The sequence below is a fragment of the Felis catus genome, chromosome B1, assembly GCF_018350175.1.
Source record: "Felis catus isolate Fca126 chromosome B1, F.catus_Fca126_mat1.0, whole genome shotgun sequence".
Taxonomy (NCBI): Eukaryota; Metazoa; Chordata; class Mammalia; order Carnivora; family Felidae; genus Felis; species Felis catus.
Genome location: NC_058371.1, coordinates 204606515 through 204667462, shown reverse-complemented (window position 1 = coordinate 204667462; position 60948 = coordinate 204606515). Strand labels below are relative to the sequence as shown.

At 60.3% G+C, this 60948-nt stretch overlaps 2 protein-coding genes across 5 annotated transcripts; one reads left to right on the top strand and one right to left on the bottom strand.

Annotated features, from left to right (window-relative positions):
• Window positions 1-278: 278 nt before the first annotated feature.
• UVSSA (UV stimulated scaffold protein A) lies at window positions 279-30097 on the top strand. 4 transcript variants are annotated; one of them, XM_045056693.1, is made up of 15 exons: window positions 386-418; window positions 2032-2131; window positions 2642-2735; window positions 3114-3444; window positions 3970-4090; window positions 4747-5121; window positions 6000-6112; window positions 6243-6371; window positions 14367-14484; window positions 20385-20523; window positions 20900-21025; window positions 21685-21868; window positions 22292-22406; window positions 25195-25369; window positions 26981-30097. In XM_045056693.1, the coding sequence occupies exons 4-15, from the start codon at window positions 3154-3156 to the stop codon at window positions 27072-27074; spliced, it is 1980 nt and encodes a 659-aa protein (XP_044912628.1). In that variant the 5' UTR covers window positions 386-418; window positions 2032-2131; window positions 2642-2735; window positions 3114-3153; the 3' UTR covers window positions 27075-30097. The 4 variants fall into 4 exon arrangements, with proteins under 4 accessions (XP_023109120.2, XP_044912627.1, XP_044912628.1 ...); XM_023253352.2 differs by lacking the exon at window positions 2642-2735 and having other exon boundaries at window positions 279-418; XM_023253354.2 differs by lacking the exons at window positions 386-418; window positions 2642-2735 and adding an exon at window positions 636-1529.
• A 9504-nt stretch (window positions 30098-39601) lies between these two features.
• Window positions 39602-43254, bottom strand: NKX1-1 (NK1 homeobox 1). Its single transcript, XM_023252242.2, has 2 exons — window positions 42789-43254; window positions 39602-40694 (listed from the first exon to the last, which is right to left on the bottom strand). The coding sequence occupies exons 1-2, from the start codon at window positions 43252-43254 to the stop codon at window positions 39805-39807; spliced, it is 1356 nt and encodes a 451-aa protein (XP_023108010.2). The 3' UTR covers window positions 39602-39804.
• Window positions 43255-60948: the final 17694 nt, after the last annotated feature.

Genomic DNA, 60948 nt, shown 5'->3' with positions numbered 1-60948 from the left:
CCCCTCGGGCCCGCTCCGCGTCGCCCTGGCAGCCGGGCACACGGCCCCTTTAAGGACCTGCTGCGCCCGCCCGCTTCCTTTTTCTCTCTCTCCTAAGCAGTCCCGACCTGCCGGGAGCGCGCCTGCGTCACCGCGCAGGCCTCGGCCCCTCCCTGGCGCTCGCGCCTCCAGGGTCAGGGAGAGCCATTGGCTGCCGAGCTCGGGGGCACGTGACAGGAGGCGGGTTGGGCCTTCGCCGGAAGGGGCGGGCTAAGGTGACTGGTCCGCTTGCGCTGTAGGTGCGGTCGTCGCGGCGCTGACCTTCGTCCCCGCGCTGCCTGTGCCAGGGCGAGCCAATGACCGTGGTGATCTGCGGCACGTGACAGGGGCGGGTTCTCCGCCGGAAGGGGAGGAGCGAAGCGAGCGGCCTGGTTTCGCGGTACGTGTCGCGGTCGTCGCAATGCCGGCAAGGGGCTGCGGCCCAGCCGGGGTTCGGAGGGCAGGCCCGTTTCCCCCCCGCCACAAACCTCCACGCCCCGCCGGGCGTTTTCCCTCCTTCTCCCCGGGACATGCCCTTCCACCCCGGGACTCCCCGTCCCCCTGCTTTCTTCCTGGGACACCGTCCTCTCTTTCTCTTCTTCCTCCCTGGGACGCCCTTCCCTCTCCCTCCTCCCCTGGACTTCCTCCGGCCTCCCGGTCTGCGTCCTCCCCCGCCTCCCCGCCCCGCCCGCTTTCTCCCTGGGACACCGTCCTTTCCTCTTTCTCTCCTTCCTCTCTGGGACGCCCTTCCCAACCCGTCCTCGTGATGCCATCTCCTCCTCCTCTCCCCTCCCTCCTCCTCCCGGGGACACCATTCCCTCCTCCCCGCACACCGTCCTCTTCTCTTCCTCCCTCCCAGGGTCGCCCTTTTCTCCTCCCCGCACACCAATCCCTCCTCTTCCCCTTCCTTCTCCACGGACACCCTTCCCTCCTCTTCCTCGTCCGGATGGGGATGCCATGCCTTCCTCCTCCCCGCACACCATTTCCTCCTCCTCTTCCCCTCCCCTGGAACACCTTCCCATGGTCCTCCTCCTCCCTGGGACTCCATTCCTTCCTCCTCCTCCTCCTCCTCCTTCCAGGACATTCCCTCTTCCTCCCTGAACACTGCTCTCTTCTGGGATGCCCCCTCTTCTGTCCTTGGCTGTGGTGCGCTGGGCTTAGAAACACTGGCAAAGTCCCCCCGGAGGGATCCATGATCAGTGGGAGGTGCTGGGAGGGCGCTCAGTTGAGCGGCTCCTTGCTCCTGCCAAGTGTTCATTGAGTGGAGTCAGTGTCCCTGACAAACGTTACTTTTCGAGAGCTCCTCCTGGCTCCCTGTACACCTGCTGGCCTCCCTCCTCCGAATAAAACAGCCTGGGGCAAGCCTGGCATCCGTGCTGCCCCCAGTCTCTGTCCACGCTTAGTGGCTGCCTTCCCCGGGCCTTCCTCCTCCCAGCCCGCATTCTCCCCTCACCCCCACCCTTTCCTCTTCTTTGTGCACACCTGCTAGGTGCTTAGCACTGGAGTGCTAGGTAGGTGCACCTCTGCTGGCTTGCTCCTAGCCATTAAGCTGGCCCCTGAGTGGGTCTTTCGTTACCGAAGTCTGTAGCGAGAGGCTGCCTCGTGGCTTGGGAGTGAATAGTTGGAAAGGGAAAAAACGCCTGTCACGTTTGGGAAAAGCTAATCTAAATTTTATTTGCACGGGTATGTTCTGCCGCTAACATGTGTTGCTGAGCATCCATTGCTGAGCTCTGATCTGTGTGACTGTAGAGCTGCAGAATTAGTATTTTGTTGTTGCGCTTTTCCTAATTTACCATCGAAGAGGTCTCGTTGGCCGTGCCCGGAATATCACTGTGAATTGTTACGTTTCAGCATCGAGGCCATGTACCAGAGGCAAGGGTGTGGGGAGCCCAGCCTTGCAGCCCCCCCACCCGGAATGCCCAGGAACCGGTGGAGCCCAGTAAACGTTTAATGACCTAGAGAACCTTCAAGTGCTAGGGGGTCATTTCTCGCCTCTCCCATACGTATTTCTAGACATGGATCAAACACTTTCAAAGTTGGTAGAAGAACTCACGACTTCAGGAGAACCCCAACTGAGTCCTGAGAAAATGAAGGAACTGAAGAAAATTTGCAAGTATGTCTTCAGGCTCAGGATGTCATGCCGATCGATTGCTGGCTCCTCCAGCCTGTGACACCTGGGGGATTGTGGGGCTTCCCCTGGGTCGGTCAGGCCTTCCGCCACCTGCATGTCTCAGCCCTTCCCTGCCCCCCACCATCACCTCTCCGGAGGCTGTGTCCCCAGGGCCCTGCAGCGTCCAGGTCTGGCAGGCGGTCACTTTGTGGGGCAGCGGCCCCAGGGTGGGGGAGTGCGGCATGAAAGCTTTCTAAAGATTGTCGGTTGGGATCTGTCGAGAGCTTAAGTCAAAACTCACCGATCGTCCTTATTTTGTATTTACAAAAAGGAAAGTTTAAGTGACTTTAAGTAGCGAAGTCTTTGCACGTCGACAAGATTTTCGGCTCAGGTCTCACTGTACGTCCCACAAAACTCCAAAACGGCAGTAGGTTTTTCTGCAGGGGAACTAACTGTGAAGAGCGACAGGAGGGCGGGCCCCAGGAGCCCCGTGACCTTTCCCTTTTGTTCCAGTCAGGTGGCTGCACCTGCAGGGGAGGCTGGGGGCTGTGGTGTCCCCTGGAGATGTCAGCTCGGACTTTGTGTCACGGGCCAGGTGGTGAATACGGTAGGCTCTGCGGGCCATAAAGTCTCTGCCGTGACCACTCAGCTGTGGGCAGTAGCGGCGAATGAGGTGAAGGTGCGGCCGCGGTCGTGTCCCAGTAAAACTTTATGGGCACTGACGCTGGGTCTTGTGATTTTCACATGTCATCAAGTATTATTCTTTTGATTTGTTTCAGCCGTTAAATAGCGTAAAAACCGTTCTTGGCTCGTGGGGCCCGCAGAAACGGGCAGAGGCCCGAGGCAGCATCCGTCCGCCCTGCTGGGGACGGAGGCGGGGGGGGGGGGGGGGGGGTCGGGAGAGGGTGTGTCCCCACGCAGGGCACTTAACGAAGCGTCCCCGGGGAGTGGGCGCCCGGCAGGCCAGCACGGCTGCTCTCCCCAGGTCTTCGGAGGAGCAGCTCCGCCGCGCCTACCACCTGCTCATGGCCCAGCTGAGCCGAGAGCACGCCGAGGTCCGCCTCTCCGCCTTCCAGGTCATAGATCAGCTCTTCGCCCGGTCTCATCAGTTCCGGGTGCTGGTCGTCTCCAACTTCCAGGAGTTTCTGGAGCTCACCCTGGGCACCGACCACGAGCAGCCCCTGCCGCCCCCCAGGGAGGCGGCCCAGAGGCTGAGGCAGGCGGCCGCCAGGGCTGTCCAAGGATGGCACGGGAAGTACGGCGCGGCCTACAAGAAGCTCGCCTTGGGCTACCACTTCCTGAGACACAGCAAAAAGGTGGGGCGGGCCTGCCTGGCGTCTCGCTGCCGGCCGGCGTGGTGGAGGGGCTCCCGGGAGGGGACGGCAGCTCTAAGACGGGGACGTGTGGACGGAGCGGAGCCTCCGGTCCCGACTGCCACAGGAAGCGGAAACGAGGGAAAGGAGTCAGCTTCTCGGACGCGGCCCTGTTCTGTGGCCCCGAGCTTGAGTCCCGCCTGGGTCTGCCGTGGGCTCTGGCGGTCCTGGCTGCGTGAAACCCGCCGGGCCGGGCCCTCCTCCCCGGCAGCCCCCGCCTCGGCCAGGGCCGCTGGCCGGTCCCCCTGCAGCCTGAACGTGCTGCTGCTCGTCCGGGGCCCCAGGGGCCATGCTGCTTTCCCACGTGGCGTGTGCTTCGCTGGAAGTGCTGCTGGCCCTGATCCCATCGGGCCCCAGGGGCACAGAGGGCCGTGTGCCGGTGCCGACACGCCTTCTTCTGGGTTTCTGTCTGACTTACTGTGTTTTCCACGTGTCTCGTGTAGTCCGGTCTAACCTCTGATTCCTCAGGTGGATTTTGAGGACGTGAGCGCACGGACTCTGGCAGAAAGAAAGCGGGAGGAGGAGAAGCAGAAACGCTTGGACAGAATCTACAGGGAGAGGTGTGAGCGGGCCGTCAGGGACATGGAGGGTGAGTTCTCCCCACCCCGTGGGGCTGCAGGTGGGTAGACCGCTGGCCTGACCTTGGCAGCAGCCCCCAGCCCGTCCCCAGGAAGCTCCGGGTGGGCCCTCCTCTCCTGCGCCCCCTGGTGGTGTTGTCTGAGAACGATGCTCCCCATAACGTCCCGTAGGTGGGGCAGGGACAGCTCTTGCTGGCACCCCTACTTCTGAAACCTGACCCTTTTCTGAGCAGCTGGCCCTTTCCACGAGGGGCAGCCAGGGTGAGAGGAACTCGAGAGGAAAGCCCCAGCTGGAGGCGCTTCTGGGCCCCAAGGCAGGTGCCGGCTGGAGTGCGGTCCGGCTGGAGGGCTGGGAAGGGTGTGCGTCCCCACGGCTCTCAGCTGGCCGCTCTCTTCCGGAAGTTCCGCCCACGGTGGCCTACCCCGCTTGGTACTCACGGGGCTCCCGTGAGCCTCCCAGAAGTCCAGGCGTGAGGGTGTTACTGAGGACGTCACGGGGCGGGTGGTGGGGTGCTGCACAGTCGGGTGGTTTCTAAGAGACGACAAAGCCTCCATGCGCCCAGGGCTGGAGGGGCGGGCGGCCCTCCCTCTGACCCTGGGCTCTGCCTGAGGGGAGGTGCTGCTGCTTGTCATCACGACCCAACAGGCAGTTCCCGCATCTTTGCAGAAACGTCTGAGGAGATCCGGGGCTGCCTCACGGAGGTGGAGAGCTGCTTCAGGCTGCTGGTGCCGCTGGACTTGGCCGAGGGCCCGGGAGCCGCCTTGCCCACCGTGGCCTTCGGTGCGTCTGAAGGGGGCGCCCCTTGCCTGGCCGGTGCCGTGAGGCCTGGGGACGAGGAGCCCTGTTGCAGCAAGAGTCTGCTCGCCTGTGCCCGCCCTCCGTCTCCCCCTCCCTGGACCGCAGGGGACTCAGGGGAGGAGGACGAGGAGGACGAGGAGGACGAGGACCGGCACGAGGACAGCGACGGTGACGAGGAAGGGTTTGTGCGGCGCCACGGACTGGGCTCCCACAAGTACACGCTAGATGTGGAGCTCTCCTCAGGTAACCACCGGCTCCCGTGGGCTGGCCGTGGGCCCTAGGGGTGCTGGCAAGAGCTCAGACTTCTCGGGACGTGGCAGGGCCGGTCCTCCAAGGTTGGGGTCCCGGGTGACTTGAGGCTCTGGGTCCCACGGCCCCATCCGGGGTGCTCCTTGAGAGGGGCTGATGCGGCGGCAAGGGCGGGGCTGTTGCCACAAGTGGCCTGGAGCCCTGCGGGAGGCTGTGGGGCCTGGTCCCGGGCCCGTCGGGATCGGAGGGTGGCTGTCCACCCTGGTCTGGAGGAAACGTGTTTGCAGAGCGGCTTCTCGCCACGTTGGCGACGACACAGGTGTGCTGCACGGGACCCGCTGTGGCCTGGCCCCCTGTGCGGGGTGTTGGGTGGGTTGAGAGCCCCTCGGGGGTGTTTACAGAGGAAGGGCAGTCAGGGCACGGAGCTGTGTGAACACCCCACACGCCCAAGCATCTTGAGCCCCACCAGCCCCAAGGAGCTGCCCGCTGTCTGGCCGGGCCTGGGGGAGCACGAGGAGGGTACCCGGCCGCAGAAGGGCTAGGGGGCAGGACACGGAGGGAGGACCCTGGGGCCGAGCTGAGGCTGGGGCCTCTGTCCTGAGAGCTGTCAGGGGAGGGGCTTCAGGGCCGCCGCGGGCCGGGCGCATGGGCTGGGGCGCGTGTGTCTATGAAGACACCGGGCCGGGCGTTGGGGTCGGGCTGAAATGATTTCCACCCAAGTCTTAAAGTAGTGAATGTCTTTCTGTGGCATCAGGCGTGGGGTCCTGGGCGACACGTGGCTGGGGGCCGACGCACAGAAGTGCGGGTGGTCCATCCGTGGTGCTGGGTGACCTGCCCTGCTTCCTCCGGTGACCCCGTGTGCTTTGATCCAGATGGCCTGAGGGTGCACGAGGACGAGGACAACCACGCCATCATCCAGTCTGCCCGGGACGCGCTCAAGCTTATCCGAAACAAGTTCCTGCCGGCCGTGCGCTCCTGGGTACAGGTGAGGCCCGTCTCCACCGCACACACGTGCTCAGATGCAGGCCAGGGTCAGGGTGGTGCAGCGGCTGACCCCCGGGGTGGAAGGGGAGGGCGCCCTGGCCTGCCCCAGTGATGTGCCTCCTTGTCGGCAGCTGTTCACCCGCGCGGGGATTCGTGGCGGGCACTTGGAAGCCGCCATCAACCTGAAGGCGGAACTGGAAACTGCCCTGAGGAGATCTGGGGAGCTGGACATCGAACCTGAGGAGGGGCGCAGGGGGGAGGTGAGTGCCGCCCGCGGGCTGGGGCAGAGGCGGCAGCAAGGAGATCTCTTCTTTGGCCTGTGCTCAGTTTTCTGAGCGGGAATGACTGGGGGCTCAGAGATGTTCTGGTTCTTGCCTCATCGGGTGCTCAGTTCCCGAAACGGAAGCTTTGGTTTGGAAGGTCAGAGGGCGCAGCTGAGGCCCCCTGGCCGCTGGAGGGCTGGGACGGGGTCTGGGGCAGGAGGGCGTGGCAGGTGAGCTGGGGGAACAGTCAGAAGGTTCTGGTCGGGAGGGAGGTCCCAGGGCCCCGGAAGAAGAGGAGGAGGAGGCCAAGGGCTGAGCTGAGACCTAGGCCAGCCCTGCTGTCCCCTGAACCTCCCCGAGCGCCCCAGCGGAGCCTCCCGTGAGCTGGTGTCGACCTTCCAGGCTTCGGGGTCTCATCCTGTCGCCTGCGTCGTAGCCAAGGACACACAGAGTTAGGATGCCTGTGGCAGACAGAAAATCAGGACTTTTGCTCTAGGCTTGTGCAGAGGGCGGTGTCCCTGGTAGTGCCCCACGGAGGAGCTCCCCGGCCGCCGGGCGGGCTGAACGTGCGGCTGGTGCCTAATTTGGGGAGGGTGGTCGAGGCCGGCTGTGGCTGGTCGTGGCGCCTCACGGATACTGTGTGGTTTGGGCGGGGGAAGCTGGTGCTCTTGAGCGCTGTGTCCCCAGGCAGCAGGACAGGCCCGCACTTGGTGATGGTGCCCGCGTGAAGGCCGCCAGCCCCTGAGACAGCAGACGTCACGCAGCCACCCTGAGCCTTAAAGACCATGACTTCCGGGCCCCCCTCTGGTGGGTCTGGGCCAGGACCTGGGACTTAACATCCGAGAGGGGTTTGAGAGCCGTGTCGTCTGCGGGTGTCCTCAGAGACTGGGCGCGGGCCAGCAGGGAGAGGCAGCCGTAGCCAGACCACGGTGGGGCCAGCACAGCACCGCTCTCAGAACCGAGAAGGCAGGCCCCAGAGTGCCCTTCTCCGCCGGGTGCCGGGACCCTGAACCTGGGCTCCAGCCTGGGAGCCGGACACCAGCTTCACCTGCAACCCCAGGACCCCGGAGGGAGGAGGGCGGGGCTGCGCTCCAGGGAGACACAACTGTTGCTAGAGGAAGCTCTAGGGTGGGAAGAATGGCGTTGCCGGGCTGGGAACAGCAAGTCCAGAGCCACGGAGACCTAGGACAGACAGTGGCCGACACCCCCCCCCCGGTCTCGGCACCTAGTGACCTTGTCCCCTCCAGGGCCACTAGACGCCCTCCAGGCCGCCGCCCTTCGTGTGGGAGGGGCCCGGGAGAGGGGTGACTGCGCAGCGGCCCCCAGGGACCGGCAGAGGGCGATCTTGCCTTTCTCCCGCAAGGCCTCAAGAGGGTGAGGAAAGTTCCTGACCTGGCGCTGAGATCCCAGCCCGGCTTCTGTGGGTGCAGCATGCCACGGAGGACCCTGCTTAGGTGTGTGCCCGAGCACACGGTAAGAAGTCAGTTTTGTGAAAAAAGATACTCTTCTTGCAACGAAAGAAGGTGGTTTTCTGTTGTCGGGAAGGAGGTGATGTGGTCAGCTCGTTCCCACACGTGCAGAGGGATTTCTTCTGGAACGTGAGGTGACCCGGGGTCACGGTGCCAGAGCGCAGGCGGGCCTGAGAGCAGGGAGGGGTGCGGGGGCCGTGGGGCTTCCCCGCGTGCCCCCTTCGCGGTGCCCTGGGGCCCGCCTCTCTCCTGCCAGAGGCCCAGCTGGGCTGGCTCCCGCTTTCCCTGTAGCAGGTGCCCTCGCCCGCCCTCGGGGGCAGCGGAGCCAGGCGGGGCGGGCAGAGCCACCCAGGTGCCTGAAGCTGGCAGGCACCACTCTGGCCTCGAGGCTCTAGGGCCCCTAGGGGAGGAGAGGCCGGCTGCTCTGTCTGCGGCGGCCTGGGGGCCCACGGGGCTCAAATCTGAGGGCGGGCTGCCGACAGCAGCCAGGATGGGTCCTTTCTCCAGCAGAGGCCACAGGCCGGTGGAGACTGAAGGGCTCAGGCTCCCCGTGTGGAAGGAGCCCTGCCCTGGGTGCCCTGTGGGTGCTGGGCTGGGGCTGTGCCCCCTCCCCCCACCCGCGATACAGTCAGAGCCTCGATGGTTCCCTCGCTCAGGCAGGACTCACACCCTCACCGATGTAGCCCCCCATCCCGGGCACTGTCCCCAGGCATCCGAGAGAGTGTCTGGTGGGGGCAGGTATGCTGCTTGTGGCCCAGTAGGTTGGGGGATGGGAGGCCCTCAGTCAGAGGCGCCGGCTTCCGTTCTGAAGGCTGGGGGGCCGGCGAGGTGGGGGACCCGCCGGAGGAGGGGCTGTGGGTGTCCTCCAAACAGGACACTGTTCCTCCGGCGGGAGGACAGCAGGGCGCCGAGGCTCAGGATGGCCCCGGAGGGTGGAGCTGAGTGTGGGAAGGTGACTTCGGAGGCAGGGGAGCTTCACTGCCTCTGTCAGCCGAAAGGACACTTTGAAGACGCCTCTCCACGAACTGATTTAAAAAAGGCACCGCTCTGAAATCCTTGGAGACGGTTGTCCGCGCCAGCTGGTGGGCCGTGGCGCCTGGAGATGAAGCGATCGGGGATGGGGGGGGGGGTGCTGAGTGGCAGCGCCCCGCTCAGGTGAGCGCCGCTTCCCGGAATAGCCGCGGGTGGCCGTATCTGCACATCTGCTCCCGCAGGGCGCCGGCCTCCGGGGAATTAGGAGCCAGGCGCACTCCGCCCGGTCCCAAGTAAAACATCTGAGACTTTGAATCACTGGCGTGGGCCGTCCCCCACGTCCCCCCACTCAGCCGGGGCTCGCCCTGGCGACCGCCTGCACAGTGGCCGAGCCGGGGACGCCGATACAGTGACAGGGATCCGAGTGTCTCAGAACTAATGACCGATGTGTGGGAGGCCAGAACGGACGCTAGAGAGAGAGAGAGCGAGCGAGCCGGCCAGGAGCCTGTGACTGCGGAAGCCCGACCGGGAAGCCCGGCGGGGGTTCTGCGTGTCCGAAGCCATCCTCGGGTTGTTTTTTGTGTTGCTGTTGGTTCTACAGACTGTTTTCCTTTTGACGTAGTTCCACCTTTAATACGTGTAAGCGTTTGTTCTATAGAGCGTATCTCCGTCCTGCGGGAAGCAGGCCGGGGATAAATCCTGAATGGATCAATGTGGAGCGTCGTCGGGTAGATTTAGTCTCCGGCTCTGCTGTCGTAGGAGAGGTGTAATAATCCGTGGCTGCTACATTTGTTAAACTGATAAAAATCCTTTATAAACTTTTAAATTGCCTGCGGTTTAATTATGTGGCCGAGATCACCAATTATTCTGTTGTGTAATTAACAAAATATTAATTTCCCACCAACCGATATGTCTGAAAAAATGAATTTCAAGCATCCGTTTATACAGACTATCCCCGCGGTATGGTTTTTAAGAATGCCTGGCTTATGTTTTCTCACCGCTCACCAGTGGCAGCCACATGGTCTGAGCGGCGGGCGCATCGTCACTCGTTCTAAAAGCAGATGGAGCCCCGTGGCTCTGTGCCAGCGTCCCCAGCAGACCTGTCTGAGGGAGGAGGCCCCTCGGCCTGGGGCTCCTGCTGCTCTGGTGTCGGACAGGTTTTCTCTGCTGCTGGAGGCATGTGAGTGCTGGCTTCCTGTAGGTGAAAAGGACAGAGCAGGGAACCCAGGGAATGAAATGTTGAACGAGTCAGGCACCCCAGGGAGGCAGGGAAACTAAATCAGCCGGCGGTGGGGACCTTGTGCTCGGCAGGGCCAGTAAACAGCCTTCCTGGTGACGCGGTCCCCTCCATCACGCCGAAGGCCGAGCCGCCACAGCGAGGGGCTGGAGGCCGGGGGAGGGGTCTGGACGCCTCTTGCCTTTCTCACGAGGACTGGAGCTCCCGCTCAAGCGCCCCCTGCTCAGGGCCAGCCGTCTCCTGGGGGCCCTGGGGCCCAGCCCCGCGGTGCCTGGCCTCTCCTGTGTGTCTACACCGCACACCCCTTCCTCCGGAACACCTTCAGGTACCAGCCCTTGAGTCCCCGAGCATGCTCTGAGGTAGATGATGGTACCGCCCCATTTCACAGATGAGAAGACGGAGTCTGGGGGGAGTTGCGTGAGCCTCGGCCTTTGAGGGTGCCGGCCGCCTGCCATTGTGCCTGCGAAGTTTGGGCTGAGGGAGGAGGGCGCGCGCTGAAGGTTTTCCTCTTCCCGTGTGGACACGGCTCCTTCGGGCGGTGGGAACTGCCCGGTCTAACCAGCAAGCTGCGCCCTCCGCCAGATGCGCTGTCAGGTAGCCCAGGGGAGCGCGTCTCGCGGCCTGCTGAGTCCAGCAGCGAGCCCCAGCGTGGCGGCCGAGAGGAGGATGCCCACGTGGACCATGGCACACACCCGAGTTACCCACCCGAGTCTCCTGGTGACCCTGCAGGGCCTCGCGCCCCAGCCTCGCCCTGGCAGCGGGCCTGCCCGTGTCCTGTGGACCCACGGTGCGGTTTCTTGCACTGCCAGCAGGCCGGACGCAGGGCTGGATCAGACCAGACGGGGGGGGGGTCGTGGCCGTCCTAGAACCCGGTGACGCACTTCACCAGCTCTGCTCTCGCTGAGCGGGGACCGTGCGCTCTGCGGCCCGAGTGGTGTCGCCGAGGGTCCCTGTGTCCTCACTCTTGCCCTGGCCAGTCCCACGCCCTGCTGTCCTCTGCCCTGTGAGCGTGCGTCCCCAGCAGCTGGAGATGTGCATGAGATATTGGCCTGGCTGGGCAATTTGCACGGCCTTCCAGGGAGGGCATTAGCATATAAATAGCAGATGCGATGACGGCCATCACAGCTGAGCACGTTTAATTTTTAGTTTATAAGATAGAATGGGGTTTTAAATGCATGGCCATCAAGCCGCCGAAAGACAAATGCAGGTTGGAGCTCACTTGTCTGACGAGGCCTTACATCATTTTTTTTTTTAAAAAGGGAAACAGACACACATAAAACTGAACAAAAGTGATTTCTTGGGTGAAAAGTAATTGAGATTGCGCACCAAGTTAATTAGATCGTACAAAATTTATTTAACGGTCCCAGCTGCATCTCGGGCGCGCGTTTGGCGGGCAGACCCGCTCCCGGAGCCAGGTCGCTCGTTCTGTTCCTCCTCAAATAATCAGTAACCCCGATACCCCCACTGCTGTAAGCTGATTGCGTTGTATATTTTAGCCGTTTTATTGCTTGTTTAATTACGATCCCAGAGGCTCATTTTTCTAAATCCTTTTAACCGTGGGTGCGAATCCATTTGTATAAGACCCGCGAAAGGCCCGAGGCCCTCCTCTGCGCCTCCCCGTGGCTGCGGACAGGCTGTGCCCAGGAGGTGTCTGTCCCCCATCCCTCGTCCCTCGGGTCTGGCCTCTCCCAAAAGGGTGACGCGGTGCGGGGGGGCGTCCCAGGGGCCGCAGGGCTCTGTCCACCTGCCCAGGGGCTCTCCGTTAGGGAAGGTGGGGGGGACGCGGGGGCTGGTTTCTCGAGAGTGTTCGTGGGGTTTATTGCGACAGGGAAACTCAGCTTCTGGCAAACACAGAACAGCTTATGAGCCCACTCGGTTTTGAGGACCACCCACTTTCAACTGGACGCCTCCTTACAGGACGATCCCAGCGGGCGCCCCTCCTCTGCCTCCTGCCCCCAGTGCCTCCCCTTGCCTCATCCAGTGCTGGTTTCTTACCAGCCTGTGGCCTTTGACTTTGAGGGGAAGTCCTGCCCCGGGACTGGCTCCCATGGGCTCCTTCCTGCCGGCCTCAGTTTCCCCAATCCATGCTGCTTCACCAACGTCTCATGGAGAGGGCTTTCTGGCCTGCCTGGTGGCGGTGCTCCTGCTCTCTGAACAGGCATTTGTGTGAGGCGCCTGGGCAGGTCACACAGGTGTCACAGCCGCAGTGACTGTTCTGGACGTGGCGCCCCCTCCACCTCTGGACACCAGATGTCACTGCCCTTTGCTGATGTGCTCAGGGCCCGACATCCAGGGTCACTCTGAGCTCCGGGGGGTTCAGACAGCTGAGCGAACACCGCGAGCCAAAAGAAAGTGGAAGCTTTCAAGCGTGGCTTTGATATTGGCGGCAAAGTCCGTGTCTGACTGCGTCGCTGTGGTTTGAGTGGGCCACCAGCAGACCAGAGGTGAGCACCCTGCAGTCGAGTCAGCCGCGTTCTTCCGGGGGACCTGGCTGCACAGACCCAGGGGGCGGTGTTCTGGAGGTGGTGTGTGTGCTGCCTGGTGCGGCCTGATCAGTGCTAATTTAAGAACAAAGAGCAGCTCAGGGCTCCGTGTTTCTTCACAGGAATAAACAATTTTAGTTGGGGAGAAAGAGGGCATAATTCCTAATAGTTAGCTAAGCAGCCGAATATTTTTTAAGAAATGAAAATTTAATAAAAGTCCCTGGTGAAATTCAAGGGTGTGAACAATAAGCATAATATTTTATGAAAATGACCCCGTATTTAAAACCCAGCACTATATGTTATGCATTGTAGCACCCAGTGCACATCTACCTTTTAGAAAATTAAAACACATAAATTCTGTTTAGTGTTTGATACGCGCTGCACCAGCCGAGAACCGTAATGCCCTAAAACCTTGGGCTGCTTTCCACCTTTCATAAATTCCTGGGTAGATTCTATACAAAAATAATTTTCAGGTCCGCGGCTCATTGTTATTCAAACGTGATTGATCGTCGTCATTTGCCCAGCTCGGGAGTTAAGTGCCCCTGTCATTTCCAAAGAGCATAATTGGGACGTTTCACAGGTCAGTGGTGGAGACAGGCTTCCCTTTTGATCAGTGTTAGACTGATAACAAAAATTACAGTTTCCAGTGATTAATGTCTCCCGTGCTTCCCAGATGCACAGCCGTGGGTTGTACCTAAACAAAGTGCATTTGCATCTGATTATGCCTCTCCGGGCGGGCGGTGGCTCCTGCATGGGCGTCCCGGGCCCGCAGGTATGGCCGGGTCGCCGGGTCGCTGCCGGGGCCGCCACCAGGCCCAGCTGTGCGGGCGGGCGGGCGGACGCTGCCGGCGTCTGTGACTTGGCCGGGCCTGGTGTGGGGCCAGCCCGCGGCCTCCTGTCCCCTGGGTCACTCAGGCTCTCCGTCCCCCTGCTCAGGCCTGCGCTGTGCCTCTGAGGTGTGCTATTGAGAGAGGTTTTGGTGGTGCAGGCATGTGTCACAGGGCCGTTCTTCCAAGGCTGCTGCTTTGTACCTTCAGAGGCCTGGCAGTCTGCATTTGCGTGACGGGGGCCTCCGTTCTGGAAGTCTCCTCCACTTGGTCTGAGATCGGCTGCGGCCGTGGTGCAGAGTAGGCCGGGCTCCTGCTGGGATCCTCTCCCTCGCGTCCTGCCGTAGGGCCACGGGTCACTGAGAAGGGGGGCGAGGAGGGGGCTGCACAGGACCAGCCTCAGAAGCCTGATTCCTAGGTGTGCGGCAGCCCCCGCCCCTGCTGTGCCACGGACTGGGTGCTGCAGAGGGTCCCGGTGCCCCAGGAGCAAAGCAGGCCCTCCGGGCGGGCTAAGGAGCAGGTGGCCCTGCCCAAAGGGAACGGGCTCTTCGGTGGCTCTGTCACGAGTGACTCTTAAGGGCAGGTTATTCCAGCAGCACAGGCACACCACTGTCCCCGGGAGGCCTGGCTTGAGCTGGACGCCACCCTCAGCTCGGCCCGGAACCGGGGGCATCTTGCCTCTCGCTGGGGGAGACGTGTCTCACGGGGCCCTGGGAGCACGTCTGCTCCGTGAGACCTCGAAGCCGGGTTTCTTGCATGAGTTTCAAAGGGAACGAGGTAGTGGGACAGGTTTACGTGTGGCTGGACGTGGACCCCAGGTGGCTGGCCGGTGGAGGAGCCACGGGGCTGGCCTGAGCCGAGGAGCAGGGCCTGGAGACCATCTTTGGTGTTTGGTGCTGCGTCGAGCCCGTCGCCGAAACCCAGCCCGGAGAGAGGTCTCCCCCAGCAGGATCGGGAGCCTCCGGGCCTCTGGGCTGTTCTCACACACAGGTGTGTTTCCACAGATGGGCCCAGCGGTCGGGGACAAGGACGAGGATGAGGACGAGGACGACGACTTCATAGAGGTCCCAGAGAAGGAGGGCTATGAGGCTTGCGTCCCCGAGCACCTGCAGCCCGAGTGTGGTGAGTGCGGCCGGCGGTGGGGTGGCAGGAGCCGAGGATGCTGGCCCTCAGGCGTGACCTCTCGTCTGAGTTCCAGGGCCCCCTGAGCAGGGGAGCCAGCCCTGGTGTGCGCCCTGCCTGGTGACGCTGCACATCTGTCACTGAAAATCATGCCATCTTCCCCCTCGTGCCCAGGGCCCCTCTCCCAGGCCGGCCCCGTGCTGGGCTCCTGCCGTCCCCGAGTCGGGCAGGCGCCACCGCCCCTTCTGGGGGCACGGTCAGGCCGGCTCCGCACGAGGGGCAGCCCTGCTGGGGACACACGATTCCGGGGGGGGGCCGGCTCCCACATCCAGGGGCTCGATTCCCGCTTGGGGCAGGGGCACTGGGCGACAGAGACTGCTGCCTCCTCCCTGGTTCCCCGCCCCGGCGTGGCGGAGCGCCCTTCCCTCCGTCCTGACTGTGGAGCCGCGGATGGTGGCGGCACGTCAGGCCCAGGACGCCTGTTTGCCGTGGGGCAGAGCAAGGTTGCTCCTGGGCAGCGTCACCCGGGGTTTCCTTGCCAGCCGCCCAGGGTGGTGGCCCTCGGGAGCAGGGGTGTGGGCGCACGGGGCCGACCCCTCACGTCCAGAGGAGCCAAATGACCGGATCCGTGGTTTTTGGGCAAAACAGGTGGATGTCTGCCCGAGGCTGTGAGGCAAAGCGCAGGTGTGTGAAGAGTGTGGGTGGTTGGCAGCCGCTCGGGGGTGGTGCTGTGGCCCGTTAGGGGCCTCACGACCCGAGCAGCACAACCAGACCCGACGCCTGCCGTCTGCCGGCCAGGTGACCTCTCCCCAGGCGCCGGCCTGCACGTGCGTCCCGCCCTCTGCTCTGGCCGTGCTGGCCTTCCGTTCGTGGCTTTTTGCCCCCCCCCCCCCGACCACTGGGCGGCCCTCCTGCCCTTTGGTCTTGTGTGTTCTCTGCCGTCCCTGGGTTCTGCTGTCCTCCCACCGGAGCGGGGGCTCCCCGTGGCCAGAGGCCTCCCCCGTGGCCAGGCCAGAGCCCAGCAGAGGCCCAGCCGCACTTGAGGCCGCTCGTGCCCAGGCTGGGACGGTGGGCAGTGGGGACGGGACCCCCGGGGAACGGCCCCCCCCCCCCCTCAGTCCGGTCACTTCTCCGGGCCTCTGCAGCCCGTGCCCGAGCGCCTCCTGGGGCGTGCCCGCCACCCTGTTCTTGCTTCCCTTGCCTGGGCAGGGTGCCCGGCAGTGGTTGGGCCGCGAGCCCCTTGGCCCTGCCTCTGGGGCCTGGAAGCCCACGCTGACCCTCGGCTTGTGCTCTGCTGAGCTCTTACTGCCACAGCCGCTTGTCCTGGGCCCCCTGCAGTCTCGCTTTGAGGGCCCTGAGCCCTTCCCGCAGGAGGGAGAGCTTCCCTCTGGCCTGTGGCTTGTGCTTGGTGGCCGGTCGTGAGGAGAGCAGTGACCACAACCGTGGCCCGTGGATCTGCCTTACCACCGAGGGGCTGGCACGTGGTCTGGCCTTGCCAGCCTCCGGCGGGGGTGAGGGAGCTCCCGCCACTCCCACTGGCCGGGTGGTGAGCCTCCCTGGAATCCTGCTAATCAAGAGTGGCAGAGGGGGACTGGGTGTCACAGTGCCGCTCACAGGACACTCGATGGGATCCTGCCCTGCTGCTGTGTGACAAGAAAGCCCCGGGCCCACCGGCAAGAGCCGTTGAGTACCGAGCCCAGCTGAGTCCTGCTCCCGGGTTCCTCAGGTGACCACAGAGGGCGAGCGCACTCCAGGGGTTCTAACCGCTCGTCTCCCCGGCCAAGGCCCCGGCAAGACAGATCAGCTGTTCCCACTGAGGTATTTCTGGCCCAGAAAAACCCACAGGCCTACAGGGTGCTCCGTCCGTCCCTCCGCTGAGCCCCGGAGCGTTTGCCCTGCAGGAGCAGGTTAGCAGAATGCCGCCTCCTGTCACCTGCACCTGACACCCGCTTCCTCGTGAGGCCCGCGGGGCCCGTGTTGGGAGAGACCCCGCCGGTCTTGCTGCCACCGGCTCACCCCTTTTCTGTGGAAGGCTCACGACATGCTGTCTGTGACCCGGAAGGGAATGCTAATGGCCGACGCGGGTCACGGCCAGGTGCTGTCCGTCCGTCTGTGTTTGCTAAACTGAGTCCCTTCCCGGACAAGTGGGCTGCCGAGGGCCTGGCCGGCGATGGAGCAGGGGCCTCGGGGACGAAGCCAGCCCCGTACAGCCCAGCTGTGGGCGGGGGGGGGGGGGGGGGGTGTCCCAGGGTCCCAGGGTCCCAGGGTCCCAGGGTCCCAGCGTCCCAGGGGCGGTGAGGGTCCCAGTGAGCTTGGGGTTGGGGGAGGCGGGGGCGCTCGTGACCCGGGATCGGCTGCCGAGACGGCTGTGCGCCCGGGCGACCCCACCCTCACCCGCACGGCAGCCCTTGCGGGCCTCCAGGGCCCCGGGGGTTTCCAAACACAAGTGTGCCGGGGCGCGGCAGTTCATAACGCTGCTTTATATTCCGTCGCTGTTTTTTCAATTAAACGCAGGTGAACCCTGCAGTAGAGTCGTCTAAATCCACACGGCTGAGGACGCTGGCGCTCCTTCTTTCTCATTCCTTTCTCTGAATTTTCACCAAGGGGCTTTTATCTTCCCCTTAATCCTACCGTTTCTGTCAGGACGTAATCTCTTTCTCAAATTTACATTTTAATTACAAGGCCAGCTGAACCAGGTAGAATCAATAGTGTCAAGCTCGGCGGCCTAACTCCGCGCGAAGCCGCAGCCTCTCCATTTCCTGCTATCGATTCATCTCTCCCGCCCTGTCTGCCTTCGCGCTCCAGGCAAACGGGTGCCACTTGGTCAATTTAAACAAAAACGGGGATTTGGGCGTTTTTCTGACGCTTTCTCAAGGCGACCGTGGGAGTACCTCGGAGCCGCGCTCCCGCTCCCGTACGAGTCGCACGCCCCTGGGCCGGGCGGGCGCAGCTGGCGAGGCGGGGCGGCCGCGGCCTCGCTCTCCCGGCAGATGCGCGCTCCCGGGCCCGAGGAATGCCGTCTGCTTTTTGGGGTTTTCCTTTGGAAGCGTGTCAGCAAGATTGATTTTCTACAACGACGTGAAAGTGGTAGTGGTTTTTTTCGTGCCCTGAGTATTTACTCTGCCTTAACACGCTTACCCATCTTTTTAATGGTTTAAAACAACAAATCAATGAAAAATATATTTCATTCTTGTAACTCTTAGGAATTCTCGTATCGATCCTTGGGCTGTGATTGTATCCATCTAAATGCCACAGTGCCCACTTACCGGTCTTGCCCACCGCCACCCCCCTGCACCAGGCGTGCGCGTGTGTCACGGGCACGCTCGCCGGGCCACCGCGGCGGTTAGCGATCCACCTCGTCCACGTCCCGAGTGGGGGCGCTGGGGGGTTTTGGGGAGCTGGAGCTAGGGTGTCGTGGTGATGATGGAGCCTGCTTGGGGTCCCCAGCCTCGGGGGACCCAGCACGCCCGAACGGCTCTGTCCTTTGCTCTCAGCCACGGGAGCCTGAGAAAGGGCAGCGGGCGGGCTCGCTGGTCTTCTGGAGCGGGCGCGGGCAGATGTTTCCCGCGAAGGGCCTGCGGCCTCCAGGGGCCCCCGAGAAACCAGCCGTGCGACGGCCAAAGCCGTCTGCCGCCGCCCACCAAGCTGCAGAGGGCGGGCAGCCGCCTCTGGGCCGAGTCCGTCCCATCCTGCCGCAGAGAGCCCGAGGCCACCTGAGGCGGGCGCGGCCCCTCCTGGTGGTGCCGGCGCAGCGAGGCCCTTCCTGGCGCCCTCCCCAGGGGCCCTGGCTCCCTAGCAGAGTGGCAGTCGTGAGTCCGTGGGGGAGGGGGCGGTGCGGAGTGGATTGTTCGGTGGGACTGTCTACACCACCAGTCTGTGCGCTCGGGAAGTGGGCACGCGTGTGCGCTGAATACGTCGTGTCTGTGTCCGTTTCTGACGTCTGGGGTCTCCACTGCCCGTTGCTGTGCACCCCTCTGACCGCTCCGTGGCCCCGGGACGTGGTCTGGGGACACTGCTCCTGTCCGGGGCCCGTGTGCCCGGAAGGGGCCCTGGGATACAGCGTCCCGCCGGCCCGTCGCGTGGGCCCTTTTGGTCTGCCCTGCGAGGGTCCGCGGAGCCCCCGTGCCGCCTGTCAGCGGTCCGCGCTCCTTGCCGCCTGCAGAGCGAATCCTCCCTCACGTCCTCGTTCCCGCTTTCTGCTGACCGGTGGTTTTAGGTGGGTCTGGCGTAGACAGCGGGTCGCTCCGTGTTTTAAGGCCGATCGGTCTGTCTCTCGGCTGATGGTGATCCGTTTAGCGAGTTGTTAGTACTTTGCTGCCTGTGCCGGGCCTCGGTCCCCAGTTTCTGTTGTTTTCTTTCTTCGCCTTTTACGCGGAAGGATGACGTGTCTTCTGGTTCTGGAAGTATTCGTTAAACGTTAGTGAAGTGGTAAGAATGTTAATTTTTCTGAGGGCCGTTTTGAAAGATTCATCCTCTGTCCCATGCACTGCCCTCGTCACAACGTCCGTCCTGGGCCTTGGTCTGCTGGCCCGCCCCGTGGTCCCCTGACTTTTACAGAGCCAGTCACTTGCCCCCGCCCCGCCCTGCCGGCCGGCCCAGCCCGGAGCTCCCTCCCCTCCCTCCCCCCCCTCCCGGCCGATTGGCTGCTGCTTCCGGAGTGTTTTCAAGGCAGACCTTCCTGTGTGCGCCCCCCACCCCCACCCCGCCAAGGGGTCTCGGTGGGAGGCTGCCCCTCAGGCTGGCTGCGAAAGCTAATAGGAGAAAACGCTGGGAGCGTGATTGGCTTTTCCTTCAGTCTCCTGCGGCCTCGCCCCTGCCCGCTCACCGTCACGTCCCGGGGAGCGTGGGTCTTCGCGTAGGTCTTTCCGAGCACCCGCCTCTTCTGCTCAGCAGCTCTGCGGGCCTTCTGCAGCCCCCGTAACTCTAGCGGCTGGGTGTCCCCCACTCTCTCCTTCCTGACACCCGGCAGGCCCTTGCGATCTTTCCCACGTTTTCCAGCAAAACAGCGCCGCCTCCTTCTCGGGTCTCTCACCCTCCAGTTGTCTTTCTGTCCTCCTGGGTCCAGGAGCGAGGGTGCTGGTGTCTGTGCGTCTGCTCTCCCCACCCGGGAGAGCCCCCCCCCACCCCCCGCCACCCCGGCTTCATGCCCGCGTGCCGCCTGGGGGTGCCCGCCGCTCACGTGCGCCCCTCCGAGTCCCGAGCTCCTCGGCCCCGGAGGACCGTGCAGCCTGCTCGACCGACCTCTCGGCCTCTGCCTGGGACACATCCCTCAGCCCGTTTCCTTCCTTTCCTGGCAGCTCACGGTCCTCACGGTGTGAGCCATGCTCGGCCCGCGGGCCCTCAGCCCCTCGGCGGGGAGAGTGCTCAGTCCAGGCCCCTGGCTCCCACAGCGAGTCCGGGGGGGGGGGGGGGTGCGATGTGCTTGGGGTGGAGCGCCCCTGGTGTCCGAATCCACACTCCGCCCCGTGCCTCCCGTGCGCCCTGGGGCGCCGGCCTGCACCGCGCCTGGGAAGGGTGGCCTCCGCACTCAGCGGAGAGAGTCAGCAGGGGTCAGGGCAGGGCAGGGCCCGGTAGCGTTGAGGAAGCTCTCACCCTGCCCTGGGGACGTGGGGGACTTGGGGATGGACGCCGGCCCGCAGAGGTCGGTGGCCTGGCAGCCTAGCCTCTCTTCTGCCCGCGTCCCGTTGAGGTGTCGGGAGACCCCAGCGCGGCGGCCTCATCCTGCCGGTGGCAGACCAGGCTCTCTGTGGAACGTGGCCGAGGGTTTGGCAGTTGGAGGGTTTGGCACTAACACGTGCGCTCACTAGCGTGTTGTCACCGTGAGATGGGGGCGTGGTGGCCCCAGGGGTCTGTCCAGGGTCGTGGGAAGGGTGGTGGGGAACAACACCTCTCTGTTCCAGGGCTGGAGAGGGACCCGGCGGCACGGGGCTCGCAGGCCCGGAAGAGGATGAGGAGGGATGAGGAGGCACAGGACCCCACCTGTGCTGCCGCCCAGCTGCACGCACTGCACGGACGCTTGCCCCCGCCCCCGAGCCCCAGGTGACCCCCGGGTGCCCTGCCTCGCGGGCCGTTGTCCTCGAGCTGTCGAGGCCCCTTTGGCCCCTGGGAGGCGGTTCCCGGCGTGCGCCCGGGCCAGGGGTCATGAGGCGTACAGGGGCCCGCGGGGGGCCGTACCGTAGCCGCCTTGAGGCCGTGGGGCGTTCAGCTCCCCGCGCAGCTCCCCGGGGACGGCTGGGGCCCGATGCTGGGCTTCCCGCGGGCCCAGGTGTCCGCCCGGGAGCCCGGGCCCGAGCGTGCTGACGTGGGGGCCCGTGTCTGTGCCTGGGGAGAGTAGAGGACGTGAGGGAGAGGCGGCTGGCTGTGGCCGGCTCCAGGGGTGCACAGTCGGTGTGTCCTGTTCTCGGGGCCTCTCCAGGGCACCTGTGGGACCAGAGGAGGCTGGGAAGCTGGCCGCAGAGAGGGCCCGGGCGCCTGTCGTGCCCTTTGGGGTGGATCTGTGCTACTGGGGCCAGGAGCAGCCGCCGGCCGGGAAGATCTTCAAGTGAGTGAGTGTGTGTGCGTCTGGCTCCTGCAGGCACCCACCCCACCGCCCTCGCCGGCCGCGACTCTCGCTCCCTTGCCCCGCAGCCCCTGCGGATGCCAGCAGGGCGTGGGGACGGCCACCACATGGCACGGGTGTGTGGCGGCCGTGGAACCGTGTGCAGTGCGCGTCTGCACTCTGTCTGAGGTGCCCCGTCGCTCGCCGTCCTGTGTGGTCTGGCATCGCCCCGGGAACGAAGGATGGGCTGCCCGGCCCTTTGTGACCCCTCGCGCTCCTTCAGGGCTTCTGCACCCCAGCCCCTGTCACGGCCGCCCCACCTACCCCTCGCCCGGTGCTCTCAGACGCCCCCCCACGGGCCAGGCCTGGGGTTCTGCCAGGAATTTCTGGGAAGCTGCCCCCTGGCTGTGCTGGCCTTCACTTTCCCTCTGGGGGCCGCCGACGGGAAGGGGCACGATTTCCATCTGCGTGTTCCCCGGGCGAGCCCCACTCCTGCCGGGCCGGGATCGCCCCTGAGGTCTCTGCTCTGCCGGGCTGCTGGCGTTCAGCTTGGGGCACCTGTGGTCGGGTCCCGGGGTCTCTGCGGCGTGCCCTCCCCAGCCTGCGAGGCCTGGGCCGGCCGATGGCCTCCCTGCGGCAGCGCTGAGAGTCTGGTGTTGCAGGTGTCCCTCTGAGCACCGCTTCTGGAAGCCCAGTGAAGCGCACGTGGAAGTGGACAACGCCAACGTCTCAGAGATGCTCCGGAGCCGCTACATCACCTTCGCGGGGAAGTTTGAGCCCGTGCGGCACCGCTGCCGCGCCCCGAGGCCCGACGGCCGGCTCTGCGAGCGCCAGGACCGGCTGAAGGCGAGGCGGGAGCCCAGGCGGGAGCTGAGGCCGGGAGGGGCAGGGCAGGGTGGGGCGAGGTGGCAGTGCGCGCGGCTCCAGGCTCCAGCCTCCCACTGCCGCGCTGGCCACTGCCGCCCCAGGGAGGGCTTGCCTGTGGCTGTCACACGTCGCTCAGGCGGGGACTTGTGCCGGGGTTGGGAGCTGGGGCACTCCGCACTTTTTCCGGCGCCCTCGCTTGCTTAACAACGCACCTCCTGAGCCCACTCCGTACGGAACACGCCGGGCGGGCGGCGGGTGCGGGACTGCCGTGGGCTCCAGCCTCCCCCCTCCCTCGGCCCACCCGCCTTCACAGACGTACCCCAAGAGCCCCTCCTTTTCGGGGTGTGAGAAGGAAGGGGCATTCCTGTCCCGCCATCCGAACTGCTCTGTTCTCTGCCACAGTGTCCTTTCCACGGGAAGATCGTCCCGAGAGATGACGCGGGGCGGCCCCTCCGCCCGGAGGACAGGGCCTGGGAGCAGAGGCGGCTGCAGCAGCAGCAGCAGGCGGGACGCCCGGGTAGGTCTGGGGGCTGTGTGGGGACGGCCGGGACCCTCCCCATGGGGTCTTTGTGGCCACCTGCCACCAGCGTGGTCCCGGCTCACGGCGGCGCAACTGGGACACCGCGGGGTGGCGCTTTCGCACAGCTGCCACCTGGAGACGTGGATGCGCTCACGGCCCGAGAAGGCCGCGTTGTTGGCTGGTTGGTTGTTTGGCTCCTGGGCTCTGAATCAGTTTTTTTGTTTTGTTTTGTTTTGTTTTTTTTAATTTTTTTAACGTTTATTTATTTTTGAGACAATGTGAGAGAGAGTGCAGGCAGCGGAGGGGCAGACAGAGGGAGACACAGAATCCGAAGCAGGCTCCAGGCTCCGAGCCGTCAGCCCGGAGCCGGACGCGGGGCTCAAACTCACGAACCGTGAGATCATGACCTGAGCCGAAGTCGGACGCTTAACCGACTGAGCCACCCAGGCGCCCCTGAATCAGTTTTAAGGAGGTGAAGAAATGGAGGCAAGAAGAGTTAATTGGCCGAAGCCCGGGCTCCAGGGAGGAGAGCAGTTTGCTTCCTGCCAGGCAGACGCACTTGCCCGCGTGTCCCCCGTGCAGACCTTGTGCCCCCTGCCACCCCGCACGACCGGCTCGCTCTCTGCAGCAGGGCGAGCTGCAGGCACGTGCAGGTGCTGTGTCTGTGCCCGTCTGGGCAGGAGCGAGTGGGTCCCGGGCGGGTCCTCAGGCCTCAGGCCTCGGGAGGCTAGGTCTCCACAGAGGCCATCTCAGGGTCCTGTCCCATAGGCTAGATTCAGACAGGACGGTGGACTTGAGCCACATGAGCACTGTTTTCAGGACAACCCAGGGAACTTGTCTCATCCCAGTGCAGGTGTCCACGCCCTGTGCTGGGCACGTGCCATGTGCTGGCTGCCTCCCGGCTTCCCAGGACCCCTGAGGAGCAGGGCCAGGGGGCGTCACCAGAAGTGGCCGTCACGGGGCAGCACGCGGGCACACTCACCAGGCCCCTGATCTGTCTCCGTGTCTCCGTGGTTTGTCCAGCCCCGGCCAGTGTCCGGAGGCCCCGGGACTGCCTGGGGCTCTCGCTCACCTGAGAAAGCCCTGTCGCAGACCCAGAGCCCCGACGAAGGGAAGGCGGCCGCGTGCGTGGGGGGCAGCGCCGGCCTGCACGTGAGGGTCCCGGCCAGGCTGTGTTTGTCGTCATTAGTGGGGTTTCTCCCTTTGACAGATGTTAGATTTCAGGCTGACACCCGGGGCAGCGGATGGCGGCGGGGAGGGGCCCCTGACCTGCTAATCCGCAGGGTGAGGCCTTCCCTGGTGGCTCACACTCAGGAGCAAATTAAGTGCCTATTTTTTGTGTCAGCCCCGAAGAGCGGGTGGTTCTCCAGCCCTCGGCGACTTGTTAACAACAGGTATCGGGGCTGCGGCCGCGGGCCGGCGCTGGCCAGTCAGATGTGAAATAGCATCTCTTCACTAACTACAGTATCGATCCCCGCCTCCCTCGCACACGGGGCAATTTTCTTTTCCCTGGCGCTAACCTTGGTGACAATGCGCGCCGAGCTCCAGGGCCCGTCAGCGCACAGGAAGGCCGCGCGGCCCCGGCTTCTATTGATTTTCTTCAAAGGCTGTTAAATTGGTCCTTCATTTTACTGAGATGCTCATTCCATCTCCACCGGGCGCTGGCATTTTCTGTTGTGTTTAAACAATTGCTCCATTCACCGGGCTCCTAAACTGTGGCGCCTTCTTATTACGGGAGATAAACTGTTTAGACACTTTCCCTTAATCTCGGATTAATCGTTCCTGGGCCTGAATTGTGCGGCCCTGTATTCCTTCACTTCAAAAAATCAACTTGGGGAGGCCTGGCCATCTGTCTGGGGCGCACAGCCCAGCCCTCTGACCCTGGGCCTTGGGGTTCCCGTCGGCTCTGTGGGCAGGGCGTCCGGCACCCTCCTGCGGGCCAGGGTCGGCGGCCACAGGTCTGGGCACAGGAGGGACGTGGTGCCGTCCCGCTCCTGCCCGGGATGGCCTTCCTGGGACGGCCGGCATGGGCGGAGCAGCCCCCACTGGGACCGGGGAGCCGAGACTGAGGTGGGCGGTAGCCGGGCCTTTGGAAGCCGAGGCCCGGAGCCCCCACCATCGGACAGCAAAAGCTCCCCTCGGTTCTGGCAGGTGAGCGCGCCGACCTGGCCTCGGTGCAGCTCGGGGCTGGTGAGGCTGGGCTCTGGGACCGGGTGACGCGTGTTTCCCCTCGGAGCGCTGTCCCCCACCGCGTTGTGTGGCTGGGCCGTGGCAGAAGGCACGTGGCAGGAAACTCAGAGCCGTCTGGGTGAACTGACCCCCGCGTTGCTGAAGCCCGCGTCCGGTTCTTTTTGGACCGAAAAGAAAGAAGGCTGTGCCCGCGCTGACCCCTTGGCTGTGGCCACCGCTGCTGCACGCTCCCACCAGCCAGCAGACGGGCCTGGCAGCCATATTTGGGGGCCTGGCGGGGCACAGTCCAGCTGGAGGCTGGGAAGCAGCCTGCAGATGGCACTGTCCCCCAGCCACCGGCCTCAGCTGCCTTCCTGCCTGAGGGGTCAGTGGATGCACCGGGAGAGGCTGCTGGGTCCTGTCCCGGCCCCTTCCTGGCCTCTGTGGGCACAGGGGCCTGCGGGGCACAGGACGGTGGCGGGGGGAGGGTCTGCCTTGCCCCCCGCCCCGCTATCCCCAGCCGAGCCGGCCCCTACGGCGGGGAGGGATCGGGACTTGAGTAGGGACGCTCGGGTTAGTGTCGGGAGTTCTCCTAAATCTCGAGGCCTCTTTGCAGAGTGGCAGGACCCCGAGTTTATGAGAGACGTGGAGGCCGCCACGGGAGTAGACCTTGGCTCGTCTGGGCCCAGCGGGAGAGGCAGAGGAAAGAGGAGGAGACGCCGTGGCCTCACCGACCTGAAGCAGCAGGCCGACACTGCCCGTGCGCGCATCGCGAAGAAGGTGTTTGCTAAGTAAGAGCTTCTGGCGGCCTCCTTGCCCCCGACCCCCTGCGTCTGGGGGTGCCGGGGGCGGGGGGTGACTGGACTCCAAGACCCTGGCAAGCCTGGGGCCCCGACTCCGCTCTACCACACGTTTCTCCCGCTGACCACCAGGCCGCTGGGTGGGCCAGGTGCTCCTAGCCAGCAGGGGCAGGGCCTGGAGCCGGTCACCCCGAGGGTCACCGGTTAACGGTTCCCCTAGGGGTGGGGCTTCGCGGACCGGCCGGCCAGCACATCCTCATTTCCCAGTGAGGGGCTGAGGCCTCAGCGGGGGCTGCTGCCACAGAGCCGGCCCTATGTCTCCTTGCCCGGCTGACCTAGAAGGGCCGGGCGCCGGCCCGGGCTGGGCTCTCTCGAGGTCAGTGCCCAGGGACGTCCACCTAGCGGCCGTGGGCAGGGGAGTCGCTCCCCAGGCCGGGGGGCCCTGCCACCCAGGTCTCCGCCCCAGCACGTGGCCGGTGCCACAGGGAAGTGGGTCAGGGCCTCGAGCCAGCACTCTCGTTGCCTGCTCGCCACTGTGGCTCGCCAGAGCCACCTTGCTTATACAAGGCGCTGCCGGAAGGAATCGGGTGCTTGTTCAGGAAGCCTGTGAGGCCGCCACTTCCTGGGTCAGATTTAGGCACAGGTCTTAACAGGCGCCTCAGACCGTGCCTGCGGGGCAGCCTCCTCCAGTAGACCCTGGAGGGCGTTTGGCTCAGTGTCCTGGGCAAGGGAGGCCCTTCTTGCTCTCCTGGCCAGCATCGCCGTGTACTTGGCTCGAGGGGACGGGAGAGCACGGCTTCCTCGGCGCCTGCACGGAGCCCCGAGGGGCGGGGGGGGGGGTGCAGGACCTCCTCACTGCTGGCGTGTCGTAGGAGTCGGCATCCTGAGGAGGGCTTGGCCCCCAGCCTCCGGGCACGAAGCTGGCTTCTGGTGGATCGGCCGAGGGTAAAGGGCACCCTGGGTGCTGATGCCCAGAGGAGTGCCGGCCAAGGGGCCTCTGTGCCCGGCACCCTCCCACCATGCTCAGGAGAGCCTTTGGGCTGGCTCCTTGCAGCAGCTTGGTGGCCTAGAGCTCGTCTTGCTGGAGGGCCGGGTGGCAGCGCCCCTGGGGCCGCGCCCAAAAGTCACGTGGGCACCAGGCACAGGCCCTCGGCCTCACAGCAGCCAGGCTGGGCAGCGAGACGCGCCCCATCCGCCACTCCACGTCTTCCTGCCGCACGTTTGCAGTGTTCTCCTGCGGCCCCACCTGAGGTGGGGGCTGGCTGGGCGGGGAGGGGTCTCGGGGTGGGGGGGAAGCAGGCTGGGCGGGGGCTGGGTCTGGCACTTGGTTCTGGCACTTGGTTCTGGGGTGCAGCCTGGCTCTGGCGAGATTCGGGATCCCGGGAGGTGCTCTGGGGGTTCAGGGAGCCCACAGGGGTGGTGCCAAGGTCGTCGTCGGGCTCTGCGCGGGTAGGGCCCAGCTGCTTCTGAGCTGCAGGGAGCCTGGGTCGCCGGAGTGTGGCAGCCACCTGGGACCGGTGCCTCAGCCCAGCCAGACCACAGTCGGAGCCCAGAGCCCTAGCCGGGGCTCCCTGATCACGCCCCGCTTTGCTTTCCCCGCAGGGCAGCCGTGCAGAGGGTCGTCACGGCCATGAACCAGATGGACCGCAAGAAACACGAGAAGTTTGCAAACCAGTTTAACTATGCGCTGAATTAGAGGGCCAGGCTGGGCGTGTGTGGTCCCCTCTGGCCGCAGCTCCTCTTCGCCCTGTGCCAGTGCTCGAGGACGGGCGAGCGGGCACGGGACCGGGTCGCCACCACCACAGCCACCGTTCCTGTGTGTGCTTTGTGTGAAGAATTAGCGCGGATTCTAATTAAAGTGCCCTAGAGCCGTGGACTGTCCCTCCCGCGGGGGTGCCACTGTCCTCTGGGCTGCCGTCTGGCCCGAGAGCCTGGAGGACACACGGGCAGCTGTGTCTCAGTGGGGCCTCTTACAAAGCCTGTACATCTTACCACGTGGCTCAGAGTCGATGGGCCACCTGTGACCCCCGGCCCCCGCTTCCCGGCCCCTTCCCTGGGCGGTGATCGCTCGGAGGGGCTCCAGGAAACCCACACTTCTACGCGCACACCGTTTCTAAGACGAACACACCGGAAGTGAACCGCTCAGGGCGCTGTGCCTTGTGCCTCCAACGCACACGTGTGGGGTGGTGGTTCTGCGTTAGAATGCCCACAACTACCTCACTGCTCTTGTTCTTCCAAGGACCGCGTTCCTGAGACAGAACCCACATACCACAGCATTCACCCTTTCAGAACGTACAACTTAGTGTCATTAAGTGCGTTGACGGTGTTGTGCCACCCACACCACCTGATTCCAGAACTTTGCATCACCGCAGAAGAAGCGCTGTCCCCGTGGGCAGGCGTGTGCAGCACCTCTGGATTTGTCTGTGGGTTTGCGCCCTTTCCGGACGTTTCACGTGAATGCCCCTCGCGTCCGGCTTCGTCCGCTTAGCCCCGTGTCTCCAGGGTTGTTCCGTGTGATAGAATATGCCAGAACTCCAGCCCCTTTTGTGGCCTAGTGATGATACCCATTGAGTGGATGCCACACCCTGTTTATCTGTTCATCACGGACATGTGGGTCGTTCCACATCGCTTGTCTGTTACGAATAATGCTTCCGTGAACGTTTGTGTACAGGTTTTTGTGTGGACATAATATTTTCATTTCTTTTGGCTTTACACCTAGAAACGGAATTGCCGGGTCATATGGCGACTCTGTGTGACTTTTGGATGAACTGCTGAACTATTCCAAAGCAGCCGAACCATTTTACTTACATTCCCACCGCAGCGCGTGAAGGTTCCAATTTCTTGTCTGTGCTTGTCCACACTTGTTATTATCTGTAATTGGCGTAAAGTGGTGTCTTGATTTGTATTTTAGTCTGTATTTTCCTGGTGACCAGTGGTATCATTTTTTTCGTGTGTTTGTTGGCCATAGAAATATCCGTTCAGATCCTTTGACCATTTTCAGTCGGATAGTTTGTTTGAGTTGTAAAAATTCTTTATCTATTCTGGATGCCGGATCCTTATATCGTGTGCCAATACTTTTTCCCATTCTGTCTCACTTCCTCAATAGTGCCCTTAGAAGCACTAAGTTGTTCCTTTTGATAACATCCAGGATCTGTTTTTTCTTTGGTTTCTTGTGCTTCTGGTGTGCTGTCTGAGCAGCATGGTCTGATCCAAGGTCATGATATACCCCTATGTTTTCTTCTAAGTGTCCTTATCGGGTTAGCTCTTAAATTCAGGTCAGTTTTGTTTTGAGTTAGTTTTGTATATGGCGTGAGGTAGGGGCCCAACTTTGTCCTTTTGTGTGTGGAGAAGATTATTCTTTCCGACCCACTGAATTATCTTAACACCTTTGCTGATTGTCGGTTGGCCATAAATGTATGAATTTATTTCCGGATTCTCAGTTCTGTTCCACTGACCGATATGTCCTTATGCCAGTGCTGCAGTGTCTTGATTAATGTAGCTTGGTGGTAAGTTTTGAAACCTGAAAGTGAGTCCTCCCTCCAGCTTTGTTCTTTTTCAAGACTGGCTGGCCTGGGTCCCTTGCATTTCCAAATGAGTTTTAGGATCAGCTTGTTAGTTTCTGCCAAAAAAAAAAAGGCAGCTGAGATTTTGACAGAGGTTTTGTTGGATCTAGGGGTCACTATACTTAATACCTAGCCGTGTGGCTTATGCACTCGGGGTCTCATGATCGTTAGGCTCTTCCCCAGCTTCTTTTAGCAACGTTTTGTCAGTGTCCACATTTTGCACTCATTTTGTTAAATGTGTTCTCAAGTATTTTATTCTTTTTAATGCTGTTGCAAATGGAACTTTTTCTGAATTTCATTTTAGATTGTTCTCAATTTATAGAAACTCAACTGAATTTTGTATGGTTTTGTAGCCTGAAACTTTGCTCAACTCGGTTAATTCCAATAGATTAGCACGTGCGTGCAGATTTCTTAGGATTTTCTCAACACACAGTCACATCATCTGCAAACAAAATGCTTCCTTTTCAGTTTGGATGCTTTCGGTTTTTTCTTTTGCCTAACTGCTTTGGCAAAGTAGAAGCCTCGAGTACAGTGTCGAGTAGCAGTGGTGACAGTGGACATCCTCACCTTGTTCCTGGGCTTGGGGAGGAAGTTTTCAGAGTCTCACCCCATGGTACGGTGTGGGCTGTGGGCTTTTGAAGATGGTTTTTGCCAGGCTGAGAAAGTAACCTTCTAATTCTACTCTGTCAGGTGTTTTTGCCTTGAGAAAACGTTGCATCTGTCCGATGTCCATCCACCTATCTCTACTGAAACGATCATGTGGCTTTTGTCCTTTATTCTGATGATACGGTTTATTATGTTAATTGGTTTTTGTACGTTGAACCACTCTTGGCTTTCATGGGATAAATCCCACTTGGTCGTGATAATTCTTTTTATATATTGCTGCATTTGGTTTGCTAGTATTCTGTGATTCCATTGACCTAGTGTGCTAGTACTTTGTTAAGGACTTTTGTGTCTGTATTCATAAGAGATATCAGTGTGTATTTCTTCTTGTGCTGTCTTTGTCTGGCTTTTGTACCAGAGTACTACTGGCCTCATAGGTTGAATGGGGAAGTGTTCCTTCCTCTCCTGCTTTTTGGGGAACAATTTATGGAAGATTTGTGTTAATTCGTTAAGCATTTGGTAGAATTCGCCAGTAAAGTCATTTGGTCCTGGACTTTTCCTTGTGAGAAGTTGTTTTTTCTTAATTAACTGATTATCTTCATTTATTATAGATCTGTTTAGATTTTCTGTTCTTCCTTGAGTCAGTTTCAGTAGCTTTTTTTTTTTTCTTTAACGTTTATTTTTGAGAGACAGCGAGAGACACAGCATGAGCAGGGGAGGGGCAGAGAGAGGGAGAGACAGAATCTGAAACAAGTCCAGGCTCTGAGCTTTCAGCACAGAGCCCGACGCGGGGCTCGAACCCAGGAACCGTGAGATCATGACCTGAACCAAAGTCAGACGCTTAACCGACTGAGCCACCCAGGTTCCCCAGTTTTAGTAGCTTCTGTATTTGTAGGCATGTGTCCATTTCACATAGGTTTTTTTATTGTAATTTGTTTATCTCAGTGGTTCATACTATTCCTTTACAGCCCTTTTTATTTCTGTAAGTGTGGTGGTAACATCTATTCTTTCATTCCTGATTTTAGAAAATTGTCCTCTCTCTCTCTCAAATTTTCTTGGCCAGTCTAGCTAAAGGCTTACCAATTTTACTATCTGTTCAAAACCCAGCTTTTGGTTTTGTTGATTTTTTTTCTTATTTTTTCATTGTTTCATTATTTTCTACTCTATTATTTATTTTGGGTTGCTTTGGGCTTAGTTTTCTGTCTAGTTATTGAAGATAGGTGATTAGCTTACTGATCTGAGGTCTAGCTTCTTTTTCATTAGGTGTCTACATCTGGAAGTTTCCATCTAGGTGCTGCTTTAGCTTCATCGTGTAAGTTGTGTGTGCTCTGCCTCATCTTTATCTCCAAGTATTTTCTCATTTTTCTTGTGATTTAAGAGTTGGTTTAATTTCAACATACTTGTTAATTTCCCAATGTTTTTCTGTTACTTAATTTCTGATTTCATTCCACATAGCCAAAGAACACATCATGTATGGTTTCAGTCCTTTAAGACTTATTTTGTGTATGCGCTATCCTGGAGAATGTTCCACATGCACTTGAGAAACTCTTCTGTTGTTGGGTGTCATGTAGACACATGTTAGGTTGAGTTGGTTCGTAGTGTTGCTTACCTCCTCTCTCTCCTTGTTGGCCTTCAGCCCACTTGTTCTACCCACTATTGAAAGTGGGGGATTGCGGTCTCCAGCCATTCCTGTCCAGTCGTTTCTCCTTTCACTTCTGTTGGTTTTGCTTCATGTGTTTCGGGGCTCTGTTGTTAAGTGCATATATGCTTATACTATTATTTCTTCCTGATATACTGACCCTTTTGTAACACAGGCTTCTCTGTCTCTAACAGCTTTTGTCTCTAAGTCTCTCTTTGTGTGATATCAGCACGCCTTCTGGTTGTTGTTTGCGTGGTACATCTTTATCTGATCCTAACGTGCTCCTTGTAGGTGGCATGTAGCTAATTGTGGCTTTTCATTTGTTCTGCCGATCTCTGCACTTATAGTGCAGTTTACTCCATTTACCTTTAATGTAATTACGATAAGAAAGATTTACATCTGTCACCTTTCAGCTTTTCTACACATCTTTTTATCTCTCTTTTCCCCATTGTCCTTTTCTTGTATGTTGGATGGACGTTCACTTAATCCCCCTGTGCCTTTCACTGGGTGTTTGTTTTTGTTTTGGGGGCAATTTTTTAGTGGTTGCTCTGGAACCTTCAGAGTGAACGACTAAATATGGTCTAGTTTGGATTCATACCAACTTAATTTCAGGAGCATTTGCTCTAACATAAGTCTGTTCCCTCCCAGCTTCTTTGTGCCATTTTTTGTCGTACAAATTACGTGTTAATAGATTGTGAGCCCGTCAGCATAGTTTTGTGATTATCGCTCTATGCAGCTCTTTTGGCTCAGATGGGAAAAGAAAACGTTTACAATCAAAAATACATTTATTCTGTCTGCTCTCTGGCTGCGTGGTTGCCTTTACCGGCACTCTGTGTTTCTTCTTGTGGATTTGACTAGTGTCTCTCACTTTAGCCTGAAGGGCTCCCTGCAGTTATTTCCTGTAGGAGAAGTCTGCTGGCAGTGAATTCTCCCCATCTTTGTTTATCTGGAATGTTTTCTTCTTCGCTTCTGAAGAATGGCTTTGCCGGATTTTGAAATCTTGGTAATAGTCTCTCTCTTCTAACACTTTGACTCTGTCATCTCCCTGCCTTCTGGCACCCATGGTTTCTCACAAGAAGCCAGTGTTCACCTTCTAGAAGATGCCTTGTACACAACAGGTTGGGGCTTCTCCTTGTTGCTTCCCAGGTACTCGTTGTCGTTGACTTTTGACAGTTTGTGTGTCTTTGCTTGTGTCGTCTTTGAGATTTGTTGAGCTTCTTGGATTTAGAGGTGGTTTTTCATCAGATTTGGGAGGTGTGGGGCCATTTTTTCTTCTCCTGCCTCTTTCTCTCTCGCCTGTCATTGGACTCCCATTATGTGTATGTCAGCTGGTTGATGATGTCTCTCTGGTCCCTGAGGCCCTGTTCATTTTTCCTCATTTTTTCTGCTCCTCAGAATGAACCTATTGATCTGTTTTCAAGATCACAGATTCTTTTTCCAACAAAAATCTAATGTTTGGTTGCTCTAATGAATTTTTCATTTCACTTATACTTTCTGAGCCCAGAATTTCTATTTGTTTTTTTTTCTATAATGTCTTTCTTTTTACCAATATTCTCTATTTGGTGAAACGCCATTCTCATTTTCATTCTTTATACGTGTCTTCCTTTAATCATTTGAACATATTTATGATAACCGATTTACAACATTTGTCTAATAAGTTCCACGTCTGGGCTTATTCAGGGACAGTTTCCATTGAGTGCTTCTGTCCCTGTGTATGGGTCACACTTTCCCGATGCCTTACGTGTCATAATTTTTCTGTTGAAAATTAGACATTTTAGATAATACAACATGACAACTCTGGAAATCAGATCCTCCCCCCTCCCCCCCAAATTTGTTGTCGCTGTTTGTTTAATGTCCTTTCTGGACTAATTATGTAAATCTGTATTCTTTGTTATGCTTGGCCACTGGAGTCTCTGTGGTTAGCTTAGTGATCAGCTAATGATTGAACAGAGACTTCCTTAAATGCTTTGACCCAAGAAGTCTTGTGGTTTTGTAGACAAGCTGTGTGTGCATGTGGGGCTCACTTTGCTCAGCCAGTCAGTTCTCACCGAGAACTCACACTTCCTGCTTGTACAGGGCCTCGAGTTCAGCCGGAGGTGAGAGCTAGGTACTCCTCAGGTCTTCTGAGGTTTTTTGGCCAGCCTCTCGTTTGCCCAAGCGCATGTTGCCTCTGTGGGCGGCCGCATCATTAAACAGCGCCGCTGATTGTTTGCAACAAACCCACACTCGGCCACTTGAGTCAGGCCAGAAAAAGACCAGCCTGGCGAATGGATTTTTTCCAGGCAGCAGCCAGACATGTCAGATGGTGCCAGTTCTCTGAGGGGAGGGCTTCGGGGGGCTCCACACCTCGTCTTCACCTCCCAGTGACTGCCGGACTGATTTCCACAGCCGCTGTGGCTGTGAGGCTGCTGGGTTTAAAGGTCACACTGCAAAGCAGGAGAGGGACTGGGAATCGCCAACCTCCCACCATGACTCAGCCTATCGGTCCAGGTCTCTGGTTAATTTCCAGAGTCTTGAAAATGTTAGTTTTGGCCGTTTTCCCTCGGGTTCTGTGGCATTTTGAGCAGTCCCGACTTTGGGCAGGAAGGCCCTTCCTAGCCCTTGACCGTTCCCAGGGGTCCAGCACACGGCTTGCACACACGCATCCACGACAGCCACGGGTGTCTCTCTGGGTCCCTGGGATCGCAAGTGCGGAGCCCCAGCGGTTGTGCAGCTGCTACTGTGCTAGTTGCCGTGGGACCGCTCCATTCGCTTTCCCGGTGGCAGCAGCCTGCGAAGACGCGGACTCCCGGAGCCCTGGGCACTCAGCGGTGGCGGCATCGGGTGCTTGCCCCATGGAGCAGTGGCACCTTGGAGTTCTGGTTGATGATGTGCCTCTTAGGGGGGTGAGCTACTGGGCATTTCTCTTGTGGCAGAGTCCTGGTCGTTTCTCCTTTTCTGGGAGCCGGATGTCCATATCCTTTGCTCGTTTTCCTGTTGACTTACTAACTTGTGTGAGTTGTAGGAGCTCTTTATTAGTTAAGACAAGTAGCTCAGGGGCGCCTGGGTGGCTCAGTCAGTTAAGCGTCCGACTTCGGCTCAAGTCATGATCTCACGGTCCGTGAGTTCGAGCCCCGCGTCGGGCTCTGTGCTGACAGCTCAGAGCCTGGAGCCTGCTTTGGATTCTGTGCCTCCCTCTCTCTCTGCCCCTCCCCCGTTCGTGCTCTGTCTCTGTCTCAAAAGTAAATAAACATTAAAAAAAAATTAAAAAAAAAAAAAGACAAGTAGCTCAGTGTGATGAGCCTCGAGTATTTGCCGTCTGCCGATTCTGCGATCGCCGTTCGGCCAGGTGGATTTTGTGTGCCTTGCATCTTCCCAACCTCTCCTGCCTCTTGTGTTTTGTGTCCCTTCCCCACTCAAGGATTACATTAAAAAATATTCCCACATTTCCCGGCACTTTTTTGGGCTTCATTTTCACATTTCGCTCGCTGATCTATCATTGGTTTTGATACAAAATACGAGCCCGGAAACCCGGTTTTCATTCCCGGTAGGTGGCTGCTCGTGTCATCCATTTCCAACAAGCTGTCTCTTCTGCAGACGTGGAACACCGCCTTTCTCTTAGGTTGACACCCAGGGAAGACAGAACTCTCTTCTGTCCCGTCAGCCCGCCCGTTTATGTAGTACACCTGTTTTGATTACTGTGGCTTTGTCCTGCGTTTTTACGTCAGAGATGTCTTTCTGTCCGCTCTGAGGCAGTTAGAAAACGAGGGGTGCGCTGAGGGAGGAGGAGGGATTTTGTGAGACTTAACTCAGGCCTGAGTGCCTCTGTGTCTCATCTGGTGCTGCCTCTGCCGGAGTTTCCTGAAGGACAGGCCTGCGCACTCGTGTGTTTCTAGCCGGTGGGAGAGCAGGCCCGCTGGCCTGGTGCAGCGCGGACGCCCGTGGCCGGCTTGGAACCGGGCTGTGGTGGCAGGCCCCGGGAAGGGGCTCCCAGCCCAGGGGGGCGAGGGCGGGGCCTGGGCGGGGCCCAGGAACGTGGTCCTGAAGGGCACTGCTGCCCCCGCCCGGGCCGGCCCGCAGAACAGCAGAGGGATGGCAGGAGGGACGACCGGCAGGGCCCAGGGAGCATCATTGCAGGGTCGCGGCCTCGGGACTGGGGTTGGACGGAGCTTACAGAAATGGCCTGTCACAGAACCGGCTGCGCAGAATGGGAAACCCCCGAGTGGCCCTGGCTTGTATGTGTGCCTCTCAGGTGAGCACCCCAAGCTGGTGAGAAGCCACCCACGGTGCCATTGGAGCCTCGTCTCTTCCCAGCACCAGTGCGTAGGACCTCTGTTCCCCAGGCTACCTCTGGCCCAAGTTGGCTGCTGGGGCTCCAGCCATCACAGGGTCTAGAGAAGGAAGGAGGCACGGTGGGGTGTGCCTCCATTTTCTGTGAAGGGCCTTTCTGGGAACCCCTCTTGGGAAGGGAAGACACACACTGCTTGCATGGCCTTGGCCAGACTTGATCACATGGCAGCACCTAGCTGCCCAGAAAGCAAGAAATGGGGATAAGCCTCCAGCTACCATTGGCCCGTGTCCGGGCAAGGGGGAGAATGTGCCCTCAGTAGGGCTGCTCTGAAGGGGCCATCAACAGGTGTGGGTGGGACATGTGGGGGGTGGGGCCCTGGAATGGACCCGTGTCCCTCCACGTGACAGTGCCTACATCCCTGAGAGTGACCTGCTTGACCCTCCCCTCCCTCCCCCTTCCCCCAGCTGGTGCCCCTGGCGCCCAGGCTGTCTGTCAGCCTTGCCCTCCCTATGTAAACGTCATTCCCTCCCGGAAGGAAGCCCCCCCCCCACCCCTGCCATCCCTCGAATAGCCTAGGGAGGCCCCTCTGAGCTGAGTGACACTTCACAGAGCCCTGTGAACCTCAAGTGACCCAGGGCAGAGACCTGGGGACTCCACATTGGGCCCTCAGGGTGCCACTTTGGGACGGGGGATGTGACAGATGAGGCTGGCTGATTGGGAGCGGGGGGGGGGGGGGGGCGTGTGGTCACACGTGACTAACCGCGGGCAAGGGAGGAGGAGCGGGAGGGGCACGGCGACTGGTCGGGTGACAGCGCTAGACACGCCGGGGAGGCCTGTGAGGCTGAAGAGATGGCCCCTCTGCTGCGGGGCTGCGGTGTGGGGAGGGGACCACGTGGACGAGGGCACCGCGGCCCCACGGCCGGGGGCGGCAGGGTGGGGAGCGAGGTGGGTCAGGGCGCACGGGCCACCAGGGTTTGCTGGAAGACGGTGGGGGGGCGGGGCGGGCACGGTCCCAGAGGGGGGGCGGAGCTGCGCTCAGGGTCGCCTCTGCGGGACTGCAGGTGGGGCGCGAGGGGTGCGTAGGGCCCGGGGTCCAGCAGAAGAACTGGCAGGCAGTGGGGCCAGGGCCGCGCGGGGCTGAAGGGGAGACGCGGGCGGAGACACCGAAGTGGACAGCGAGTGGAGACAGCTCTTTGGGTAACTCTGGCTTTGGGAGGGCAGCTGGACGCAATACAGGGTCGGCTCGAAGGAGGGTGCGGACCCTAGAGCATGTTTGGACACCGCCTAGCAGAAAGAGTGGGTGAGGAGGGAGGGCGCAGGGGTCAGTCCGAGGTGGGCGGGGAGGGCACATGGCGGGATGGGTGGGTGGCCCGAGCCGGCAGTGGGGGCGAGGGGGCGGTGGGGGGTCACGGACAGAGGGAAGTGAACACACTGGGGTGTGCCCGCTGGAGGGTGTGGCCAACAGCTGGGTGAGCCCATGGCCCCCGCGTGCCCAGCTGCCGGTGGGGGGGGGCGTGGGGGGGGACGGAACAAAGATGGGCAAAGGAGCTGGGCAGGCAGGCAAGGTGCTATGCGGGGGTGGCCGGTCGGCTAGCGGCCCCCATGTCCATCCACTCTCCCCTTTTCACTAGGAGTTGCCACCGGCTCTAAAAAACTACATTTCCCAGCCTCCCGTGGCAAGGAGCGGTCATGTGACCAAGCTCTGACCAATGAGTTGTGAGCAGCTGTGTTACATAGGCTTCTGGGAAAGCATCTTAAAAGGAAAAGGGGTGTGCCCCTCTGCTCCTTTCCTTCCTGTTTGCTGCCTGGAATGGGGATGTGATGGCTGGAGCGTCACCCTCCATATGGATCTCTGAGGATGAGGACCCAGCCCAGGGAAGCTGTAGCAGATAGTGGGATGGAATAGGGTTTCCAAGGGCTCTTTGTAGCTGTCATGGTTGCCTGGGGCTGCCAGCGGCCAGATTTTCCTCACACAAAAGAAAATAATCTTTCAACTTGTGTTCTTTGGATTTTCTCTTTCGTGCAGCCAAAGCCAATCCCACTAGCAGGGGACCACAGAGCGCCAGCTGTGGGCTGGGCACGGAGGGAGACGAGGAGGGCTGGGTGGTGTGGGGAGTGGCCTCATGGGGAGGGAGCTCTGCGTCTGCCTGGGCTCGGCAGTTCCTGGGCAGGAGCCTGGGGGTCAGTGTGGTGAGCAGAGCCTCCCCAGCAAGGCCCTCAGGGAGGCCTGTATTCGTCTGGGCTCATACTCGCAGGGCCTGTGCCTTGCTGGACAGGAGACTCCTTCCAGGTGATGGAAAGTACGTGGGTGTGTTCTGGGATTACAGATGGATGCGGCTGCAGCCAGGACTGGTCCTCGGAGCTCGAGGAGGGGCCATCCCTCGGTGCACTCGGATCCCAGGACTGAGACAGCCCTTCCTGGCACTAACAGCGAAGTCAGCCCCCCGTGGGGCAGGGGCAGTGCTGAGGAATCCGGAAAACCACCACTCCCCTCTGCCTCTAGCTCAGTCCGGGCGCGCTGGAGACGCGATACCTGGGGGTCTGCCTCGTCCTCTCCCTCTGAGGGCGGTGGAGCAGCAGACTCCACTGGGCTCAGCAGGTGGGCTTAGGGGAAGCAGGGGCTCCCTGGAGCACGGACCCCACATCCTCTAGGTTGATAGGCTTGCCTCCTCTGGCCTGTCCTCCCGGCTCAGGAGAAGCGGAGGCTGTGGCTTCCTGCTTTGGCAGCCCCTGAGCCCACTTGGGCTAAGTTCACCGCAATGCTGTGATTTGATTTTAGGCCAAGAGCCTTCTGGAACTTTCTGGAGCTCTGGGTCTCCTCTGTCAGCTGCCTACACCCTGGGTGCCCAGGCCTCAGTGGTGAGACCAGGGGTGTCCCCACCTCCTCTCCCCTCTCCCGTTAGAGTCAGCAGATTTGAGCCCCACTCCTGGGGCATGCTGAGCTCCGCCAGTGGGAGAGCCCCCCTCTTGGGGCTGACGGAGTCAGTCAGCAGGGTTACTTAGCAGAAAATCTCCTGGTGCCGGCGCTGTGCAGGTGGGGAGCAGGGGCGGGGGGTGGCAGGTGGGGTGGAGCCTGGGGAGGGGTGGGCAGGGTGGTCCCAGCTGCCCCTCAGCCGCCCTTTACCCACTAGTGATGGTGAAGCCGGGGGGGGGGGGGGCCGCTCTCCTCACTCCTACCCAGGCAGGTGGGGGATCGCTGCCGCCCACCCCACAGCGCCTTCTCGCTCCAGCCTCAGCCCCCAGCCCTACCCAAAGTGGACCGTGGCGGGCTGCCTGGCGCAGGGAAAAGTTGCAAGAGCTCAGCCGACTCCTCGCACGCGCAGGGGAGTGCTCGCCTAGACACGCGGCCGCCGCGCCCTGGCTCCCTCTGCGGCGCTGGGCTCGGCCGGGACCAGCCCCACGGGCCCCACGGTGCCCCGGGTCCTGCCGCCCCCGCGAGCTCTTTCGCAGTCCAGGCAGGCCGGCGGCCTGCGGCCCCGTAGCCTCGGCTCTGGCGTCGGGCAGCCACCCGCCCGGGGGCCGCCGCCTCTAGCCTCCCCGTGTCTCCGGGGCTCCAGGAACCCGCGTGGGGACCGCGACTGGAGGGGAACCCGCCAGTCGTTGGAGGAGAGGTGGCCGCGCCGGGCTGGAGCGCTGGACTCGTGCGGGCCGGGCTTGCGGTCCAGCTCGGCGCTCTCGGGCAAGTGTCTGGAGCCCGGCGCGCCCCAGCTTTCCTCCGCTGGGAAGCGACGGGAGCTCGTCCCTGCGGGGCCGGGGGAGGATGCGCCCAACACCCGCGGCCCCGCCCCGCCCGGCTCCGTCCCGCCGGGCTTCCCGCACCCCTAAGGGGCCCCCAAGGCTCCACGGAGGTGGAAGGGGGGCGTCCCCGAAGCTAGAGGATCCGGGGTGGGGGAAGGGGAGACGCGGGGACGCGGGACTCTTGGACAGTAGCCTCAGTCGGCCAGCACCAAGCGCGCGCGTGTGGCGGAACCCAGACGCCATCCGACCGCAGAGTTTGGCCACGGGACACCACGCCCGCGGGGAAACCGAGGCCTGAACGCAGCGCCTGGCGCAACAGCCTCCGAGGCGCCTCGGTCGCGCCAAGTACGCACCGACGGGACCGGACGGGACCGGAGGGGACCGGCGCAAGGCAGCGCGGGAGCCTGAGGGACGCGGGTTCGGCCTCCTGCGGTTTATTGATTGAGTCAAGTTCAGCAAAGTGCTTCCGAGCGGGCCGAGCCCGGCCCCGACGCGAACAGTCGTTTATAAATTTAAAACTCTCCTGTAGCAACGGGCTATGTACAGAGTCCACGACCGAGGCCTTGCACGAGCGCGGCGGCGGGCGCCTCCGGGTCCCCGTCCGCCGCCGCGCTCACAGGTGCGGCGCGTAGAAGGCGGGCGCGCCGTAGGTCTGCGAGCCCAGCACGAAGGGCGACAGCACCGCCGGGCTCGACAGGAAGGGCAGCTGCGCGGCGCACACCAGGCCGCCGGGGCCGTGCGCCGGGTACCCGGCCGGGCCGTGCATGGCGAGCGGCGCGCCCATGGGCGGCGACGGGCTGAGCGGGCTGAGGCCGCCCGGCAGCCCCGCGCCCGGCCCCGCGCCCGGCCCCGCGGCCCCGCCGCCGCCGGTCGGCGCGCTCGTGTCGGCGCCGGGGTTCTGCTTCTTCCACTTGGTGCGGCGGTTCTGGAACCAGATCTTCACCTGCGTCTCGGTGAGGCTCAGCGACAGCGCCAGGTTGAGGCGCTCGCACACCGACAGGTAGCGCGTCGCCTTGAATTTGTTCTCCAGCGCCACGAGCTGCTCGTAGGTGAAGGCGGTGCGCGCGCGCCGCGGCTTCCCGGACTTGGAGTCCGAGCCCGTGCGCTTCCGCTTGGGCTTGGCCGCGGCCGCGGCCGCGCCCTGCGGGGTCGTCCCCGCGCCCCCCGCCGCCGCCGCCGCCGCCGCCGCGACCCCCGGCGGGCCCGGGGCTCCGGGCGAGGTCCCGCGGGGGCCGGGGGCTGCAGCCTCGTCCACCGCGCCGGGGGGCGCCTCGGCCTCGGCCGCGCCCGGGCAGCCCGACCCGCGGGCCGCGAGGCCGCCGCCGCCGCCTCCCCGCGCCTCCTCCGCGCCGCGCGCAGTCCCGGCCTCGGGCGCCCCGTCGTCGTCGTCGTCGTCGTCGTCGGGCGCCTCGTCCCCGCTGTCCGCGCTCGGGCTGCGGCCGCCGCCGCCGCTGCTGTAGCCGCTGGCCTCGGCCTCGTCCGCCTTGTAGGGGTCGCCGGCGTCTGCGGGCGGGCGGGGAGCACAGCACAGTCAGGACGCGGCGCCCTCCCTCCCGCTCCCGCCCCGGGGAGGGTCCCCGTCTATCCGCTCCCCCCCTCCTCTTCCCCTGGGCGCTTTCGTTCTCCCCCCCCTCCCCTCCCGCGCGCCCGGGGCGCCTCGCTATCCCTTCCTCGCTTGCTTCTCTCGAAGCTTCCCCTCCGCCGAGCCTCCCGGGCCGGGCCGGGCCGGTTCGCGCGCGGGGTTTACAGCGGAGTGAAGGCTCCGATCGATCCGCGGGGCAGATACAAACTTAATTAAACTCATTTTGTGTAATGTACAAACTAGTTAACGGCCATTTAATTTATTTCGGCGTAGATTACCCTCCAATTACGGAGAGGCGAGGGCCAGCCAATTACCCGGCATTTTAGAGCTTGCGGGCCACAGGCCGCGGTGGGGTTGGGGCCGCCTGCAAGGAGTGGGGGGCTCCTGGGGACCAGAACCGGCCACCCTGGCCCCGATTCCACCTCAAGCCTCCTGGGCCTGGAACTTGGCAGCCGTCCTCCCCGCCGCTGAAACCCGGGTGGGTCTGGGTCCTGACCAGGAGGTCCGGTCCTGGGCGGTGGGGGTCCCGAGCCGGCGCTAAGTCGGGGGCGTGTCCCTGCTAGGCCCAGTCTGCGCAGCAGCAGGGCTCCTCCCAGCAGAGGCCCCTGAGGTGGCTGCATTTTGAGTCGGGGAAATTTGCAAGAAAGGGTCTGTCCTGGGCAGGCCCTGGGAGGGCATCCGCGCAGACTCCACCCCCACAGGTGGTGGTACCACCGACCCACCGTGAGAAAAGCCAGGCAGGTGCCCTACACAGTGCGGCCCAGTCGGCACCGAGGCCCCTGCTGTTGAGTCAGGTTGACATGGAGAACCCGGGGAACAAACGTCAAATTCGGTACCAGCAGACTCCTCCAGGGCAACTGCAGAGGTTAGGTGGAAGTCGGCAGGGCAGGTGGCCTGGCCCCCCAGCCACACCCCTTGGCGGGAGCAGGGACTATCCCCTAGGGGACCCTGAGAGCACCAGGCCATACAGCCCTGCCTTGTCCGGGGGAGATCTGAGGAGGGAGAGGGCCTGGCCTGGCTCCCTCCCTGAAGCTGCGAGAGCCAGGGCCTTCCGCTGGGATGGGCTCCCGATGCGGGTGCAGGCTCGGGGTGGAGACTCCCAGAACCCAGGCTAGGCCCAAAGCCCAGAGGGTTTCCCTCCGGCGGGCCTGGGCTTGCTCCCCCTCCATCTAGACCCCACCTGGAACCGGCAAAGCCAAGTACCTGAGGCCCCCATGCCCCAAGGCTGCGGCCCCAGCCCCGGCTGCCCTGCGCTCGCTCCCGTCCCTGCTCGGCGAGGGGCTGGGAAGTTGGAGGGAGAAAGGGCCGGAGGAGGGGGAACCAAAAGCAATCAGGAGCCGGTCGAATGCAATTCTCGATCAATAGCGGCCCCTAATAAGTGTAATAGGTTTTAATCGAGTAATTATCCGAATTTTGACCCTATAATTTAGATGTTCGGGGGGAGTTTGCAAGGTGCTTGAAAGAGATATGCATGCTGCCGTAATGGGATATCGACCGGGCCGGGGGCGCGGGCCGCCCCATTACCGGCCGCTTTCCGCCGCTAAGCACATTTCCCCTTAACTGTAATCGAAGGGATTTAATTGTTTTTCCAGAGATAACCAGCGTTTTGTCACAATTAGTCTGATTTGTCCCAAAAAAAAAAAAAAAAAAAAAAAAGGAGGAGGAGGAGAAAGGGGGAGGAAGGGAGGCCTCGGGCGGCCGTGGTGGGGGCGGGGAGGTCACGGGCCCGCAGCCTCGCAGGCGCCCTCCTCCTCCGGCACCAACTACCTTCCGAGGCCGGCCCCGCGGCCCCGCGGCCCCGCAGCCCCGGGACCCGCTGGCGGAGCCATCCCGGGAGGCGCGGGGCGGCGCGGGCCCCGGAGTCCGGGTCGGAAGGAGCCCCGCGCGCTGCGAACTTCGCACACCGCCCCGGCTCCCGGCCGGCCAGGCGCGCCGAGGGGCCCAGGAGCGTGAACGCGTAGATGCGGCCCGTCCCCCCCGCTCCCCGCACCCGGAGCGGGCCGCGTCCTACTCACGCGGCGGCTCAGCTCCGGTGGCGGCCCCAGCTCCTCCGGCGGCGGCGAGGGCGCGGCGCTCCAGGTCCTCTGAGCGCGGCGGGCGCCCCGGGGCGGAGGGGGCCGGGGCGCACGGGGCCGGGGCGCACGGGGCGCACGCGGCGGGGCCCAGAAGCACACAGCGGCGTCTCCTGCTGTTGAACTTGTTGGGGTCCAGAATGTCCAGCACCGAGAAGGACGTGGGGCGCGGCGGCGGGCCAGGCCGGGCCGCCCCGGCCCCTTCGGGCGCCGCGGGCACCGTGTCGCTGGCGGCGAGCGGCGGGGGTCCCGCGCGGGCGAAGGCGGGCAGCTCGGCGCGCCCGTCCATGGCGTCCCGGGCGGTGGCGGCGGCGGTGGCGGCGGGCGGTGCGGGCCCCGGGCCGGGCCCGGGCGGCGGCGGCGGCAGCGCCGGGCCGTCCCCGGGAGCCGCCGGGCCGCTCGCGCTCATGCCGGCCTCCCGCCGCTCCGGCCGCTCGGGCCCCGCCGGCTACTGGGCTCCCATCCCCGGCGGCCCCGGGCGCCGCCGCACGGCCCGGCGCAGGCGGCCTCGGCTCGGCTGGCTCTCGGCCGCTGCCGCCCGGCGCTGCCTCCGCCGCCGCCTCAGGCGCCCGCCGCGCCCGGCCCGCGCATTTATGGCGACCCCGCCGGCGGCGCCCACGCGCCCACACGCCGCACACACGTGCGCCCGCAGGCGGCCGCGGGGCGCCGCCGCCCTCGTTAGCGCGCGCGCCTAATTGGCTGCGAACGGCCCCGGGCGGAGGAGGCGGGCCCCGCGCGGGACACACGGACGGAGCCCCGGGCCCGACCGACAGACGCGCAGCCCGGAGCCCGAGTGCGGGCCGCGAGCGGCTGTCGCGGTCAGCGGCGCGTCGCCGCGCCTCCGCTCGTCCAGAAACGGTGCGCCTGCCTCCTGGGCGAAGGGGGAGGAGCCGCCCTGGCTTTTAAATAATTGCGGGATCGGTCGGCGGAGGGGCCGCGGAGGCCCCGGGGCGCGCGGGCGGGCGAGCGCGAAGACTCGGCCGGGACATCCCGGCGCGGGACGCGGCGGGCAGGCGGCCTCTCGTCCGGCTCCGGGGCGCGCAGTCCCGGCGCAACCGCGGTCCCCGAGGCCCCGGCGTCCCTCCGCGGCTGGGGGCAGGGGGTGGGGTCGTGGCGGGGGGTGGGGGGTGTCCCCGGAGGCAGACTCTGGGCGTCTTCAGCGCGTCTCCGGCCCCCTCCCTCTCCTTCGGTGGACCTCGCTCCCGCCTCTCCCGGTCGCTCGTCTCAGGGTCGCCTCTCGAGTCTCTGGGTCTCCCTGGCTCAGGGTCTCTGTCCCTCCGGCCCCTCCCGCTCCCGCCCCCTTCGCGTCGTCAAACTAGGGCCCGGCCTCGTGTCCCCGCGAGGGGCGGGGCCGGCGGCCCCTGGGTCGCTCATTAGAAGTGGGATCGAAAATGAGGGAGGCCGGACGGCTCTCCCGCCCCCGCCCCCCCCAAATGGGGACGGAAGAATCGTACAAACGGCAGGCGGCCTACATAAGAATCGATACCCTTCAAGTAAGGGGGCATCGTGCGGCAAACTCCTCCACCCCCCGCGCCCGGAGAAACCAGAGGCCCCGCGGGCCGGGGCTGTGTTTGCGCGTATTCACCCACAGCTGCCACGTGTGCACCACCGGGCCCTGCGGCCCTCGGAAGGACCGGCCAGCGTCGGCGTCCGAGGGTAAGACCGCTGCTGCCCCTCGGCGGCGCCCTCCCCCCTCCTCCCGCCGCAGAGCCCGCGAGCTCCTCGGCCGTCGCGTCGCCGGTGGGACCCAGGTGGGAGCGGGCGGTGGGAGCGCGCGTGCGAGGGTCTGCGGGGTGTGAGGTTGTGTGTGACGGGCGTGAGTGTGCGCGCGGGCGTGTGCACGAGCGGTGTGCGCGCCACCTCACACTGCGGTCCCCGGAGCCTGCTCCGCGCACAAGGACGGGTCCTTTGCAATTACCGCGGGCAATGATCCTTTGGAAGCAGAAATTAAAAGTTGGGAGAAATAATGGGGGACCAATCGGCTGTAATTTGGGCCCAGCTCGGACATGCTGAGCCTCAGGGAGGCTGGGACTGGGGGGAGGAAAGGGCTCCCCCCTCCCCTCCCTCCCCTCCCCTCCCCCGCGTGCTGGTCCATCCCGAGATTCTAATCAGACCCACAACACTGTGTCCTTCCTTGCCAGGACTTGATTATTCTTTATCTTTAAATTATAAATCACCTCTGGGGGAAGGAGGGTGGATAATCTCTCATCACAGGGAGGTAATTATTTCCTTCCCGCCCCCACCTTCCTGGTGGGACTCTTAGGCTCTCTCTACCCCTCCCCCAGCTAAGTTTGAATATAGATGTGCACACCCCATTCACACACACACACACACACACACACACACACACACTCATTCAGCAGCAGGCACCACATACAGTCGCAGATTCATTCATGAGCACCTGGGCACACCATCTCAGGCGCATGACCCACTAATGCACTCACGTCCCTGCAGCCAGCCTCACTAGTGCCCACCAGCTCTGCACTGGTCTTGGTCCCCTCTTTAACGCTTTCCGTGAGGAGGGCACCCAGGGCCTCTGCCTGGCCAGTCCCTGAGCTGCCACTGCTCCCACCACGCCCCCCCCCCCCCCCCCGCACAGCATGGGGTGCCCTAGGGGCGTGTCCCAACTACAGACCTCTGACCTGGCTCTACCCCTCATGTGCGTGCTCACACTCCGTGCCACACAGCACCTGTCCCCTAGCTACTGCAGGTCACCAGGGAGGCACAAACATGGCTGTCACAACCCCCACACCCTGCCGGGTGGGCAGGGTGTGGACGTGGGTCTGCTCTCACCCCCGTTATACACACTGGGCACCTGCAGGTGAGGAAGAGAGACGTGAGGCGTCTCGCTACAACGTTCATTCAACACAAACACACGTAAGATGACGTTTTATGTCACGGAGATGCAGTACAATGTATGGTGAGTATGACTAAAGCATAGTAGAGGGAACACAGTATATTAAATATGATACGTAATAGGCATAACCAAATAACATATTGTAATATACAACCAAGCTCATCCACACACTCAGCACAGCAAGAAGTGCTCCCTGCCCAGAGGCGAGGGCTGGCTCGGGGCTGAGTGTTACTGGGACAAAAGTGCTGTGAGTGTCCTGGAGTCTGGAGGTGCCAAGACTCCCTCCTTGGTCCTCCTCTCCCTCTCTCTTCCGTGCTCTCAACAGTCTAAGGGGAGCTGCAGTGGTCTGAGTAATGAACTGCAAAGTCTGGCCCAGGGGAGCAGGGGGAGGGCAATGGGGTGTGAGGGGAGGCCTCCAGAGCTCCGTAGGCAACCTCGGGTCACGTTCCCATGCGAAGGGAGCTGCTGTGTGAGGACAAGGCCCAGGGAGATCCTAGCATCCTCTCTTGCCCTCCCCCTCCCCCATCTCTTAAGAAATAACCCCGTTCACGGGGGTGCACAGCACCCACCCACCCTACTCTCTCAGATACCCGGAACAACCCTCCCCTCCCCCCAACTTCAACTCGGAGCATCTAGGGCTAGCTATAAAGACGTCCTATTGCTCCTAATCACAATTGATTGTCAATTAGACCCTCATTTGTGCAATCTTTGCCCATCTGCCATATCGGGTTATCTCCAAGCCACCAGCTTCCCTTGCAGGGCCCCAGGTGGGCACTGACAGGTGAAATCAGTGCCTGAGATAGGGATGCCTCTGCCTACCCGGTGGACAGGAGACACCCCTTCATTGCTAAGCCTCCACTCACCGCACATCAGTCAGGACCAGATGGGGTCATTGGCAGGCTGGGGTGGGGGGTGTGCACCAAGACAGTGACCGACGCGGAACAAGTGTAGAAATCTGGGGGACGGACTGGGGCTGCAAGGGTTTAGAAGTGGCCCAGGGAACAGTAGTGGGTGGGGACTGAGGTTATGCAGAAGAGGAAGGGGAGGTGTTGGAGGGAGAGGTACAGGGAGGGCTGAGCTTCCAGCCGTACCCTCTCCCCAACACCAGAGTTTTTGGGAGTGTGGGGTGCACAAGAGCAGGTGGGACACCCCACCACTAACATATGTGCCTATGAACCCCTACTCAGTGTCTCCACCTGTCATTTGTAGGGGGTTGGATTCTATGTGATTTTTATACCTTCCCCTTGGGAGTCGAGTAACAACACAGTCACAGCCTTCGTGTACGTGGGGGTGGGGGGTCCTCCCTTCTCTTGCTGGAGAAGCTTTATCGGGCAGGATGGAGGGGCAGCAACGTTCAGGGGTCTACAGGGGCACATGGATGGATAACCCCCGCTTTGTACAATGTTTCATGCAAAGCATACCCCCACCCCAGACTGCCCAGGGCCCTCCCAACATCGCTGTGAAATACGCAGGGAAGGCATTATCACCTCCATCTACACATTAGTGTTCTGACTCCTCGAGTCCATGCCGAGTCCCGCTGATGAGCTGGTGTCTCTGAATAGGCCAACCTCCTGTGCGCCTGTGGGGAGGATGCAGGAGGCAGAGGAGGAGGATGAGAACAAGAGGCTTTTAAGCTCCCTCCTCGTGGAGAGGCGAGAGGTAAGAGGATTCTGCACCCCCTCTGCTCCTCGGGGAACAATTTTGCTCACCCCGAGTTTGAAAAACGAGAGGGGAACTTTCTAGTTATTGATTTCTTTATTCATCTTCTTTAAGATATACCTCTCCTGGGGTCTCCTGACTTCTCGAGCAAGGGTACGCCACACTCAACAGCAGAGAAGAGATGGAAACACGGGCGTTTGCCTGCGCCCTACGGACCGGACCGCGCAGCCGCGGCACCGAGGGCGTCTTCAGACCCACAGACAGAGCCAAAGCACGTCAGCACCACGGACAGCGCACCTGCCGCCGGGCGCTCCCCTCACCCCGCGCGCTCGAGCGTTCAGCACCGCGGACAGCGCAAACTGCCACCCACGGCTAAGCTCTCCTCGGTTGTCCACCTGCTGTAACATCTGTGCCCCGAGCTTGGCTCGCTTCCCTGGACTCTAGGATATCCCACCGGAGGACGAGGGCGGCAGGCTGTGTGTGTGTGGTGTGGCGTCCGGGCACAGTGCGTGCTACCCCCCAGCCCATTCACATTGGCCAAGCCAGGGCCAACCAAAGGGTAGGGATTTTTACAAGGTTTTCACTGTCCAGGTTTGAATGCTCCTATTTCTAAGCTGCATGAGCTCAAAGATGAAAAGCACGTAGCACTGGTCCTGGATCATGGCAAGGAGTCAGTCAAACGCAAAGGTGAGGTTTAAACCCTTTAAAACAAAGACAAAATCCTGAATCATCAAAACTGAAAGTGGCTCTCGGGCTGTGCAGTCAAGGGTGCTGTGGGGGGAGGGGGCTGTGCAGTCAAGGGTGCTGTGGCAGGGCACCCAACTCCCACATCAGCACTGAGGAAGTGGTGGCCAGCTTCCTCCCTTGGCCACGGAGGACATCCTAGCTCCGAAGAGTTTTCCGACCAGAAGGTAGGGCAGCAGTGGGGATTACCACCTCACACATGGGCAAACTGAGGATGAAGACAATTGATCACATGCTCCAATGTCACCCAGCCCGTACGTGGTGGAACTTTGATGTGGATGCGAGTCCTACTGATGCAAAGTGACATAATCAGCTACCAGAATCCAAAGGGAAGGTAGTCCAGGTGGGGTGCCCCGAGGGGTCCTTGCCACTGCAGGCTCTCTCTAGAATGGCCCTTTTTGCCCTTGGTCTTTCCAGCTGCTTTGCTTGCCTGCCACTGGTCCACCTCACAAGGGCGACAAGGATGTCCAGGTTCAGTCCTGCCCAGAACAGCCACCTTGTGTCCCTGACCTACAGAGTTCTGTTAGTACCCAGGGCTCCAAGCGCAGGCATTCTCGCCATCAGTAATCACCACAGCAGTTTGGGCTTTCTATAGATTTTTTACCCGGGGGAATGCCCTAAGCCTCCCTGTTTGAGGTGGGCGGTCAGAAGACCCCTTGTGAGTAGGGGGTCTGGGGATGCCTTGGGCGTGTGGTGTCAGAGTCTCCCGCTGATGAATGCCCTCACCCCTCACTGCCCTTGCCACAGCCTAGCCCTCCGGTCTGTTCTCCATCATCCTAAAGCACAAATCAAATCACATGCCTCTTCCAGAAACACCTGAAGGCTGCCAGGATCTAGGGCCGGCCTCTGGGCTCTGCAGCCCGGCATTAAGGACTTCCTCCCTGGACCCCATAGGCTGTCCTGCACAGTCCCTAAACCTGTGCCCTGTGCCCAGAGCTCCTGAGCCCAGTGGTCAACCTGGCATGTGCCTACATCTGCAGTTCCCTCTTTGAGCAGTGCCCTTGGCCACTTGACCACGTGCATCATTCCCACTTACCTCAGTGGCAGCACCACCTGGGAGCTGTCTGATTTCCCTGCGTGGAGGCAGACACCTTCCTGAGTGTCCTTCCGAAACCCGAGCTCCACTCTGTCATGTTTTAACACATCACGGGGTCTTTATCTGTTCACATGTGGCTCCGGCTCCAGACTGTGGGCTCCCGGACACTGTGTGTGTCTCACTCAGCTCTGTGTCCCCCGTCAAAGTAAAGGCGGAATGCAAAATGCAAAAAGTGACGAGGAAAATCGGAAGGCACGGTGCTGAGGGGGTGGGGCAAGCACTTCAGCCCACACACTCTACTTTCACCCCCGCCGTGCTCTGACTTCCCGGTCTGTCTCTGGCCCCTGTGAGTAGGGAGATGGCCCTGGCTGGGGAGTCAGGGCCCTGACCGCCTTGGCTCTGTCCTCCACCAACAGACGGGTCTGGTGCTGATTAACTTTCTCCTTGGTGTAGTGGGTGAAGGTGGTGTTCCCTGCCAGGCCCCTGGCCAGATCCGCACTCAGATCCCTGCTTAGATCTTTTTCCAGATCTTGTCCAGATCTCTGCCCAGATTCCCACCTGGATCCCTGCCCCTGCTGCTAGGAGTGTAAGGAGTTCCAGCTCAGACCCATGAGCTACTCAGAACTGTCCTTGGCTGATAAGAGACTCATTCCTAGAGACACCTGGGGGGACACTGTCCCTCCTTCAAGGCTAGATAGCTGTCGGGATTTATACTCCAGGGCTCCCTGCAGATCAGGCCAAGATGAGACTTCTCCAGCAGGCATCCTTGCTGTGTTCTGTCCCTGCCTTTCCTACACTACCTCCTGGATTTCTCCTGCCTCAGTAAATCCCAGGTGCCCGAATCCATACTTCCCGGGCTCTGCTTGGGTCTCACCAGGAGTGACAGGTTGGGATGGCATGGAGACCGACATGGGAAGTCCCTGCCCAGGGAAGGAATTGTCACCCCTGCTGTGCTGTGTGTCTCAGTGCACAGCTTACTTCTCGACCCAAGATGCGTCTGTGCACGTGGGTGCATCACAGTAATGCTTCCTGCCCCTCCCCCCTGCCCCCAGCCCCATCCAATGGGAAAAACTCTAATTAAATCAGAAATATCACAGACTGGATAATTTTTAAAAGTTCATTTTTTTTTTATTTTGAGAGAAAGACAGAGAGAGAGAGAGAGAGAGAGAGAGAGAGAGAGAGAGAGAGAATCCCAAGCAGGCTCTGCACTGTCAGCACAGAGCCTGACATGGGGCTCGAAATCACAAACCGTGAGATCATGACCTGAGCCAAAATCGAGAGTCAGACACTTAAGCGACTGAGCCACCCAGGTGCCCCTGGATAGTTTAACCAGTTTTTCTTTCCCTTCATCCCCTTACTCCGTCACGGCCTTTCAATGGGGAAAGTATACCTCCCACCCACTGAAATTATACTTTGGCCACATGACCCGCAGTGGGCAGAAGGGACCAGGAGTCTGCTCTGAGCTCAGGCTTTAAGAGCATCTGTGCTTCTGCCCCTTGCAGCGTCCACTGTCCTCTGTGAAGAGATCATGCTCTGGACACTGTTGTTCCCTCAGCTGGGACCGGGAATCAAGGTCTGGAGCCCACCCAAACCCCACCTGATGAGCCCAGTGGGGGGGCACCCAATGGCAGCTGATCATGGTCCACAGGCAGGAAATGGGGATGACGGCTGTGGGCCACTGAGAGCTTTGGGGCTGTTCATTACACGGCAGTGTTGTAGCAGAAACCGGACTGATACAAGTGGGGCCCTTAACCCGCCCGTGGCATCCTAGAGTGGAGAAGATGTGGCCCGAGGAGTACCCGCCCACTTGTCTGCTCAGTTCCCATCTTGCCTGGCTTACCTGCCTCAGTTTCTGTGACCTGACCTCCATATGTCCCCCGGCTGACCTATCCACTGCTCGCCTATCCCACGAGCACTGGGCGACATCTCTCCAGTCACCCAGACCCAGGTACCAGTGTTTCTCCCCCCTCCCCACATCCTATGGGGGGCTCATTCCTTCACCCACCACGCATTGGGCTACTCTCCATGCCACACCTCTGACAGGGTGAGTCCGGTGGTGGGCATGGGGGCGGAAATGGGCAAAGTAGGCAGGTCTGCCTCAAGGAGGGCAGGCAGTTATCCAGGTACCGTGGAGAGCGGGCTGCCACCAGTGGTCCTTCAATTTCCACCTGATAGGCCTTGACAGGGGGCGGGAGGTCGTGAGGGTGGGTGGGAAGGTCAGGCACTTCCCTGGTCAGGAAGAGTGGACAGTGTCCTGGGAGCCGGGTCGCCCAGGGAGGAAGAAGGGAGAGGGCACCGGGAACTGGGGTGCGAGGAGAGGGCCAGGCAAGGTAAACAGAAAGTGTTCAATAAATGCATGCAGTGAAACTTCCCGCCCAGCACGTATATGCCACAGTCACCCCCGCAGGACGCACTCGGGTCGGGAGGGCATGTGGTGGGGGCAGTCACGCCGGGTAATGAGCTTAATTGAGGTTAATGCCTCTTGCACGGCTCCCTGATTATTAAATTATTATCACATGCGTGAATCCTAATTAGAAGTTTGAGTAACACTCCAAGGGAAGCCTCCGAGGAACGGAGCTCCGCTGCCCCGGCGCCCTCCCCGCTCCAGGGGGTGCTCCCCCCCCCCCAGCGGGCAGGGGGAGTGGGGGAGGGGCGAGTAGGGTCAGGGTGGGGTGAGCACGCCCGAGGTGGGGGTGTTGAGCGCGCTCCCGGTGCCGGTGAGCCGCTGAACTGCGTGGGACCCGGATGGGGAGGATTGGGGGGAGACTCAGGCACGCCCCAACTGCTCCCCCCCACCGAACCCCGCCCCTTGGGGGTCTTTAGCGTGTGAGAGGGTCCCTGCCGCCTGCCTGCTGGCAGTTGCCCTCCTTCCCCAAGCGAAGTTGGTGATGGGTTTGCAGCGGTGGGGGGGGGGGGGCGGCAATGGGCGGGAGGGGCTCGCGGTTCCACTTTCCCTCTTCTCCGGAGGCCCCCCTAGCCGACGCCGTTTGGCAGTGCGGCACCCCAGGCCCCCTCTCCAAGGTCACTCCACGGGGTCCTGGCTCCTCGTGGGCACCCCCGCGCATTCCGAGCCCCCGGACCTAACCCGGCCCCCGGGAGGCCCTCAGTGAGTGCACCCGCCGGTTGACGGTGTGTGCGCTCCACACGCATGTGCCCTTGTGTTCATGCGCACGCGTGGCCCTGCATGAGTCTGCTCCGTGGGGGTGTGGGGGGGTGTCCACGTGGCTCCGCGTGCGTGTGCCCGCTCTTGTGTGGGTCTGTGCGCCGCGTGTGCCCGGCGAGGGGCTGACTCTGTGGCCTGAGCGCCCTGTGCGCGCGGGTGGGTCTCGGGGGTCGCCGGGGCGCAGCCCGTGGTGGGGGTGGGGGGTGGGGGCCACGCTGCCGGCAAAGTCAGGGCTTTGGGATCCGGGCCGAGCTGCAGCGCGCCTGGATCTTCTCCGCAGCCTCCCCGGCGCTGGACGGTCTCCGGGAAAGAGGGGTGGGGGTGGGGGGCTGCCGTGCGAGCAGGGTCCCCAGGGAGAGAGACAAATCAGTCGTTCCTCCCCTCCCCTTGAGAGCGGACTCGCCCCCTCCCCCCGCCTTTCCCCCTCCACTTCTCTATTTATTTTCCTCTCTGTTGCTGAAACATATTGAAGGGGAGAAAAAGGAACATTAAGATCCACTGTGAGCCGTGCGGCGGTTTAACGATTTCAAATGAGCCCCGGCTTGGGTGAGGCCCTGACAATTCCCCGTCAGGATGGCAGATGACGGCTAAAATTACCCGGAATCAATATTCTCACCGGGTGTCCCGGGCTGATAAGCGCGGCCAAGACAATGTTGACTATTAAAGTCGACAGCTTGAGATATTACACTATTAGTTATGCTATTTTTAATAATCTATAATATTTGGGCTATAATTAATTAATTATACGGGTCAGATAATATCTAGGGCTGGAATGAGGTCTGAAGGACCTATTACCGCGGTAATGAGAAAAGAGAAATCTAATCTGGGGACAGGTGCTAGGAGGGCCGGGCGGGCCTGGGACGCGCGCCTGTCCTGCTGGCCTTGCCCCCCGCCAGCCGGCTCCCTCAGAACCAGGGGTCCTCGGGGTCACACGCAGTGGGGCTGTTGGAGGATGGGGTCTCTGACCCCAGGGCCCAGCAGCTGAGGGGTGTTTGCACGTCCTGCTGGAGGCGGGCACCCTGGTCCCCGGGCGCCCCCCCCCACCTGCCTTCCCATCTTTCTCTGCAGTGAGGGGCCCCCGCTTCCCGACACCCAGGGCGTGCATGCCAAGGCTCACCTCACCCGCTCCAGCGTCTTCCAGACGACGCACGGAGAACAGAACCCGAACCCGTGGCCTTGGTCACAGAGGCTCGGCCCGCGTCCCCCTCCTCGCTGGGCTCGGCACACCCCCGTCAGGCCGCCGGCCGCCGCTGGGCCCCCGAGCCGAGCTCGCCACGGCCTCTGCACCGGAGGTCGCCTGGTTCCGACTGCCCGGCTTCGCACCGACACTCGTTTCTGCTCCGGCAGCACCCCCTAAAGGCCCCGGCTCAGCTCTTCCCCGAGACTGCCCAAAGGGCTTGATGTATTTGTTTGCTGGCGGAATGGAGGTATGACAGACACCGGTTCTGCTGCTCCGGAGGGGAGTGACCTTCGGGGAAAAGCCAAGACAGAGGCAGTCGCCTGGAGTGAGCTCCAGCGGGGTGACGGCAGGCCCCGTGCCTGGGTGCGTCCCCCACAGCAGCTGCCGGGCGATGTGCTGCTTCTCCTTGGCCTTCTGGTGCTGCGGGGAGCCTTGCTCCGGGCGGTCAGCCCTGGGGGACACGGCCCTCCCCCACTGGGCGGGCGGTCAGCCCTGGGGGACACGGCCCTCCCCCACTGGGCTGCTCCACCAAAACCACAGAATGAGCTGGTTGTCAGGAGTCGGGCCCTGAGAGGGTGGCCCCGGGAGGCGTGCGGCTGGGTGCCCACACGTGTCCTAGAAAACAGGGTCAGTCTGTGGCTCGGAGCCCAGTGTTCTCTGTCCAGCGGCCTCGGACCCACAAGGAGTCTGGGTACCTTGACCCTCCGTGAACTTCCTGACCTCTGCAGGGCTGTTGCCTTTGCGAGTCGGTGTCTCCCCTTTCCGGTCAGTTGGCCCCTCGGCTCTGCCCAGATGGCCCCGCTCCTGTCCCCCACCGGCCGCCCACTTTACTGGGCGCGGGTGGAGGCCGCACCGTTTGCAGGACCTTCAAAGATCCCGCCTCCCCAGAGCCACACAGCCCAGGGCCTGGTGAGCACGGGAGCTCAGGCGGCACTTGGCATAGGCCAGCCGGCGTGGCAGGGGGCGGGAGCCCTGGCGTGGGGGCTGTGGCCCCGGCCGTGGGAGGGATGCCACGTGGGCTCCCTGAGGACCCAGACCCGCCCCGCCTGGGGGCCCGGGAAGGATCCTGCCGCCCCCGTGTTCTTTTCTGCTGACAAAAGTAAGCCTCGCTCCTGGAGAAGGCGCAGGGAGCCGGAGCATGTTCTGGGACCCGCAGCACAGCAGGACCTCGGGGTGCATCCTGCCGCTTCCCTTTTACCCTGTTTCCTGCTCTTTGAAGACGGGCTCGTGGGCGCTGCGCGTGCAGCTTTGGTCTCGGCTCCCCGACCCCACTTCACACACCGTCCCTACTTGCCGTGGCTGCTCACCTCGAGGGGCCCGGGCTGGCCACCCCTCAGTCAGCTTCCCGCTACTCTGAACACGTTGCCGTGTGGACCCTTGTTTGGACTTTCCTCCCCTCTTTAGGGGAAAACAGACGTGAGTCCCTGGGTTCACGGGCAGGAGCGACTCAACGAGCCGGGACACACATCGTTTCGTGCCAACCCTTCCACACACGGGGCAAACCCTCACGCCGGAACGTGCTGGTGAGGATGCAAGTTTTCCTTGATGAAATGCTGGTCGTGTGTGTTTTTAATGGCCTTTGTCCCTTTTCCATTCGTCCAAGTGTTGGGGTTGTTGTAATAGATTAAAAAACCTTTTATTATAGACTATGTCGAGTCTACACAGAAGCGCAGAGAAGAGCCAGAGGCACCCGGCACTCGGGCCCAGCAGGCGTCACAAGACCCCACTTCTCTCTCTGGGACGTTTTAAAGCGCATCTGCGCACACCAGGTGTCTTCGCCTGTAACCATTTCAGTCGATGAAAGGAGATGAAGCGCGTACAGGTTGGAAAGGAAAAACCGCCCCTGCCCTGTGCAGACCTAGGAGCCATTCCCAGGGCCACTTGGGGAGGTCAGATGACCTACAAGAGGTTGAATTCCTATGTACCAGCAATTGATAACTTGAGGCTGAAATTAATTTTTTTTTTTTTTTTTTTTTTTACAATATCTCCAGGTTCAGGAAGTTCCTTCCTAATCCCGGTTTTCTGAGAGTTTTTATCACGAACAGATGATTTTATCAAGTGTTTTCTCTGCATCTCCTGAGGGCCCTGTGGTTTCCTGTCATCTGTTAGTGTGGCGGGCAGGGCGGTCAGTGACGCAATGCCAGGCCCCTCTTGCATTGTGGGAAGGAATGGTGCTCAGTCGTGATTTTATTCTTTCTGTATGTTGCCGGATTCGATTTGCTAGAGTTTTATTGAAGATTTTGCATAGATGTTCATGGTTCGGTAGCTTCTTATCTTGTCCTATCTTTGTCTCTTGTTGGAGTTGGAGAACGCTGGCCTCATAAAATGGGAAAATATTATCTCCTCTGTTTTATTAAAACATTTTAAAAACCTTTTTTTAAGTTTATTTTTGAGAGACAGAGAGCACGAGCGGGAGAGGGGGAGGGAGGGAGGGAGAGAGAGAATCCCAAGCAGGCTCTGCACTGTCAACACAGAGCCTGATGTGGGGCTCGAATTCACAAACCAAATCACAACCTGAGCCGAAATCAAGAGTCGGAGGCTTAACCTACTGAGACACCCAGATGTCCCCCCCACCGATTTTTTAAATGTTTATTTATTAAAAAATTTTTTTAAACGTTTATTTATTTTTGAGACAGAGAGAGACAGAGTATGAACGGGGTAGGGTCAGAGAGAGAGTCAGAATCTGAAACAGGCACCAGGCTCTGAGCGGTCAGCACAGAGCCCAATGCGGGGCTCGAACTCACAGACCACGAGATCATGACCTGAGCTGAAGTCGGCCGCTTAACCGACTGAGCCACCCAGGCGCCCCAATGTTTATTTTTCAGAGAGAGAGAGAGAGTGCAAGCAGGGGAGGGGCAGAGAGGGAGACCCAGAATCCGAAGCAGGCTCCAGGCTCGAGCTGTCAGCACAGAGCCCGACGTGGGGCTCAAGCCCATGCATCGTGAGATAGTGACCTGAGGCAAAGTTGGACGCTTAACTGACTGAACCACCAAGGTGCCCCCCTTCTACTTTCTTGAAAAGATTATGTAAAGTTGTTGTTGTTGTTGTTGTTGTTGTTGTTTAATTATTAGCTGTTTTTTACAATTTGCCGGTGAAACGCTCTGGGTTTGGAGTTTTCTTCCTTGAAAGGTTATTTACTGTGAACTCAATTGCTTTTGTAGATAGAGGGTTGTCGGGTTGTTAGTTCTTCTTGGGCAAGTTTTGATAGCTTGTGGATTTCAGGGACTTGGCCGATCCGTTGAGATTGCGGAATCTGAATCTGTGTAGATCCTACTCTTCCTTTTAACATCCGTGGGCTCTGTCGTGATAGCCTTGTCTTTACTCCTGTTGTTGGTAATTTGCGTCTTCTCTTTTTTCTTCATCAGCCTGGCTGCAGGTTTATCTTTGTAATAGACTTTTCCAGAAAGCCATCTCTTACTTCATTGATTTTGTGTAAATTTTTTCTGTTTTTAATTTTACTGATTTGGGCTTCATCCTTATGATTTACTTTTGTTCTGGTTGTTTTGGGTTTCTTCTTTTTCTAGTTCACTCAGGAGGAAGCTTGGATTATTCTCTTCCCGTATAAACATTTAACGCTATGAATTTCCCTCTAAGCCCTGCTTTAACTGCATTCCACAAATAATTTTGATACTGAAACTTTTCATTTACTTCAAATGTTTTCTAATTTCCCCGGAGGCATTTTCTTTGATCCCTGTGTGATTTACAAGGGCATTAACGTCTGAGCCTCTGGGGTTTCCAAGACACCCTTCTGTATTGATTTCTACTTTAATTCCACTGTGGTCAGGCACATTCTTTGTGTACATTGAATTCTTTTAAGTTTGTTAGGTTGGTTTTATAACCCGGGATCTGACCTTTCTGGAGAATGTTCCGTGCACATGTGTAAAGGATAATGTCGTTTAGGACCAGTCCATTATTGGCGCTCAGTTCTACCTCCTGAGCTGATCTGCTCGTACTTGTTCTGTCGACACACAGGGAGAACGGTTGAGGTCACAACCATCCTTGTGAATTTATCTCAACTTTCAGTTCTATCCGTTTTTGCTTCATGTATTGTGAAAGTCTGTTGTTTGGTGAATGCACATTTACGTGTGTTTTTCTTAAGTTTATTTATTTATTTTGAGAGAGAGAGAGAGCCGAAGCAGGGGAGGGGCAAAGAGAGAGGGAAGGAGAATCCCAAGCAGGCTCCACACTGTCAGCACAAAGGCTGAGGTGGGGCTTGAACTCACAAACGGTGAGATCATGACCTGAGCCGAAGTCCAGAGTCAGACGCTTAACCAACTGAGCCACCCAGACAGCCCACATTTAGGTTTCTGTCTACTTGGTGAATTGATCCTTTTATCATTATGTACTGTCCACTTACCCCTGGTCATTTTCCTTCATCTGATGGTAGTGTAGCCACTTCAGCTCTCTTCCGATTAGTGTTTCCACAGTCTATCCTTTTACACCCTTTAACTTTTAATTTACCTACACAGTTATATTTAAAGCAGATTTGTATAGACAGCATGTTGGATTTTTCTCAGTCTGGTGTAATGATCTCTGTCTTTTAATTGGTGGTTTCGATTATTGATATTTAATATAATTATTTATATGTTTGGATTTGGGTCTAACACTGTACTATTTTTGCCTGTTCATCTCATCTCTCTCTTTTTTATTATTTTAGAGAGAGAGAATGCAAACGGGCACAGGGAGAGAGAGAGAGAGAGAGAGAGAGAGAGAATCTTAAGCAGGCTCCACACTCAGTTTGGAGCCCAATGACGGGCTCGATCTTACAACCCTTACGACCCTTACGACTAAGAAACTACCACCAAATCTGAGATCATGAAAGTTTACCCCTATGTTTTTTCCTAAGAGTTTTATAGTTTTGGTTCTCACGTGGTCTTTGATCCATCTGGAGTTAATTTTTGTATATGGTCTGAAGGGAGGGTCAAGCTTCATTCTTTGGCATGTGGACACTGGTTTTCCCAGCAGCACTCATTAAGAAGACCATCTTTTACCTGTTGAATGGTCTTGGGAACGCTTGTCAAAAATCAGTTGACCATAGACACATGTTCTATTTCTGGACTCTGTCCTAGCCCATTGATCTCTGTCAACCCTCACGCCCATTCTGTACCGTGTTGATCACCATTGCTTTGTAGTGAGTTCTGAAATTTTACTCTTCTTTTTTCAGGATTGTTTTGGCTACTCTGGGTCTCTTGCAATTCCATGAGAATTTTGGAGTCAGCTTGTCAATTTGTGCAAAGAAGCCAGCTTGGGTTCTGAAAGGGGTTGACTGAATCTGAGGATTAATCTGGGGAGTATTATCATCTTAAAACAATATTTAGTCTTTGACTCCATAAACACAAGATATCTTTCCATTTATTTAGGTCTTTAATTTCAGTAAGTTTTTTGTGGTGCTCAGTGTACCAGTGTTTCACCTCTTTGGTTAAATTTATTCCTAAGTATTGTATTCTCTTTGATGCTACTGTAAATGGAATTGTCTTCTTAACTTTATTTTTAGATGGTTTATTCAGATTACAGTTTTAAACCTTATTCCTTTGATTTGCAATTTCACCTCATTTTTCCTCTCATGCTAAAAATCTTGTTTCCTAAGGACCGTAACTTAATTACTCACATGCTTCATACTATGATGTGTCTGCAATCGTTTCAAAATAATAATGCCGGTGTTTCTGTTAGCAATAGGATCCCCAAGTGCCGTTCAAGATTTCTTTATGCAGCTTTTTTGTTTGTCCTTAGAATAAGTCTTGCTTGGCATATCAATACAAATACTGTACATTAACTGTCACTAGAAGTAACTCTTTTTTCTGTGTGGTAAGTTCATTAGTTCCAATTTGCTTTTCAATTTTTGTGGATTGATTCTCTCCTTTTTTACATAAACTTTCTTATTATTATTAAAAAAAATTTATTTACATGTATTTATTTTTGAGAGACAGAGAGACGGAGCACAAGTGGGGACGGGCAGAGAGAGAGGGAGACACAGAATCCGAAGCAGGCTCCAGGCTCCGAGCCGTCGGCCCAGAGCCCGACGCGGGACTCGAACTCACCAACTGTGAGATTGTGACCTGAGCCAAAGTTGGACGCTCAACCAAATGAGCTACCCAGGCGCTCCTAAACTTTCTTAGTATTAAAGGCCTTGCAGGGCTCCAGCGCCACAATTACGTGACAGATTATACGACTTCACGGGTGTCCTCGTCCTACCCTCCTCCCTGTCCCGCACCGACCCGCGTCACATGGAGTGGCTCACCCTCACACCCTCTCCCTTCCCACAGCGAGGCCCCTGCTCAGCGGGGTCCCCCAGGGTCAGTGGGACAGCGCCCTTGTGTTTGGCTTTTACATGATGCCCCAGGCCCATTCACCCTGACCACAGGCCCACGCTTGAAAGCTACTGCCTCCCTCGGTCCTCGAAGTCGGTGATGGAAGCCACCAGAAAATCACAGTAAGGATGCCGATGTCACTACCATAGTAGCAGCCGCCACCACTTGGCACGCGGGGCCACCCCATGGTGCCGTCCTGACTCCCTCTGTTCACACGATTGTACGGTTCCCTGGTCAGAGGTCCATCCTCAAGGCAGTGCTTTCGGGCCATTCGCTCATTCCCTTGACGAAAGTTCTGGATCCTACTGGGCCTGGGCGCAGAGATGACTAGACCCCTGAGGGGCTCGGCCGAGGCCCGTGGCCTGTGCCCAACTCCCGCTGTCCTTCGTCCTGTGTCTGTGGGTTGGGGTCCAGCTGGAAAGCAGACTGTGGGGGACTCAAAGGGAGCGGAGGGGTCACCGCAGGGGGGCCTGGGACGGGTGGTCTGACAACCCAGGCCCGTCACCTCTCCCTCCTCCAGCGTCTTCTCCCTTGGCAGAGAGGCCCTGAGGCTGTGCCGGATTTCCGGGCGAGGCCTGGAAAGGAAGGGGCTTCGGCCCTGACCCAGCCACCTGGCCACCCACAGGGCGAGTGAGGGTTCTGGATCCACTTGAATGTTTCCGCCTCGTCTTTGAGGTGTTTCTGCTTGGAGAGCTGGCTGGGACCAGCAGCCCTTTAATGAGTGGGACCCGTGGCAATCAGTTTGCCAATCTAAAAGTCAGCGTGGGGCGACCTGTGTGCCGGGCGGTTGCAGAATGGGAAGCTTAGCTCTGGTGGGTTTTCCGGAAGCATTTGTGACATCACCTTGGACCTGCCTTCGGCTCCCTTCAATCCTGACGACCTTCACTTCTAATGGGCCCGGTGGCCTCTTCTCAGCTCCGTCAGGCTAACCATGTGCTTCAGAGGGCCCGGAGCGGCTGGTGCGTGTGGGCACATTCCCAGTAAGGGCACCAGGGTGCCCGCCCCTCATTGAGCAGCACTGGGCCACAGGCCCAGCAGACCCTCCCGGAGGAGGGTGTGAATGGCTGTGATGTTGGCCTTGCTGTCCTTCTGGGTAGCCAGGGGCCTGGCAAGTCCTGGAGTGACCATCTGTGGGGCCACCCTGGTCACGTGTGCA

Coding starts and splice junctions, on each gene's coding strand:
- UVSSA (XM_023253352.2), top strand. CDS start 2,034: ATGGATCAAACACTTTCAAAGTTGGTAGAAGAACTCACGACTTCAGGA. Junction 3,445..3,969: donor TCCTGAGACACAGCAAAAAG/GTGGGGCGGGCC, acceptor CTGATTCCTCAG/GTGGATTTTGAGGACGTGAG. Junction 6,113..6,242: donor CCGTGCGCTCCTGGGTACAG/GTGAGGCCCGTC, acceptor CCTTGTCGGCAG/CTGTTCACCCGCGCGGGGAT.
- NKX1-1 (XM_023252242.2), bottom strand. CDS start 43,254: ATGAGCGCGAGCGGCCCGGCGGCTCCCGGGGACGGCCCGGCGCTGCCG. Junction 40,695..42,788: donor CACCGGAGCTGAGCCGCCGC/GTGAGTAGGACG, acceptor GCCCGCCCGCAG/ACGCCGGCGACCCCTACAAG.